At 39.3% G+C, this 72,089-nt stretch overlaps 1 protein-coding gene across 1 annotated transcript; it reads left to right on the top strand.

The window, feature by feature from the left end:
- Positions 1-21,687: 21,687 nt before the first annotated feature.
- On the top strand, positions 21,688-69,444 carry prkd1 (protein kinase D1). Its single transcript, XM_063498345.1, has 20 exons — positions 21,688-21,817; positions 34,639-34,770; positions 34,860-35,029; positions 35,113-35,136; positions 35,441-35,648; positions 38,102-38,179; positions 40,901-41,102; positions 41,186-41,309; positions 42,265-42,342; positions 42,786-42,953; positions 47,995-48,106; positions 49,012-49,064; positions 52,252-52,324; positions 53,558-53,664; positions 56,133-56,294; positions 57,221-57,319; positions 61,160-61,320; positions 61,566-61,672; positions 65,943-66,028; positions 69,214-69,444. Exons 1-20 carry the CDS (start codon positions 21,703-21,705, stop codon positions 69,442-69,444), a joined length of 2,490 nt encoding a protein of 829 aa, XP_063354415.1. The 5' UTR covers positions 21,688-21,702.
- The last annotated feature ends 2,645 nt before the right edge of the window (positions 69,445-72,089 follow it).

The following is a 72,089-nucleotide window of genomic DNA, read 5'->3' as shown; positions in this document are numbered from 1 at the left end:
CCAGTTTCATATTGATTTAAATAAAACAGGTCTATGTATATGTTTTTGTTAAAATGTCTGCATCTAACACATAAATGTGCTGAATTTCACACTTTGCTGATAAAGTGCATGGAAAGAGAGGCAGAACCTTCACAGATGAAGATAAATAGGTAGATTTATTATTGTTGTTCAGGGGACTCAGAATCATTGAGCAGGGTTGGTAAACTTGAAATCACACCACATAATCCCTTATAGCCAAATTTCTTGCATGAATGTGGTCTCGCTATTTTATTTAATTACATTTCTGTATCCACTGAATCTTTTACAAGTTAATATTAATTATATTTAGTTGCTTTGACCCTGTTGGTTGTTTGCTACGACTCTTCCTCTCTCTGGAGTCACACATTTGCACTTCCCTTTTTGGCACAGTGCCTCTTATGCAAAGCTCAGCTTTAAAACTCTAGCCTTAACCTAAACCTGATCCTTAGACTCAATTTGAACTCTCACCCAGCTTTTTGAACCTCTGTCCGCAAGCGAGGACCGGGATGTTCTCGTTTTCCAAAAATATCCTCCGCCTCATGCTCAGAAACTCAAATTGGACCTCACAAAGATGGACACACAAGTACACACACATACCATATGCCACAATTCTGGCATCATCCTTGGTAATAAACGGGACTAAATGGAGGCAAGGTTGAAGCGTAGGAGGGCTGGCTGAAGTGTGTCTTTGTGTATATATATGTGCATGTCTCCTAGCAACCAGTACCCTTCACTCTCAGTCTGCAGTGAGCCGACAGAACATTATCAAGCTGCAGATGCAACAGGTGCACTGTAAAACATGCTGCTGGAATGAGGTAGAGAAGACTTTATTTATTGTCATGATTAATTTCAAGTTAATACAAATTGAATCCTTTAGTTTTAAAGTTAAAATTAGCATATCTGCCTATTTTCTCTGAACCAGTCAGTCCCTGTCATCTATTTTCAAAATGTCACAAAAGAATTCCTACTGGATCAATTACTGAATGTCATTCGGTAACTGAGCTGTTAAGAGCATCATTACCTGGATTTGCTACAAATTCAAGTAAAATTCCCAACGATATCTGGCAAAGTTAAGGTGTCATGCTGCATCACATTCTCTGCCCACCAGTCCAACACAGTGCTTTACTGTAAAGTGACCCCAGTCCAACAAGCTCACCTGTTTGTTCTGCACTAATATGTTGAGAGCTTGAATAACACAAAGTTAGTATACTTAACTTTGTTTTGCAGTGAGCAGTACTGAGCTGAACATTATGCTCACTTCTCTTCTGTAATGCTAGCTAGATGCTGAAGCACCGCAACCACAGCCTATGGACATCTTCACCAAAAATACTGTTCCAGCTCATTCCAGCCCAGTTAAACCCCTGAGCATAGAGCTATGAATGATGTATAAATTATATGGTTTTGCCTCTTTCATCACTTTACATGTGATAAGCCACCATGATGGATATGCCATCCCACCATTTAGGCTCAGTTTGATGTTCAAAGACATGCAGCGCTCTGAAATAAAAACGTCCTTCAAATGTATTAAACCTGAAATAAAGAGCCTGTTTGGGAAATGTAAAGAGTTGAAAGTACTGATATTTAAAAATAAAAATAAATACTGGAGTGAAGTGCAGATATCTGAAAAATTTATTTCAGTACAGTACTAAAGTATTTGTACTTCCTTACTTCCCACTTCTGTATTCCAGCATGTGCATATTTAGTAGACCAGCTACTACTCACCACCTGATCCTGTTGTAATTTACCTCGAACTGTAATGTTTGTTTAATCCCGAACAAGTGATTTTGATGCCTAAGTAAGACTCACACACCACTCTACAACTCCGACCTCTCTGTCATGGTTGAGGTAAGTAACTCCACAGTAGGACATTTACAATATTATTCATAGTCTAACAAGCATAGACACTACTGTGGTTCTGTCCCCAGTCTGTTCTCAGACCTATTGTTTATTCAACTACTGGAAGTCCTACTTTCTATAGCTCATAAAATAAAAACAGGGGAAAAAGGTGACTAAAATGATCAAATTCATTATTCACCTCATTTTCTTAGGTTCAGTTAACATTTTACAAATTCCTATTAAATACCATGTTTTTATGTTAATATTTTAGGTTTTTAAGCAGGAGGGTATCTTGCATTTTTATTAAATAGAGAAGTAAGAGTCTGTCAAAATTCATTATTATTATTTAGTCAGTCCATCCATCCATCCATTCTCTTCCACTTATCCTTTTCAGGGTCGTGGGGTGGGGGGGTGGGGGTTTGGCTGGAGCCTATGCCAGTTGTCTTAAGGCGAGAGGCAGGGTACACCCTGGACAGGTCCCCAGTCTGTCACAGGGCTTTTAGTCATTTAAATTCAGTTTTATTTATATAGCATGAAATCACACTAACCATCACACTTTATATTGTAAGGTAAAGACCCCACGATAATACAAAGAAAATGAATGCATCCTTACTTTGTTCTTCACCAAGTCTATTTTTTAAATTGTATTCTATTTATTCCCTTCTGTCTGCAGAGACTGCAATCCATTAGATTTAGGTGAACAAAATTAAATTGTTTCCAGTGGCAATAATCTCTGTCTTGATTAAAGAAAATCACAGACAAAATTATGTTACATGAAAACAGATTAACTTTATTACAAATTCCATTTCTGGTACAGTCTGCCTATGCTTTTGTGCACTGCAAACCAAAAAAGAGGCTGCATACAAGAAGAAAACAAAATTAAATTTAAAAAAAGAATCTGCTCCTGAGTTAACTGCTTGACCCACGTTTGCAACCACATTAAACATCCTACATGATTAATCTAATCGTAAAAAGCCATCTCAACATTACTGGGAATTAATGGGTCTACGGCAAAATGGCAAGCCCAGACAATAACCTGATTGCCCGACACTTACCCGAATCAAACCAAAGTGGGGAGAGTTTCAACCTGTGTTTTGCCTCCTCTGCACTTTACTAAAGTCACCCTAACCCCCCACCCCCCACCCCATATATCCATATTAGGGTAACAAATGCCATGTCAGCAAAAGACAAACTCAAGAGGTAATATTTCACTAGTTTTAGATTAGTATATCCAAAAATAAATTTAAAAAATCTATGAAAAAGACAACAAAAATCAATTTCTCAACCATAACTGCATATGTTGTTAAGAAATTAGTAGTTGAATACAGTAATAATTACTGGGACAGTAGATGAAGAGAGGATAGACAGACTAGAGACAGAATTTGGGATTTTGAAAATCTGCAAATAAAAACAGAACGCACAGTCTCATCAGCTTCTGAAGTCTAAACCTCTCCATCCATCCATCATTCATCCACCATCCCTTAGTCCAGGACATTTCCCTCTCTCCTCTCCTTTCCTTTACTCCCCTCCTCCTCCTCTCCAGCCACTGTTGACGTCCATGGCTCTGTCACCCGCATCACCGGTTTCCACGCTGCTCTCTGGTCCAGTCATGTAGTCATTATGGCTCTTCTAATTGCCTCTGTGTTCACACCCGCGCTGTTTGTCTTCTCACGGCTCCCTTTCTTTTTTCAGTTAGTTTTATTTTAGTTAATCAGTCGTCTTTTTTGTCGGAAACTCTTTTTATCCTCTTGCACTTTTCTGACGCTTTGGGGAGTTCCGTGCGTCCGAGCCTCTCGCACCTCTCCACGGTTTAAATCCCTCCTCTGGCTGCTCCACCTGGACGTGTCGCTAATTTCCCTATTCATTCACCCGTGCGGAAATTTCACGTCGTCGTGACTCCTAATTGTTTCTTGGCAGAGTTAGAAACCGGTGGTGAAAAGGCTCATATGAGTGCGCCTCCGCTGATCCGTGCGCCCAGCCCTCTCCCGTTCTCAGGGGGCACAAACAACACCAACACCGGCGCCGGGGGAGGGGGTGGTGGTGGTGTAGGAGGAGGAGGAGGTGGTGGTGGTGGTGTGATCTCCTTCCACATCCAGATCGGTCTGAGCCGGGAGCCCGTGCTGCTGGATGCCGCGGAGTTCAGCCTCAGTCAGGTCCGGGAGGTGGCGTGCTCCATCGTGGACCAAAAGGTAACTAAAGAGTTTAAACCAAGTTCTAAAATCAAGTTCTAAAATCATCTAAGTCCTGACAGAGTAATCATAATGTAAAGAAGTTACACTGGCGACATAAATCTTTCACCGGTTTAAAATTCATTAAATATAGACCATAAACACAGATATTTTCATTTCACGCTTTTCGTCTCTCTGATCTACTTTAAACTTGCAAAGTGTTTTGTTGAGGACCAAAGGAAGTGCAATAAGGAGTTTGGATTTTTCAGTGGGTTTCTTATTTGGGGGTTTCGTGACCTCACAGATGATGTCACAGTCCTCTCTGACCCAGTATATATTTTAGTTTTTAAAAAAAGGGAAGTGGACGCTGCACTACAGTATTTAAAACAAATGTGATCTACAGATCATATTTTTTTCTTGAATTTTTAAACACTTTCTGGTTTGGTTTTCTTCCCTCAATAAAACAAACAAACAAAAACATTTGAAGGCTAATCTTGTAGGTTATTGTTTGTTTTAGTTTATTTTTTAATTGGGGGTGTCAGACATATATTTATCAAATTGACCCGCAACTGGGTACAAACCAGCCACTGGATTACTTTGCAAAATAGGAAGTCATCAATAATGAGTAGTCAGCCATCAATAGTGGGAAGACATCCATTTCTTAAATAAAATGCATTGCTATTCTTGGCACAGTGGTGCCAGCTTTCAGAACTACATAGAGGTCAGACTCAAAAGAGAGACTTATCTCACATGTGTCAGATTTAAAAGGATTATTGAACAAGTTGTTGGATAGTTCTGGGAACTGGAGAGTAGTTCAGAAAGGGATACTGGTTATCAGAACACAAGTGGAGAATCTGTACAAGAGGAAAGAGAGTGTTATTTCTGGCCAATCTTAATATCGGAAGAATCTTATGAAGCAATGTGAAGCAATGGAATTGCCTTACTTGTGGATTATCCGGACATGAATCATAGAGGAGGTTATAAGTTACAGGCAAGTATCCAGCAAGAAGAGACAAGTGGTGGTGGAGAGTGGGAAGGCAGGTCAGTGGGGTTGGAGGCTTGAGTGGAACTCACTGGGAATACAGGTAAGTCAGAAATCACATCCACAGAGTGAGACTGTGGGTGGTGTAACAATCTGTTGTCCTTCCTGGACGATAAGGAAATTTAGAACAGGTGTAGAAGGCAGAGAGAGTCATGCCCAAGGGTAGACCAAGGGAAACATTTACTCATCAATCCTGTATCAAGAAAAAGGATTAAAAAGTGAGTGAGATGAGCAGGGAAGGGCATTAATAAGAATTTACCAATTCCGATTCCGTTATAGATATCACTTATTGATTTAATTCTTTTACTGATTCTCATTGGGTTCTCTTTGGCTTTTAGACTCACCACCATCGCTAAGCAGCATATCAAAGGCATTACAGTCATGCAGATTAATTGCGTGCTGTGTAGGCAAATGTTTGTGCATGTTGGAGGTATTTCTCATCTTTGTTGTGATCAATGTTGGGCTCATTATTCAACAAAGTAATGTGTTACACATTACACAGACAGAGCATTCACATTCCCAACGCGTAACATACCGACGATTTGTCACGGCCCAAGGCGTGTCATAGTAATGCGAAAGCTACCCCTCCGTGTCCTTATGAAACGCTCCAGATTCCTAATTGAAGTGAATAGAAAGCTGCTTCGTGACTTTCTATTTGCTTCCCTTTTTATTCTCTTGCCAGCTTTCTATTGCAGCCCTAACCCTAACCTTAAATTTATAAATTTATTCCAACCTGCTCTCATGCCTCAGAACGCGCAACATACTGATGATTTGTCACATAGCGTCTGTATGTTACGTGTTGGGATGAAAACGTGTTGACACAGAACAGTTTTCTTAAAAGTAATTCAAAATATTAATTAATTCCAGGAGAAAGTTGTTACTTTACTGGTTACATTGAAATGAACTAAAACACATTGTCTCATAATTACAATTTACAGTACCACGTATCAGCACAAATCTCTATCCTAACAAGGACACACATACATGATTTTTCTCTTAGTATTTAGGTATGAAAACAAAACCAACAGCACAAAGCAAACATGAAAACCAGCACAAAGATACTTTAAAACAATCGCCATGGTGATTCTATATTAGAAACAAGAACAGGTAGAAATGGAGGCAGCAGTCCGACTGATCATCACTTCTTGTTCTTTCTTTTTTTCCTGTAGAAGTTCAGGGTCTGGCTGCTGAGTTGGCTTTCACTCAGCTTCAACATAGCTCTTGGCTAGTTTAACAATACAGTAGCATGCTGTTTATGCTTGCAAAGAGCCAAAGTTATGTTAGCAGCATAATGCAATTGTTTCTGTCCTGGATGTAGTTATTACTTTACCATCGAGCTCTCATCCTTTTGTGCAACAAAAATAAAAGTAATGTTCATATGCAGGTGTTTCACCTCACTGTTTTTGCACTTTTTGTAAAATAACTTTTTGAAACTGAGAACTCAGTTTTACCCTTTGAAAATACCTTCAAAACTTATAGATGATGGTGCAACTGTGAAGAGCTTGAGAGAGTCAGAAAAAAATACAATGTCATCATAAAAAAAACTTACTCTGTACCAGTTATTCAGCAGCATAGACCAGAACCTTAAATCTGAGCCACAACCCTTACCTAATGAGACTGAATCAAGCAAATACCAAAAGACTGAATATTGAAAAGGCAATCTCTAAATGACGGAACAAGGATTTTAATTTGAGAATAGAGGTAAGCTGGAATTCTTGAACTGAGGATCAATGAGAAGAAATCATCCAAGAGGTGACACATAGCTGGAAGCTTAACTTTATTCAACACAATCCATCAGAGAGCTTCAAAGACTAGGTTGAAAATGACTTCTTTTACACCTGAACATTAAAGTAACAGCAAAGTAACATTTTGAATTCCAATTTACGCTGAAAAGATGCCACTGAGCCCAAGGAGCAAAACTGGCTGAGTGGAAGAGATCAAAGTTGAGTGTACGCAGTTTGGGTTCTCCATCACTTGAAGGTGAAAGTCGACGGCATTTAGAAAAGGCATAACTGCGTCACATCCGTGTTGCTGGTAGATGGCCAAGGACCCGAGCTTCACGGAATTTTATGCTTTTCCTGTGGAAGGGGAGGTGATGCAGCGGACTTCCTGGTTCTATTTTGCTTGCACGCAATTGTTTTAGAAGGAGCAGAAACAGCAGGAATGGGGGTTTGTTGAGGAGGTGGACTGACTTGCAGTCCAGACTGAGTCATGTCTAATGCAGTGGCAAGCTCTCATATTTTCTCATGCACTAAGATCAGGCAAGAAGATGCAGAGAAGAGTACTGCTGATGGGACACAATACAGGTGCTCCCTCTACTAGACTTTCACACAGACGAGGATTCAAATGGCTCTGGCTGATCTTGATCAGGAACAGGTTCGAGGATGTCACTAACAGAGGGACACATGATTAAGAATGTGATAGCATGACAAAAGAAACATCATAAACACCATTGCATGAATGTATGAAAGGCAGAATGACAGAAGTGGTTTGTGATTTAAACCACACAGAAGTGAGTCTGATTGGCTCAGTCGAGGAAGAAGATGATTGGACTGGAACAATGATGTCAGTGTTGAGTTTGACAGTGTGGGAGAGCGGTAGTGAGGTAAAGAAGCTGAACACCTAGGGAAGTGGGCAGATGATTGCAGAGCTTAATACTGAACTAACACATAGGCTTAGAATAGTAGGAAGGGGAATACTGTTGCTATGTCACTTTCCACACCTTCACAAATCAGTTTTTATACACTATACAGGTTTGTTTCCAGTACAGCAACTTTACCTCAGGAATGCTGACTAGTTGTGACAAATCTTATATTATGATATATGCCAACAATAATAAGGATGGTGCTTTCCATTTGATTTTTTCACCAGCAGATGAAACAATAAAATTTGGCACAAAAGAATTTAGTATATCACCGAGGGTAATTTGTTTAAGTTAATTGCTGTTAAAAAAAAAAAGATTTATTGTTGACAAACAGTTTCACGAATTGTTTGTTTTAAAATAACTGTATTTACAATGTATCAGATGCTCAAATAAGGCATTCAAATGTATCCATCCTCTCAAACATGGCTGCATTTTTAGACTTTCGATACAGTGTTTTTTATTTGTTACATGCAGCAGGAGATTTGAGGTGCAGCAGCAAGCCTTTGCTGCTGAACAGACTAACACATGAACACACAACATTTCTCTGATGGCATGCAGTGTGTTTAGCAGTTTTTCGCTCTATGTGTAAAGCCTACAGTATGTGAGTCTGGAAAGGAGTGTTAGTCAGTTGGTGACTCACTCTGAGGCTTGTTTCTCATTGGAAACATGATTAATTCTGCCTTTGTTCACTCGCTCTGCAGGGGTTTTTCTGTTTTCCTGGCTTTTGCTTTATGAACTGAATTGAACTGCAAAGCTGTTACCGAGCACTCATAATTAAACCACGCTGACACACACACAGACAGTGTCGATGTCCTTATGAATGTGATAGATGTCCTATTTCTCACATAGACAAGCAGAGAGAAATCTCAGAGGAGTTTATGAATGCAGGCGTGTTTTTATTCTCTTATTTCCACAAATAACAATGATGTTGTTGTAAATGACTTTTTCTCTTTCTCCAACACCTAATCAAACCAACATCCACTCCAAAAGCTACAATGTAAAACATCATGCCCTTCAGTATTAATATAATTGCAATTAATGTCTATTATTTTATCTTAATTTTCATTTTATAAATGGGACTGGGTAATATATACCAGTGGCCCCTTAGCTGTTGTGTGTGTAATGCATTCCAAAGTGTCGTGTATTATAATCACATCACATTTTTTCAGTAATGCAGCACGTTACTACACGAAGTTAAGTAATTACATTCCAGTTAATTGTAACTGTTCACAAAAAAAATTGTAACTGTTGACAGAAAGTTACAAAGTTTTTTCTTCCTGTGCACTGGGTTGTATGAGCTGAGCTTCAGTTTTTGGGGAGTAGAGATACGGACAGTACTTTTATTTTTATTGCACAAAAGAACAAGAATGCAATGGTAAAGTGCAAACTGCCTCTAGGACAAAAACAATTGCATTGTGTTCCTAACACAATTCTTTGCAAACATCTGCGCAGATAGCATGCTAACAAAAAGCTAGTGAAGAACCTACAGGGATGTTATAGCTGAATGTATGCTGGCCCCAGCACAGCAGCCAGGGCCTGAGGCAAATCGAGTAATAAACACAGTGATGAGCTGTCAGGCTTGCAGCATTGTAGCCTCCATTTCTACCAGTAGAATCACTGTGGGATGATTTTTAACTGTGCATTTTGTTGTCAGTTTTGTGTTCATAGATAACAAAAACTAAAAGAAAGATCATAAATATGTCCTCATTATTAACTTTGTGACAATGGGTTGCAGGTCATTTTATGGAGTACTGTGGAAGTAATGTAACAGTAATAGACTTACTTTCACCAGTGAGACCCCAACACTCTGATCATTAGTAATATACGTCCATAATATGAGAGTAATATGCCATGCACAATGACATTCTTTTGTGATAAAAATATGACTTGTGATAGAGGAACCAGTTGAATTTTGTGTTTTATTTCTATAGTGCATTTCATCATTTCAGCAGCAGAGTCACTTTGTCAATTCAATATTTACCAGGAATAATGTTAAGGTGGGAATACAATAATGGTCTTTTTATGTCTTAGCTTGATGTTAGAGTAAATAATATTTGTGGTGACTCAGGTCAAACGATTGCTTTTCTCTATTTTTAAGCTTGTTGAATCCGTGTTTTTAAGCACTCAGTTTATTTCAACTGACTAACAAAATGTTTAAGATGCTTAAGATGTGTAAGAAAAGTTAGGTTGCATTTTGCCATAGTTTTGGAGTGTAGTAAGTAAGAAAGGGAAAGAGAATGTTGCTAGAACTAGGATCGGGATCAGAAAGGGAATAACACAGGTAGATCCTGACAGAATGATTAAAGAATCAACCAAGGAAAATTACAGAAACTGGGACATAATCTTGATGGAACTGGAATAGAGTCAGGATAGGTTTAGAAATTTTACCATTTCATGAAAAATATTAGCAGAAACCCCAATGGATTGAACAATTTAGAGCTTATTAGGTTAATTGGCAACTTCTGGTTTCTTAGAAGTAAACATGGTCAGACATTCACAAATCTGCAAAAAAAAATATATAATAAAATAAAAAAATTGTGGGACAATAGATATGCAGAAATGTACACAGAATGTTCCTCAATGTAAAACTGTAAAGGCCAGATCGGGGCCATACCAATTTTGCTATGTGGGATTTTATACAGCATCCTAACTGGTTTGGATTTGGAGTTATAGCTATAGTGATCAAAGCTGCCAGCATTTTATTTCTTGGCTGAAAAGTGTTTAATTAATAAAAAGAACTGGATTTGTTTTTTGTCACTTCTGCATCGGCTTTAATTTTCTGCCCCGGTTGTTGCTGCTTGGTTTGATGATATAAATCACTAACAAGCAACTACATTTTGCTCTATTCAGCGAGTAAGAAGAATGCTATTCTACATGTTCTAGACTCTGAAGGTTGATCAGAGCTACATTAATATTTTTTTTGCATTCCTTGATACAAACACCCTTCCTTTTACATGATACAAGTAAAAACACGCAATATATATAGCTCATCATTCTGGCATTGAACATGTAGATGAAAAATGTGTTTTATTTGAACACATCTGTCCCAAATGTCTCACTAAGATATATAAATAATAGTTTAATAGATAATAATAATAGTATAAGGCATTTCCTTTAGTCATATGGGACATTCTTACCTTCTCAGCTTTATTACATTATCATAATTTCTTCTTTTTTCACAATAATTGTCAGACTACTCCAAAATGGTATTTCAGTCTTTTCATCAGCTTTGGATTTCAGTAGGGATGCAGCTATGGATTTGCACATTTCTTTTTAGTCACATTTGACAATTGTAACAATGCTGATCCTTTTATGTGTATCAGCTATACTGTATAGTCTCAACTATACAAAATCTGTGTAGTTTGTGACTTTTTGTTTCTGGCAAATTTCTTCACTGGCCAAAGCACTGGTAGCAAAAGACGGATTAACCAGTTGTTGACTTCCACTAGATAAAAGTCAGATTTAAAGACAATCTGTCCCCTGCAAAAATGTGGGATATCATCCCAATATATTGGAAGGTACCAAATGAAATGGGACACCTGAGTGTGACGGCTAAGATGAAACATTCCTAAATTGGAAAGTCTGTTGATGACATAACCCACATAGCAAAATTGGTATGGTCCGGATCTGGACCACACAATGTGCTTACACATGGCCCACATACGGCAAAGAATGATGGTCCTTTGGGGGCACAGATCTGGTTTGCCAAAGGTGGCCCACACATGGGCCAGCACAAGGCCAATTGCAGACACACTGGTGGCCCTGTGCTGGCCCATGTGTGGATTACCTCTGTCAAACCTTTTCTGGGTTGCCAAAGGGCCATCATTCTTTGCAGTATGTGGGCCATGTGTAACTTGTGTGCAGCCACGGGCCCATTGCAGACACACTGCTGGCCCTGTGCTGGCCCAGAACAGTTTCAGCTCTGGCCCCAGATGTCAGCCTAATGTGTACCTTAATTAAGCCATGTAATAACAACATGTGCGTAATAGTGCAAAAGTAACATGACGAAGCTCTGTTCAGACAGTGAATGGACTGATTCTTATATAGCATTTTTCAACTCTCCCAGATTACTCAAAGTGCTCTATACAACATACCACATTCATCCAACCACACACTTTCTCTTAACTGAGTGCTTCCTAACTACATTCACACTCACGACATGCAGACTGGAGAAGCCAGAACCACTAACCTTCCGATCAATAGGTGCCCTGCTTTACCGCCTGAGCTACAGCCACCCACTGGGTGAGTAAACCATCACTAGGTTTTGGATAAAGTGTACACTCACAAACCTGTCAAATCTGCATTTGAAATGTTGGCTACCATAGCAGTATAGTATTGCAACATGGCATTTGGGTTTTCTAACTAAAATAGGGAAATAGGAACATAAATAGTGCCATCATTGCCAGACCTGGCCCACATCTGGTTGACATACACTCTGCCATGACACCAGTCAGTCAGAAGTGCCAGCTTGATGCCAGATCCGGGCCAGGCCTGTTTTCTATGAGACTGGGCCACATAAACCAAACCACAATCGAGCCATATGTGGCATGCCATCACATAGACAGTGCCATCTATGCCAGGCCTGGCCCATATCTGGATGACATACTGCTGGCTGACTTCATGCCAGAAGTCAGCCAGCAGTGCCGGCTTGATACCAGATCCGGGCCAGACCTGCTTGCTATGTGGGAAGTTGTTATATTAGCATCGGCATAGCTCCACAGTCTGCACAGTTTAAAAGTGATGTTGGTATGAACGTTTTTGTCAATTCAATATTGACAAAAACAGTCTTGTTCAAAAACATACCATGCACTGTGGTCAATGGTAATGTAATGAACAGCTCTATGAACATTATGATATAGCATGTCAGAAAAGACTTTGGGTTTCACCAAGGATTGGTTTTCTTACCATATACCACAGACACACACACACACGCACACACACACAATGCATGCACACACACGCGCCTCTGCCACTCTGTAACAATAATAATGAAGCCGAGTGTGCTGTGTTTCTGTCGGTAGTGGTTTCTCCTTGTTGCCTGGCAACTGATGATGATTGCAGCTGTGAAGTGTCCTTCTGAGGGCCATTATGAGACACACACACTTTGAATGAGACAGAAGATGAACAGATGTATGTGTGTTTTCTGTCCATGTCATTGTCCTCGCTCTTGCTCTCTCTTTCATCTCCTTACTTTTTATTTATTCATTCATGCCTCTTTATTCTTCCTTCTTCTCTTCATCTCATTTTCTCTTCCATTATTTTAAAAAATGTGTTTTTTTCACATTTGTAACCAATCGTTCTTGTGTTTTGTAAAATTTAATTTTCACTATCAAGTTGGAATTTTTAAAAAAGCTGTTGGACAAAGTTTAACCTGATAATGTGCATATGCACATTGCCATGGGTCTGGTCTGATGCCCTTTTATAAAAAATAAATATTTTGTTTTTTGTTTTGTTTTTTAAATGAAAATCATGCAGTGATGCATAATCTGATTACTATGGTCATATTATTTATAGGCATGTAAGCAACCAAATTACACGTTAGACTATTTAGATGTCTTATACTTATTTGCTATAAAGTTTCAACTTTAAATTGTTTACAAAATTTACAAATAGTAATGCATTTAGACTGAGACTTTAAATCATTTTTGATAGCAGTCTTGTTGTGTTGTTAAGGAGCTGATTGTAGATTTTACTCACCTTTGCAGGGACATTAATTTTTATAAATACCACACATGTAGTTTTCTGCATTGGGTTGACTTTGAAGTCAAGTTCTACATATGGATTCAAGTTCCTACAAGTAAAACAAGTGCATGCACATTTGAAGATTATTTCATGTTCTGTTTTTATAGTGACAGCCTACTCTTGTCCTCATTATGTTATAAGGATGGATTGCTTTGTTTATGTTCAAATGTAACAGCATCCATGGGCTCTTTTAACACCCCCTTGTTCCTTAGCAGCACCATCACAAATAATATAACTAAATAATATCAGTGATGGCTCAGTGACAGCAGGTCCTTAGAATTAGCTAACCTAACAGGATTCAGTTGGTATTAATGTCACTGATCATTCTTGTGCTTTTTTTTTGTGCTGAAATAAAAATAGATACATATTTCTATATTTAATTGAGTACATGCTGGACTAAAGGGTTTACCCCTTTCTGGTACGGCTTTTTAAGCCCGTCTGCCTAATTGTAAAATCTTTACAGCACAGAGGAACGGTGGTTAGCACTGTTGCCTCACAGCAAGTAAGTCCTGAGTTTGACTCCACCGTGTGACTGGGATCTTTCTCTGTGGAGTGTGCATGTTCTTCCCATACTCTGACTTCCTCCCACAGTCCAAAGAGATGCAGTAAGTGGGGATAGGTAATTGGGGATTCTAAATTGTCCATAGGTGTGATTGTGAGTGTGAATGGTTGTCTGTGTTATCCCTGGGTCACACTGGCTACCTGTCTAGTATATACCCTGCCTCTTGCCTTATGGCCTTATGTCAATAACCCTGACGAGGATAAACTGAAGAGAATGGATGGGTTAACTGACCTCAGTTAAAATATATAACTGTTATTGTTAAGTAGACATTATATATTGCTATATTGATTAGACAAGATGCACACAGTTTCCATTAAAAAGAAATCTATCCATGGATCGGATCCATGAGTTATTGTTTTTTTAACCACTTATCCAGTTTAGTCATGAGGGTCCTGGGCCCTTTTTCTGCTGTCATAGAGAAAAAGGTGGGGTACATCCTGGATAGGTAACCAGCTTATCATGGGGCATAGTTGAACCTAACTTACTAAAGTACTAAATTCAGTATTTGTAGATTAATCTTTGACAACTCTAAAACCTGTGCTTGTTTCACAACAAACTGTAGATGGTGAAGTAAGATGTTAAGAGGATCAGTGTTTAAGGTAAAGCAAATTAAAAATTAATGTTTGTGTTTCAAGGAAAGGTCTGGTGAGATTGGATCTCTCTAGTTAAAGAAATGTTATCAAGGTATATTAACAACATATTTAAAGAATACAAAGAATAATGAAGTGCCAAGCAATTGAGCGCTTGGTGAAAAATTTTGGCCTATTGATTGATAAAACTTTTTGGTTTTGTTTTATTTTTCCTTTTTTGTTTAAACAGTTGAACCTACAACGGCTGTGAAAAACACATCAGTTGCTGAAAAAGAACAGGTTGCACACTGCAGTGTTTGTTCCTCAAACACATCCAGCCTTTGTTTATAAAGTTATGAATGCAGTTGGGTTATTCAGGGTTACTGCTGCCAATGTGGACCAAGCTATGGGGTTGTATAGGGACTGAATGGATTGTAACAACAACCAAGACATCTGATTGTCCTGAAGTATCTCTCACAGGATCCCCTGAGAGATGCAGTCATATGTCCACAAAACACATGTGGATTGGTTGGGCAAACGCCCACAAACACTCGAGAGGACACAGAGCTGGATCAGCATTTGACGGCCAGGATAAAAGTTGTATTGCTCTTCCTGAGTTCAAGGTTCAGCTAAGAGATGGACTCTCCTTTCCGGTACTATGACATACACCTTCTTGAGGCTGAGTAGTGTGGTTTGGCAGAGCACACCCTCCAGTCCCTCTGCTTAAAAATGGGAACCATGACCTCAGTCTGCCAATCAAGAGGCACTGCCCCAGATCTCCATGTGATATCACAAAGGGGTATCAACCAAGAAAACCCTAAAACATCCAGGACCTTTATGAACTCTTTAGAGTGAGCCTTATCCACCCAAGGGGTTCTGCTACCAAGGAGTTAATGATTTCAGTAACCTCACCTCCAGTGATGGGCAAATCACCCACCTCATCTCCAGACTCCGCCTCTGCTACAGAAGAATTGAGGAGATCCTCAAAGTATCCCTTTGACCTTCCTGAGTTGAAGTTAACAGCACCCTGCACACATTATATACTGTGTGATTAGAGAACTGTATTCCCCTTCGGAATAACCTGATTTGCTTGGAGACCAGGGGAACACGCTGCTGTGGTGGTTAGCACTGTTGCCTCACACAAAGAAGGCCCTGGTTTTAAATCTATCATCTTGCTGGGCTTTTCTGTTTCCTCTTGGTACTCTGATTTCATCATATGGGCGTAGGTTAATTGGTGATTCTAAATACCCCATAGGTGTGAATGTGAGTGGAAATGGTTGTCTGTCTCTCTGTGTTAGCCCTGTGACAGACTAGCGACCTGTCCAGCGTGTACCCTGCCTTTCACCCTATGGCATCTGCGATAGGCTCCAGCCCCCCAACAACTCTGAATTTGATAAGTAAAAGAGAATGGATGGATGGGTGCTTCAAGATTGGCCTCACTGAACCCCTACTATTTTTGAGCTTGTGATTCGGCTACTGTAAGAGCTGCACACTGCTTGGTTGAATATCTTTTTGTTGAGTACCACACCAAAGACTCATTTAGCTTGACGGCTACCTTCACTTCTGTTGTCTGCCTACTGGTTTGACAATTACTACACGGGCGCCAGCAAGAATGTCTGCAACCTTTCACTGACGGAAAATTCAGACTAGAACAAAGTCCAGCCCCTCCATAGGAGACTGGTTCTAAAACCCATGCTGTGTGTTGAGGTAAATCCAACTCTTAACCTCACACACTACCTAAGACTCCTTCCTTCTCAGCTGGGGATTGTATTGCCAAGGTTTGACCCTCAATGGCTGCAAACAAACACTGCACCCAACCCTTATGATTCCTCCTGCAGGTGGTGCGCCCATATCATGTAAAACCAAAATATTGAATCATTTTTTCAATCATAAAAATATATTTTCTCTGCTAAGTTTAATTCACTGTCAAATTAGCATTTTTCAGTATATACAAACACTAACTTCTACTTCAGAATCTGATAGTGAGGAGTACTTTAACCCCAATACATCAGTAGTCCTAAAAATTGGAACAGTGATTCAGGGAATGGTCTGGAGTAAAGAGATTAGAAAAATGAGAATACATACCTTAAAAATTTGGGGAAATAAAATAAGCTCATGGGGAAAATTATAGAGGAAGTGACATCAGGACCTTTATCACATGTTCTTAATTTAAGAAATTTCATTTTGCTTTAGAGATATTTGTTGGGCAACAAGATGTTAAGAGAACGGTCAGTCAGGCTCCAGTATCCACAATGCTGTAGTTCAACATGTTCAGCACAGGAAGTCTTGAACTGAGCTGAATTGGATAAAGAGAGATGAAGGAGATGGAAAGGAATCGGCCCTGAATTCCTGTTGCCATGACAACAATGGCGACACCGCTGCTATGGTGACACCACACACACATAATGATGCGAGCGTGCTGATCGAAAGGAAGGTTCAGGGCAGTATGATAAAGCGTCTCCACTTTTTTGTTCTATTATGTTCTTGTTCTTATGTACCTCATTTTCAACTTCTTTTCTCTCTGTTTCCTCTCCTCACCCTTCTCTCTCCTACAGCTGTCCTTGAAATTCATCATTTAGGGTGACAGAAACTGCTAATTTCTTGCATTTCAGCTTCAAGGAGTGATGCTAATGTGGGCAAAATATCTTGTTGATGGCAGAAGTCAAACAATAATGACTAGAATGTTAACAGTAATTCAGGTACAAGGGACACTAAAGATGGACTACTGTAGAAGAAGAACACACTCGGCCAAGAAGAAGATACTGAGGGCAGTGGCTCACCAAAACTGGATAATTTGGTGTAAATGATATGAATGCAGGGAATCATCCCCACCTTTATTCATTCTGACCGCTGCTGCTGCTGTGATGGTGCGTCGATATTGTTTTGACACACTCTGAGTCACTCTATAGACTGAGGCTCATGTTAACAGCAGCGCCTGAGCGCATGACCATGTCCACATCAGAGTGTTTTTCTGGGAATGACAGTAACTTCTCTGTAGTCCCATAGCCGCCACCATAGGTGGAAATTTCAGAGTAAAATCAGGGGGACACAACTTTCCAGTATTTTTAGTAACTGTATTGGTCCCAAGCATAGAGCTTATTTAGAAAAAATAAAAACTAACATTACTTACCAAGGTAATAGTGCCGCTGTGTGACTTTATTTTCACTCCCAAAATGTAAATATGGATAATGAGTTCACACCATTGCCAAATCCTTATAGTCAGTGCTACTCAGGCACAAAAAACACACAAATATACAGTGTCTGTCCTTCTCTGATATTTGCTCACACAGACAAGTTTCTGATCATGAAGGAGCCAGAAAGAAAAGGCAGAAAAATAGCTGTAGCTGCAGTGACACACTAACTGTAGGTTACTCCAATAAAACTTCCATGTCGTACATCAAATATTCAGTTTTCTGACTATCAGACAAATCCAAGAGTAGAAGAGAATGAATACTACAAGGTGTGTGGCACTCGTGGGGAATTCATAATTTTATAATTTATAAGGAGAAAGAAAGAAAAAAGAAAGAAAACGATGACTTCCTAACCACATAACTGGAAAAAATGGATGCTTTCAATCACATTTCAGTGCTGTGGTATCTTAAAAAAATGTGATTTGGTCTGGCCACATATATGTAGCAATGGAAGTGACGTGTGTAAAAAAAAAAAATAGAACTTTGATATAAATCTTTGTTTTCATGTATGTTATGGTGTGTGTGTGTGTCTTCTTCTACCGTGGAAGAGTGTTTGTGTGTTTTTGTGGTCGATAACAATCTCAGTGGTGTTCTACAGTTGGTCAATGTGTTGCTCCTTTCAGCGGTGCCTCATCGATCTTCAACATAACAGCGAACTGCACCTTTAACTTCCTGTGGTTACACTCGGCTGCGTTTGTGCGTTTGCTCACATACACCTGTCTTTGTGGGGACTAGTTTGAGCAATTAATCTTCTGTTTGTGTTTTTAAAGTGACAACTCCATGTAGAGTCGAGGCTTGAAGTCTTACTGAATTTAACACCTTTTAGCACTTTGGCAACTCCAACACTTTTAGCGATTTAAGTGAAACATCTGAAATGTCTCCTGCAGTGTTATCGTCTTCTGTATCCAGTGATTATGAGACAGATAGTCCCTGGGCACAGACCTGTGAATTGCCCCCCACCCACCAGAGAGGAACCAAAGACTGAAATAGAAAGAACAGCTACAGATTCTAGAGTTGGGTTTCATATCTATTCCACTTTGTTGTGTGTTTCTCTGTGGTTACTTTACATCTCTTACTCATACCTTTGTGCCCCTAGTCTCTCGTTGCTTTGGTTTTTCTTATAATTTTATTCATTTGGTATTTCTTTGATTTGGTTTCCATCTCATAAACTTTTTTATTTATTTTATTTTACTTTTTTCAGTTTCATGGCCTGCATGGTTTCCAGCAGAACTGGTAGCAGTACAGTTAGTGGGAATAGCACTTTAAGGCAGTACAGTTGGAGTTTGATCTGACAATGGAAACAGCTGAATGCCATCCATCACTACCACAACGTCACATGATATGTAAAAGAGACGATAGTTAGCAGCAACTAAACTTTCAAAATAAAAGTAACATTGTTGTCCAGTAATAGATGATGTTGATATAATATAATACAGGTCCTTCTCAAAAAATTAGCATATTGTGATAAAGTTCATTATTTCCTGTAATGTACTGATAAACATTAGACTTTCATATATTTTAGATTCATTACACACAACTGAAGTAGTTCAAGCCTTTCATTGTTTTAATATTGATGATTTTGGCATACATAACTCATGAAAACCCAAAATTCCTATCTCAAAAAATTAGCATATCATGAAAAGGTTCTCTAAACGAGCTATTAACCTAACCATCTGAATCAACGAATTAACTCTAAACACCTGCAAAAGATTCCTGAGGCTTTTAAAAACTCCCAGCCTGGTTCATTACTCAAAACCGCAATCATGGGTAAGACTGCCGACCTGACTGCTGTCCAGAAGGCCATCATTGACACCCTCAAGCAAGAGGGTAAGACACAGAAAGAAATTTCTGAACGAATAGGCTGTTCCCAGAGTGCTGTATCAAGGCACCTCAGTGGGAAGTCTATGGGAAGGAAAAAGTGTGGCAGAAAACGCTGCACAACGAGAAGAGGTGACCGGACCCTGAGGAAGATTGTGGAGAAGAACCGATTCCAGACCTTGGGGGACCTGCGGAAGAAGTGGACTGATTCTGGAGTAGAAACATCCAGAGCCACCGTGTACAGGCGTGTGCAGGAAATGGGCTGCAGGTGCCGCATTCCCCAGGTCAAGCCACTTTTGAACCAGAAACAGCAGCAGAAGCGCCTGACCTGGGCTACAGAGAAGCAGCACTGGACTGTTGCTCAGTGGTCCAAAGTACTTTTTCCGGATGAAAGCAACTTTTGCATGTCATTCGGAAATCAAGGTGCCAGAGTCTGGAGGAAGACTGGGGAGAGGGAAATGCCAAAATGCCTGAAGTCCAGTGTCAAGTACCCACAGTCAGTGATGGTCTGGGGTGCCATGTCAGCTGCCAGTGTTGGTCCACTGTGTTTTATCAAGGGCAGGGTCAATGCAGCTAGCTATCAGGAGATTTTGGAGCACTTCATGCTTCCATCTGCTGAAAAGCTTTATGGAGATGAAGATTTCATTTTTCAGCACGACCTGGCACCTGCTCACAGTGCCAAAACCACTGGTAAATGGTTTACTGACCATGGTATTACTGTGCTCAATTGGCCTGCCAACTCTCCTGACCTGAACCCCATAGAGAATCTGTGGGATATTGTGAAGAGAAAGTTGAGAGACGCAAGACCCAACACTCTGGATGAGCTTAAGGCTGCTATCGAAGCATCCTGGGCCTCCATAACATCTCAGCAGTGCCACAGGCTGATTGCCTCCATGCCACGCCGCACTGAAGCAGTCATTTCTGCAAAAGGATTCCCGACCAAGTATTGAGTGCATAACTGAACATAATTATTTGAAGGTTGACTTTTTTTGTATTAAAAACACTTTTCTTTTATTGGTCGGATGAAATATGCTAATTTTTTGAGATAGGAATTTTGGGTTTTCATGAGTTATGTATGCCAAAATCATCAATATTAAAACAATGAAAGGCTTGAACTACTTCAGTTGTGTGTAATGAATCTAAAATATATGAAAGTCTAATGTTTATCAGTACATTACAGGAAATAATGAACTTTATCACAATATGCTAATTTTTTGAGAAGGACCTGTATATGCAGCTTTAATACAGTTTTTGTATTTCTGAAATGGAATCATGTCAAAAATGTAGCAGTTTGAATTAAAAGTTGTAGATTTGAATCAAATTTACTGTCAGATAGTAGGAGGACTATTAGGCTGCTGTTTGTTATTATATCATCATAACACAATTAGGAACATGAATATCTTTAATAGAGTTCTGTCTCTGCAAATTTACAACATCATTGTATTTGTGTTAATTTATTTGGTGAGATCGGTCTGTCCATCTCCTTCTGATGATAATCTCAGTCTATTATTAATCTGTTGATAGAGATCAAAGCTCATCTCTTTCTCTGCGTCACTACTCTTTCTTTTTTTTGTCTCTTTTCATCAGCTCTCTCAAATTTGAATTTACTTTGACGTGACCGCAGTAGAAAGACAGGCTCATGCTATTTTAAAAGTCTGCTTTGATAGAGTTTCACCAAAAAGAGGACCAAAAAAATAACCATCAAGCACATGAACGATGAACGGTGTGTAAAATGTTTTTATTTTCAGAGCAGTCAACTGATGACATTGTCCTGATTCACAGCTTTGTGCAGCAGAATGGAACCGGTTGTGCACAGATAAAAAAGCTCGTACAGAGACACAAAATACCCACATGAAATGACCATAAGGAGAAAATAACAGAAAACCGTCATAAAGAGAAAAAGTGGACATACTAGACCAAATGCAGATATGCAATGACTACAAAGTTACTCAAAACTGTGATAAAGAATGATTATACAATCAACAAATCCCCATATTAGCAATTATAAAAAAGACGTAGTTACAACTAACATAACGTTTTTTGAAATACAGATTTTGCTGAGATAATATACCTTTCTGTCTCTGTTAGTTACCAGAGTGCGGCTTCTATGGGATGTACGAGAAGATCCTCCTATTCCGTCATGATCCTACATCAGACAACGTGCTGCAGCTACTGCGCTCTGCTTCTCAGATCCAGGAGGGTGACTTGGTGGAAGCCATACTGTCAGGTAAAAGCAGGGAGGGGTACCCATGTCAGACCATTGATGTATAAAAAATAAACTGAATCTGTGCTCTGTACTTGTTTCCTTCATAGCTTTAGTTTTTCTCCAGCCTTAAAGTCTTCTGTTATTGTTCCAGAAAACATGTTTTTTATCATTATAAAATTATAAGTGTGAAGGAGCTTAAGAGTCATGTGAGCACGGTAACAATGAGCTTAGGACAGACAGATAAATGACTGTACCCCTGTAGTGTACCATGGGAATTTTGTCCCATGTAACAGTCACTCTGTATTATATGATGGCAATATTTAGGTCATGAGGTAAGGAACGAGATCACTGGTTGTTTTCTGAGCACATCCAACTAGAAGCTCATGGCCCAAACCTTGAAGGGTTACCACAAATCAACACAAATTTTAATCAGCTTTATGCTATAATGAAATGTTTCTAGAATTTATGTAACACAGTGCTTCTACCATCACACCAGAGTTGGAGAATCAAATCGAATTCAGGCTACGTCCACACTAGCCCGAATTTGAAAACGCCGTTTTCGTCTGAAAACGCTCCACGTCCACACTATCGTTTTAGTCAATTTCACAGAGTTGTGCGTCCACATTGAAACAGCCGAAAACGCTTACATTCCAGTACTGCGCATGCGTGAAACGCAAGACGATTCGACCTACCTCATTTCTGTCTGCTGTTTATTTACTGTCTGGCTCTTTGAAACGTCGCGGCAAAACTTTGAGGAAAAGCACAGAGTGTTTTAAATGGACTAACAACGAGGTGGAGTTGTTGCTGCGAGTAACACAAAAGTACAAAGTTGCAAAAGCGAGTGAGAATTAAAGAATTTGAAGAAAAGCTATCTGGAGCATGTACAGACTGATATTAAATCTTTAATAGGGCTGTCAAAATTGAGAGCAAACAAACCAACTGCTGTATAATGCCCTCCGCTATCTTAGTTTAATTGGTCACATGAATGCATCACATGACTAAAATGCGTCATCGTTTTCGAAAAGGCTCCGGGGTTGCTGTCCACAGTGCGACACGAAAACGGCGTTTTCAAATGTATCCGCTTTGGAGAGCGTTTTCAATGCGCTGCATTTTCCTTGACCGAAAACGCCGTCTGTGTGGACGGAAGGCCAAAATGTAGAGAAAAAGGTGCGTTTTCAAACGAAAACATATTAGTGTGGACATGCCCTCTTTATTTATATACTACAGAAGAAACTCCAACAATCAGACAACCAGTTCTGAGCAAGCACTTGGTGACAGTGGGAAGGAAAAACTCCCCTTTAACAAGAAGAAACCTCTGACACAACCAGGGAGGAAGATGGGACAAAAGACACACTGTGGAAAAGAGCCAGAGATTAACAATAACTCATGTCATATTAAAGCTGCCTTGGCATCAATCATTCTCTTCTAACCTAAATGTAACTGTAACTGTAATCTTAACTGAAAGCTATTCTAACCTGCCCATAACCTAAAGCTACATGTGTCCTTAGGTTTTCCCAACTTCTCTTACTCAGACTGTGTAATGTTTGTGTGCCCCACAGGGAAACTGACATCCCATAGTGTACCTGTGGAAACATATGTATTGTACTATGTCTCCAAAATAATCTATCACACACACACACACACACACACACACACACACACACACACACACACACACACACACACACACACACACACACACACACATTTTCCTTATTAAAAACAACAACAGCAAAAAATAAAAAATAAAATCATCTTGTTTTCACACAGATGTGTGATTAAAAAAAAATGCAAGCTCCATGTTCATTGGACAACAGCATGTACTGTTAGTGTAATCTGGTTGCCTGAAATGAATTATAAAAATGTCCAGATGTGTGTAATGATGATCTCATTTTGGAGAATTCTTTATTAGGCTTGTCTTTCTGGCTGTCATCCAGCTCAGGACTCAGGTGTTCACACGATGCTATGCTAATGGCCCGACAGCTGCTTCTCCCTAATTTCCTGCCTTTCTTTCACCATCAACTGTAGTATGTGTGAAAATTTGCATATCGTTTGTCTACATTTGTGTGTGTTTGTTTTAATTAATATGTTTACATTTTTCTCTTTGTCTACAATTTTAACTTCTCTTTAACATTTGAATAAATTTTAATGGTGATAACAAATTATATATTGTGTACTATAACACTGTACTTAGCATACTATATGTCCACAAACTTTTGAAGATAAAAAAAACCCAAAAAGCCAAAGAAGTGCAAAACAGGTGATAGCAACATTGTTAAAAGTAATAGAGGAAATGTATGCACTGAAAAAATGGCATCCAAAGTTAAACAAGACAAACACAGACAACGTAACAGAAAGAAAAGGAATGAAAAAAAAAATTAAATGTACACTGTAAAAAATGAATGCAAATCTATGACTGGCACCACAATCTGTTAACAGTTGGGAGCAGGTTCATAAAGTTTTTGGTTATCAAGGAAAGATTGGCAACCAGCTCCCTACTGGAAGTGTTTTCCCCCTTTCCCGTTTTTCATCCATGGTTGTGATTTATCTTGAAGGAACATCTATAAAAAAAATGTAATAAGTAATTAAATATGCTCTCCACTGTCACATAGGTTTTTTTTTCCTTATATTATCAATCAAAGTTGGAAAATGCTTAGGTGGGAGTCTGCATGTTATTCCTCCTGGGCATTGAGGGTTTAGGTATCCTACCGGAAGGAAACCCTGAGGTAGACCCAGGATTCACTAGAGAGATTAGATCTCTTAGCTGGGCTGGGAATGTGTCACCATTTCCCCAGATAACCTGGAGGGGTGTAGGAGGAAGGAAGTCTCAGCTTCTCTGATTAGCCTGCTGTTGTCATGACTGGTAAGTGGGGAAAAAAAAGAAATGGATGGGATGGATGGAAATTAAAAAAAACTTATTCTGTGGAAAAGTATTCCCCATCAGTCCTAGCATCAGTATTCTGAGTATTTTAAGATTAGGTTTTAAGTTTCCTTTTTGAGAAAAATACATTACTAAGTTACGTTGCAATAGGTGTAGGCTGTGGAGGCTTCCCAAGAGTGTTTCTCTCTTACCTTTTTCACTCAATATGTGTTTTTACACCACTCTACATTTAATCATTAATTATTATTCATCTCTAGCTCTCTTCCACACTGTCTTTGTTCTGTCTTCCTCCCATGATCCCCAACTTTTGGCAGCAGATTGCCCCAAATGGCCTGGTTCTGCCGGAGCTTCTTCCTGTTCTCCTGGAGTTTTTCCTTCCTACTGTCACCAAAGCTTGCTTATAGTGTGTCATATGATTGTTGACTGTTTTTGTCTGTATTATTGTAGGGCCTTTAGCTTACAGTATAAATCACATGCAGGCAACAGTTGTGTCATTTAGGGTCAGTCTTTTTAAAGGGGCATGGACAAGAAGGAAATCAAACATGCTTCCAAGGATAATATCCTACCCTGGCAACAATATGGAAGCAGTTTAAAGGATGGATGCAAAGTGAGAAAATATATTTGTCTGAGAAGCGATCTCTTTATAGTTAGTGGCCAGCTCATTGTGCCACTGGGATCTGTGGTCGGTCTGGTGAACTACAAATGCATCTGGCTTAAACAGGCTCTTCTCCACACAGTACTTGTGGCTAACAGGTAGATTGTGCCATTTCAATGCAGCTAGCCAATAATGAAGAATCACTTACTGTTTAAGGCACAGAGTGAGGGTGGACAGTATGGCATTGTTTTTTAATATAAAACTCATTGCAGCACGGGCAAGTACCAGTGACCCCCTTAGACTGCTTTTTAGTTTTATTTTCCTTGTTTTGCATTGAATTATCACTTCTGTCACTAGTTAGCTAGCATAAAAGAAAGTAAGTCTATTAGCAGCAACCAGCCAACCAACCAGGGAAATCACACTTTGTACTCACACAACATGCCACTACACATGGACTGAAAAACATTCAAACATTTACTTTTTAAATCCAGCTTCACAGACAGTGTTAACTCTGTGACAGTTTTTCAGAGTAGGGCTTGTGTAAATTAGCTTTAATACATGTAGTGTAGTGTAATATCCATTTCAATGGTAAATTATTGTGTTATAATTGTACCAGATTTAAAGGACTGACACAAAAGAACTGCTTGCTGAAACAGAAGCAATGAAAGAACTTTAGGGGCTGAAAGTGTCAGTTACAACAAAAGCTCTAAAGCTTGGTGACATGCAGTTCAGCTGAAAATAATAAATTGGAACTGGAAAAGGTCCTAAAGTGTAACAAATACATACACGCAACAGATGACATTCAAGCATTTAAAGACACGGAAGCGTCGAAAGTTGTGCTCAGTGGCTAGAGGTGCCAGCTGAATTAAGCACTAATGATGTGAAATAATCATTTTCTTTTTGTATCTTTTAGCATTCACGCCTGGTATTTTCCATCTTGTTTACAACACCCTACATGTTTGACTAATCCTTCGTACCTTCCCCTTCTCTGACTCAGTCCTCTTTAACTTGTCTCTCTCTCTCCTCCTCCTCCGTCAGGATGCTGCCACTCAGTTAAAAACACATTTGTTAACAGCTCCGTGCCAGTCTCAGCAACAGCTGAAAATGTGGTGGAAACAAACAGGAAATTAACACAAAACAGAGATGCAAACTCCAACAGAATGCATGTCCTGTCATATAGTCAGCAGGGGTGGACTAAAACAATAATAAAGGCTCGGGTGGTACACGAAGCAAAGCAAAAAACCTTAAATGACCTCACATCTAACTCAAAATTAGCCCCCAGTCGTGCCATAGTTCAAGCCTAAGGAAATGTGTTTCATATCAGGTCACAGAACAGGGAGTAACTGTTCTTTTAATATAATGGTACCATTATGTTTGTCCATAATATTAATCTACAGTAAACAAAAGCTCTAAAGCTTGGTGAGCAAGATCTCCATAGTTGTCCACCCAGACACTTATCATCCAGCATTTAGCTGCATTTGTGGTAAAGCTGTTTCACATTTTTTAAATTATTTTCTTAACCTGCCAAGTCATGGTACATTCAAGGATCTATAATACTGTAAGTCATTACATTTTTTTCTGATTTCAATCTGGCTCATCTTTCATTCCACATCAGCTTCTCATGGACATCTGGACCATTTTCAGTATAGCTGCTATTAATAGATCACTTCATGGAAGTCCTGTTATGTCCCCTTGTAATTGCGCATCTGTAATATGTGCTGGATTTTTTCCAGTGTGTGAAAACTGTAATCTTTCCACTTGATTAATTTTTGGTATGTTTACAAAGTTGCATGGAGCCAAGTGTGGAAAGAAAATGAATGAAAATGCTCACTGTGCTGGCACATGCTGGCACGTACAACAGTTCAGACATTTCTGCTGACCTGTAGGAGCCGGCATTTTCAGTCTCAAATCCTTGAACAGTTGAAACAAACATGAGCCCGGTTTTCTGCCTTACCTGGAGCCTGCCGGCCTTTCAGGTTTTGAAACTGGTTATTCAGAAGTGAAAAGCAGCTCTTATTGCTACAGATAAGAGCAGTTTTTTAACTGCTTGCTAATTAATATCTTGTCATGTTGACTCTTAGCAGGCAAAACATTCCTGGGTCATTTTCATGACATATTTCTTATGTGAGCAGTAACAGCATCAAGAGTAGAACACAGCACCAGCAAAAGTAATTGAATGAAATGTCTCCACATCTTTTTTTTTTATTTATTTGTTTTATTTGCAGGGTGCTGAAATGTTTATTTTATTGTACATATAGCCTCTTTTGACATATGAAAGCAAACACATAAAAGTAAACTTAACACACCGCACCTGCTTATGCCACCGCCGCTGGTCTACACTTTCTTCCCCTGCAGTGTTTGTTTTCTAGTTGTAGGATAACAAGTTAGCAACGAGCGCTCCTAATTCTACCACACAGCCATAAACACAGGCATTTATATCCAAACAAGGGCTACCTAGGAAACCTCACTCAAACACACAAATACATGCACACACATGCACATAAGTCATTTTCTGAAGCATATAATAACAGTTTGGGAGCTTGTTCACACATCCAAACGTATGTTGGCCCTCCAAACAAAAGCCATAAACAATAATTTGAATAAATGGAGGTAATTTCCTACAGCAGAATGTCTAATCAGAGCTGTATTCTACTGGAGGACCGCGACACAGGCCGAGTGCGCGCGAGTGTGTGTGTGTGCGGGGTTGTGTGTGTGGGTGTGTGTGTTAATGTGTGTGTATGTAAACGAAAACGAAAAGGCGATACTGAATCGGAAATACATGCAGAGAGAGAGAGAGAAAAAGAAAGAAAATGACCGAAAACTGTGTACCATAAACTACCCATCCTAGCTTGCCAAGCCTGCTGGCCAACTTAAAAAACATTTAGTCCATCTGTGCCCACTAAGAGCCTCTCCTACCTCCAAAACATTTACAAAATACCCACTAACAACCCATTCATTAGTCTTTGTCTCTGTTGTTCTGTTTATCTCCCTCCCTTCTTCTCTCTTCCTCTATCTCCGGCTAGTTGAATATATTCTGTAGTTTTCCTTTTTTTCCAACAAATCCCATGTGGCGCTCCAAGTATCTACTAACAAATGTGTGTGTGTATCAGAACCTGATACTGACTATTCCTTTTAGCTCCACTGTTATCCTGAAAAATCTCAGTGAGCCACACAGTTCCTTTAACCTCTTAAGCCCCAAGGGGGTTTCTGAGCTTCCTGCTCGAAAATGCAATGCCTAAATTAAATTGATTATTTCTCTGCAATTACAAACTCTGTCCTTACAATCTTGGTATCAAAATGAAGCTAACACTTGGGACATTTAATCAGAGGTGTAAATATTAAAGCAGATATTACTCTGTCAAAGTTACTGAGACTGGAACACAGAAAAAGTAAGTAGATTTTATTCTCGCCTAATTTTTTTTTGTAATTTTTAGCATATAACCCTTTTAAAAATATGCCTCAGATCATATTTGGTTCCAGAAATCCAGTAACCAACATATAAGCATAATCTGTGCAAAGATTTGTGTTTCTAAAGTAAAACAGTGAAAAACTACAGCCCTGTCAATACATGAATATCCAGACGTTGTACAAAAATGTCCAATTTTGGCACACAATTGGACACCATGCCAGTTAATTTTTTTAGGTATTAAAGAGCAGAAATTAATAAATTTTATTAACAGGCCTAAAAATGCTTTTTTTAAAAATATATTTTTGAAGAATTAACCACACATTTACATGGTAATGGCCCTTTTCTGCCGTGCGCATAGAGCGCTTCATTGGCCTCTGGCCCTTTAAACTCTGAGGGGCTGTAACTTTGGTTTCTTTTGGTCAATTTGCATGATTGACACCTCTTTTTAATCGTTTTAGCCAATAGATTCAAAGTAACGATGCCACGTTCACGTCACTTCAACCAATCAGACGTTGTAATGCCAAAACCCACGTGTGTCCAAATTTACTGCATGTGACGTCTGTCCAGTCACGTGTCTGTAGGTGGGTCTAAAATGGAGGTTGTTGACGGAAGATGGCTCTGATGCACCTAGGTAGGCATGGTAAATAACAGCAATCATGTGGTTACCGGCTACCGGCGAAAATAATGGAGGAAATCGGGACGGTAAGCCAATTTCTGTGTTAGCGCATTTGCGCCGCTGTGTGTTTTTGTGGTCTTCTTTTGCGGCTAATTCAGTGAATTCTGGTCTGATCGTGGTGAAACTTGGTGTGTGGAGTCAGTGATAGCTCTGGGAGCTAACCAGCCTATTTTTAACCGCTTACATGAAGTCTGAAGAATTTCTGGTTCGGTTTTGTGTGTTTAGCGGACTTCTGCGCATTTACGTAACTGCTCGTTTAATCGCGGCTTGTTTTCGGTGTGTTTGGTGGTTGTAGAAATGGTTTATATGACATTTTAGCTGAGATTCTGGGGTTTCTGTGGATACCACACATGTCTGGATTTATATTTCTCAACCGGCGTTATAACCGATTAAACGTGATCTCCTCCTTTTTGCCCCCAATGCCGGGGGCGTGGGGCTTAAGTGGTTAACTAACTCCTACTAGCAAAAGTTTGCATTACAGCAGTTATGATTTTCATCAAGGTGAAATAATTTGGGAAAAAAGAGTAAGCTCTGACATCCAAGTATTTTTGGCAATTACACCAAGGAGAAGCAACATTATGGAGACACCATAGTAAGTGGGCCCCCTCCCCCGACACTAAACGTTGGTGGCAGTGTAGCAGAGTAAGCAGATGGTTCATGGAGAGTTTGGGTGAGATGTTCTAGACAACATGGATGAGGAGGAGCTGGTGTAAAGGAGCGACAGATCACAATGAATTCGAAACAGCATGGAGTGGAAACCAACTGGCTCTGGGAACCCAGGAAGGTTGATTATTGGACAATTGTAGTGACACTGAAATGTTGAACAATGTACATTTAACAGCATGGGGAAAAGGAAGTGATCAGAGAACAGATCTTTGGTGAAATTGTTAATTGACAACTCACTTCTTGATCAGACTGCAGGCAAAGGTGGCTTAACTCAAAATGTGTTAGAAAACCGTGTGAAAACCATGAGTCACCTTTTCCATTTAGATTTGGTTCACTTCCATCCGTAGTCTTAGGTCTGACAGATCTGACTGTCTTGCAGTACAAACAGGTTGAACAGTCACATCGGAAATAATGCTACTCCACCTATATCTGTATAATCAGCACCTGTCGCCAGCCATTACAAGCCAGTTCAGTTCCTACACACTTTCTCTGGGAGATGGATCACCTTGGCAGACTGTCTTTCCAGGAAAGTCCTTTGAAGAGGTGCTGACAGATGTATGTGGTTAAATGTCCTGTCATATTTTGGATTTTTGAACAAAATCTGCTTCAGTCAGGCCATTCAAGTCAGGATCCCAACACCCTTGTCTCCAACTCTACATCCACCCACACCTCTATACAGGAGAAGCATCCAATGCTCTACAAAATGTGCCTTCTTCCTCTATGTATTCGTCATCATGTTCTCAAATAGGTGTGTTTGATGCACTTCATCTTTACAAGCATCCTCCGTGTTTACTTTCTCAAATTCACAACATTTTTAAAAAGAATTCAGGCAGAAAAAAAGCAAATCAATTAATAAACAATAAGTAAGGTTATTATATATAACATATATGTGGCACATTTCAACAATAATTTTCTTACAGAATTACATCTGAGTGAATCAGTCTCAGCAGACAGAATACATGATATACCCAAACCCATGCACTGGCAGTATTGAAAATTTGTATGCAGTGTGTTAATAATGTAGAAAAAAAAGATAATTTCATAATTGGTTCTGATTTGCTGCCAATTTACACTGATAGTATTAAAACTAATAGACAACAGATTAGAAAATAGATTATTGGAGTTTACTATGATAACACCATAATACCTATTATCTCATCAACTTAAAGTAGGAATTTGTTGAATTTGGTTTGTACAAACATTGAGAAAGTCAAGCAAGAAGACACAATTAAGTTGGCTACGTTTTTTCATCTTTTACTACAGCCCCCTATATATTTACTTATGGCTCCTGTTATATCATGTTTTGCTACACTATCAGGGGTGCATGTTAAACCCAGCATTTTACATGGATTTCTATCAGGGTTGCATTGACTGCCTCAGTGTTTCTAGGTTTAAATGTATTCTTTTTTTTCCCAGTCAGTGTGGCAAATGCAACGCTATTATTATCATATTAATTTGACACATCTAGAATAAATAAATATCTATTTTATTAACTACGTTATTTACAGGAAAATTATTTCATCTATTTTCTTAGTTGGGAATCTGACTTGTATAACAAGTTTCAAAAATATGTGTTAACTTTTTGTAAAATACAATCTAATACGAAAATGTCAAAGTTCCTATACTCTTTGAGCCAACAGGCGTTAATAATCTAAATAATGATGAACATTTTCCCACCCTAACAGGTGTAATGGGAAATGTTAATCAAGCACAGACTTTACACGCCCACTCAATCCTTAAAAAAAGGTTTAATGTGAAGATATGTGAATAAGTTCTAGCATGAAACAAGCTTTAGAAATTTGGCTTCTCTTTTTCTCAAATGTATAAGAACACTAAAAGTAAAACTTTGTCTAAACTATAAGTAACTATTAATCCCAGTTCATGGGTAATCTCAGTTACCCATGAAGCTTTGACAGAAGTACAAAAGTAAAATAAAATAAAATCTGAGCGGTAAATGTTTCTGGTTTATCTGGTTTATCTTTTTTCAGTATTTCTTTATTCTTTATTTCTGAGATTTTCCTTTCACATTTCTCACCCACATATTTAATCCAATAAATAGGCAAAAACAAGTTGTAAATATTACAGTTACATTTTTCTAGTTCTTATGTTGAGCTGATTGGCCAAAGTTGGCTGTTTGTAGATTCAGCAGTTACTGACCAAAGTTTGCATTCCTTAAATTGCGCTCTGTTTTAATTTCTTTTTTGAATTACTGCCAAACTCCTTTGGAGCTACACATGCCAGTTCTAAGTCTGAATCAGTAGTTTGGTGCCAATGACTGTAGTACAAAGTGAGCTTTAACGCTTTCTATTTAAAAACTTTAAATGTAAAGCTGCAGAGTCAGTAGCTGTTTCTACCAGAAATCCCATTCACTTTGCCCCTGTTTTCATTGTCTTTTTTCTTTTTTTTTGCGATATTATAAAAACAGCAAAAACTAATTCTTTGTTTGACATTACGAGTTTCACAGCAGGGGTTCCCGGCACTGCCTGTACACCCAACTGGGTTTTTGTCAAAACAGCTGGAGGATATTTGGGCTCAGATGGCTGCTGTGGCCAACAGCCCAGTCACCCCAGATAAGCAGCTGCTCATCTCTGAAATAAAATTAAAAGCATGGAGAAACACTGGAAAATGTGGAGGAAAATATGGTGCCACAGATTGGTTTGTCAGCAGTGATTAAAAGTCTAACATTCTGGATTGCTATTATGTTGGAATGTTCTTATTTTTCACTTTCAGTTTTCCTTGATTTGAATATTGCTATCCTTTAAGTGGGAAAATTGTTCATAACTGTATGGAGTGTTCTCAAGTCGGAAAAACTAATGTTTTGGTGACAGTTCAGATGCACTGCAACACCATCAAATAGAAATGCTGTAGAAGGACATTAAAGGAAATGGAAGTTGAATAAAATTATTGGAAATAAGAAAAAAAAAAACACTATGGAAGCTGAATAAAAGACAACAGAAATAGAAAAAAACACCACATAGTTTAAAAAAAAAAACCCTTAAAAAAACACAACAGAATTGTTTTAGGTGAGACAATAACATGACGAAACAGTTGTGGAAATGACAAGCTAATACTAAACAGCTTCTTACAACACTGATGAAGCTTCTGCTTTTCTTAACCGTGTATCAGTGCAATCCTTTCATCACTTTCTTTAAGTTGTGTTTTGTGAGATTTTGCTTAAAGTTACTTTTATTGATCCAACTTTTTGATTCAACTTTTGTTGTGTCTTGTGTGCTTTTGCAGCATTTTTCTATTTGCTGGTGTTTTCCTAAGTTGCAGTGCATTTGAACTCTCAAGTACACCATAGAGCAATGTGTATAAAAAGGGTTTCATCTGTTTATTGAAATGTGGAATGACTCATATGTATAATGTCAGAAATGGAGTTTTAAAATGTACTGTAACTGCTCCCAGTCCTTACACTAAACCACTGAACATAATTTTACTACATACCAGGAGTATTGATAGTTACGGTACAATACAGTAGTAAGTTCGTCGCTAAAATTCATCACTAAATACTGCAACATGTTTGTTAAAGAACAGTACACTTTTTCATTTCATGCAACACTTCAGCTGCTTTCACTGCTGATATGTCTAATGACACTTCAGCAGACAACATCACATTTAGTGTGTGTATAATGTATAATTTCCACTTACACTGACTCAGGTACATCTCAGGTCGTTATCGTAGAAACCCCTTTAAAAGATTATGCTTATCCTTCATTTGAAGTGACACTTTCTCTTCAAATCCAAACTTCATAGCTGACATATGAAAATGGATTTCAGGTGATGTAACAGCATACAGTCCAGCTCACATTTCAGCTTCTTACGATTAAACGCCATTAATTTCAGTGCATTCACACACCATTTGTCTTCACTTTTCCACATCTCCAAGTTTTACATTTTATGTTGTGTTATATGTTTTCAAGTGACTCTTAACCCATGTTTTAATGAATCTCCAGGCTTATCTGCAGTTCTTTTTTTAACTGCCACTTTTACTTCCTTAGTTAATACACAAAAAAGTAAACAAGAAAGAATATATTTATTCTTTCTTTTAACCTTTATTTTTAACTGAAACAGTTCAACACAAATATGAAAGTACAGTGTGTACTGACATTTCAGTTTCTTAAGCACTTACATTTCAGGTAATATTTTTGTTTTGCAAATATTTGAAAAACTTTTGTAATATGATTTCTGACGCATATGTACAGCCATTCATTAGTGTGTAATGTGTTACCCTCACAACAAGTGCAATTTGAGGTTCTACTTGCCTGAGGACAATTTGATGTGTGCACTGTAAGTGTCAGGGACTAAAACCACCGATCTTCTGAATAGTGAACAACTTTTGCCACCTCCTGAGCACCAGCTGCTGTAAAGTTTTTGTCATGTTTACACTTTACCTGAAATTTAAGCTCAAGTCATTGCTTTTATTTTAGATTTACATTTCAGCTGACCCGTCTATACTTCTATGTTATTACTTACACTTAAACTTTTTTCAGTTTTCAATAAATGCAACTACAACTCTTTTAAGTACATCAACCCCCTAGTACAAATATAAGCTTACTTGACAGACACAAAAACTTGTAGTTGGAGTTCATTTATATCTTATAATTTTCTACAGCTTCAGCCACAGTAGAGGACTTCCAGATTCGTCCACACTGCCTGTTTGTCCATTCGTACCGAGCTCCAGCCTTCTGCGACCACTGTGGGGAAATGCTGTGGGGACTTGTACGCCAAGGACTTAAATGTGAAGGTAAAGTATCCTAGCACTCATAAGATGAAATCATGAGAACATTATGGCTGAGGTAAAATTTTAAAAAGAGACACTATCCTTTTCTCCAGGTTGTGGTCTGAATTACCACAAGCGCTGTGCCTTTAAGATCCCCAACAACTGCAGTGGGGTGAGGAGGCGTCGTCCCTCCAATGTCTCATTGACAGGCGGGATAATCAACATCGGGCGTCCGCTCTCTGCTGAGCCTTCACCTCCCCACTACAGTGATGATGCTTTATTGGTCAGTACAAAAGCACAGACCTGTGGAACACAGTTTTTCAGAAATGTTGAAGTAACTTTTTTTGTTCTTTTTTTATTGTCCAGTCTCCAGTCAGTCCTAGCATGGAGGTAAGTCGTCCCATCTTTTTACATAGAAATACTTCTCTAGGGTCACTTTTACTTATTGCATAATAGTGAACAGGCAGCCAAGTTAAATTATACTGTGCAATTCATTCTCCCATCTGTTAGTCTATTTATCATATAGTTCTTGCAGGCAACGGTAACCCCAGAGCTAAGAAACCAAACTCTAACTAAATCTGCTGCCATAATAAATCATTTTAAGTGTGACTTATCATGGAAAACAGATCCATAGGCAAAAACTAGAAAATCCTGAAAAACTTTGAAATGCTTTGCTTGTTTCTCCCAACAGCAGAAGAACCAGTTAGATTACTTTCCTGGTAGAGAGCGGCGATCCAGCTCACAATCATATGTTGGCCGTCCCATTGAGCTTGACAAGATCTTACTGTCAAAAGTCAAAGTTCCCCACACATTCCTGATTCACTCTTACACCCGGCCTACTGTCTGCCAGCACTGCAAGAAGCTGCTCAAAGGCCTCTTCAGGCAGGGCCTGCAGTGCAAAGGTGAGCTGTGGTTCTGAAAACCTGCTGTAGATGTTTTTCAAAGCTCTAGATGTCAAACTTAAAACAGTCTCTGCTTGTAGCACAGCTTGTCCAGTGTCCAAAACATTTTGCATTAAGATGCTTAAAGAAACCTTGTACTTTCAGAATCATTGAGACATTTCTTTAGCTCAACCATGTAAAAACTACCAGTAGGTTTACTGTTTACTTGTTAATGTAACCATTAGATACTGTAATACAGTATAATACAGAATAATGGGATCGATGATTTGCCATGGTGCTACATGTAATGTTGCTGTAAAAGGACTAGTAGAGAGACTGAATACTGAATGTGTGAAAACATTACCTGGATAAATAAAGACTCTACTGATTGTACTATTAAAATATAGAGTTTAGATAATGTAGGTATATTATTTTTAAGTACCTGGGATAAATTCCAGGCAACAGAAGCAGTGTTGAGGAGAGGTGAAGAAGAGTGTGCAAATGGGGGGAGCTGTTAGAGACAAATGTAAGGGCTGATTTGTGACAGAAGGATAGTGAATGGGAAGTTTATGAGATGTTATTGAGACTTGCTATGTATGGTTAAGAGACGGTGACAAACAGATAGGAGGCCAAGCTGGTAGTGGTAGAGTAATGAAGATGTTAAGATTTTCATTGGGACTGACCAGGACAGACAAGATTATAAATTAGTAAATTCTAGGGACAGCTCAGGTTGAGTGGTTTGTAGACAAAGTGACACAGTGCAAAGGAGGAATAGCAGATATATTCCACAATCAGTGATGGGAAGGTTACTTTTACAATGTATTCCACTACTGATTACAGAATACATGCCCCAAAATGTATTTTGTAACCTATTCCGTTACGTTACTCAATTACAGTAACGTATTCTGAATACTTTAGATTACTTAATATATTATCAGGCAATTATGTAGGCAACTACATGAATGTACTATTGCTGTGTGATCTTTTACTATTACTGAAGAATACTCGCCATACCAATACCAACTAGATGTTTAAATCTTAATACAATGAGTAACAGTAGGGTGGACATTAGGTAAGGCTGCACTTTTTGCAGCAATCTCATATAGAAAACTATTCCATGCGTATATAAAACAGGTCCGCGGCTCCGAACCGTAGTAAAGGGACCTCTGGCTAATACGTAGGGTTCCGTGTCGGGCTCGTAGCCGAAAACTAGCTTTACTTTGTCGTCTGGGTCAACTTTGCTAGCGAGAGACAGAGAGAGGCGTTGAAAGGCTGCTCCAACGGAATTTATTGTTTCGGAGGAAAACATGAACACACAGTACAGTCGAGTCTTAATAGCTTACTTACAACTGGGCTACACTGCCCATGAGGCTACATTCTTCAGGGCTATGCCTGTAACACTCTGCTCATATTGCCTTCATAATAAATAATTTGTTGAAAAATAATTTTTAAAAATATTTCTTCACATCATTATGCGGGCGCAAGTACAGGTAACATGGGCCGCGAGATTGAGACACAGGCATTAGAGCCTCTCATTGTGTGTTTTGTTTGAGTTTCCACTGGCGAGGAATTACCAAAAATAGAGAGGGCATAGCCTAACATATGAAACAGGAAAAGACCGCCGTGTAATCCCTTTAATTCAACAAACTATTCTGAATACCACCTTTTTAAATGGTAACTGTAACGGAATACAGTTACTCATATTTTGTATTTTAAATACATAACGTCGGTACATGTATTCCGTTACTCCCCAACACTGTCCACAATGGCTGCCAAAAGTCACTTTTTTCACTGAGCCAGCTGTTCATTCTGGAGACTCATTGTTAGATGTCTGCCTTTGTGATGTTGACTGGCTCTTGCTGGGAGGTTACTTAGCATTGGCGTTATGTGACACATCTTTTTCCCAGATGTTCTTCCAATATTGCTCAGTTTCAGCTCTGGGTAGGTCTGCTCCTGTGCTATTTTTCTCTTGTAGCTTAGAGTACACCCTGGATGGATCTTTGGAGAAAATCCATCCTAGTCACCAGAGCTTTGTTTAACAGTTTCTAGAACCTTGGTTATAGACATCATGTTGTACCTCCTTTTCATTTAAGACCTCTGATGATGCAATTCTGTATCTCCCTGTTCCAAAATGATTGCACACCAGTGCACAAATCAAGTACCATAAAGACATGGACAGTCCTGACCTCAACATGATAGAACACCTTCAGTATAAATGAGTGGGGACTGTGTGCCAAGGTGTAAGGTTGCAAAGGTTGGGCCAACATCAAACCCTATGGATTAAGAATAGGATGTCCCTCAAGTTCATAAAGGCATACAAGGAAATGCTTTTAGCAATATAGTGTAACCTGGCCGTTTTGGAGTTTTAACTGCATCATGTCTTCATCTGTATTAAGATTTTGAACAGTTACTGTGGAGCTGATGTCAAAGCCTCTTCCTGAGCCTTGTGTTCCTCTTTCTTGTTTCTCTCTCAGACTGTAAATTTAATTGTCATAAACGATGTGCGCAAAAAGTGCCAAACAACTGCCTGGGAGAAGTATCAAAAAATGGAGGTACCTACCAACACACAAACGCATTTCTTTGTTTTTGTACTATATGAACACAGAGCGTTACTTTAGCCACCGCTACAACATCCATAAACCCAATCATAACTTAAAATTTTATATTAAAATCAGGCTTGAGACTGAATAAAAATGATGCTTTAATTGTTTTTTTAATATATATATATTAAACAAAAAAAGCTGAAACCAAACATACCTGAAAAGTAACTGCCTCTCAACCTAAGCCTTCCTTGGCCAAAAAAGCTGCAATCAAGTATTTGCAATAACTGGCAAACAGTCTTTAATTGCTGTGGAAAGATTTTAGCCCACACATCTTTGTAGAATTGTTTTAAATCAGCCATGTTGGAAGGTTTTGAGCATGAATGATTTAAAGTCATGTCAAAGCATCTGATGAAAACAGTCGTGAACTTTCCCAAAAGTGGCTGGCCTACCAAAATTCTTCTAAGACTGCATCAATGATTCATGTAAGAGGTGCCAGAAGAACCCAAGACATCTAAAGAACTGCAGACATAGAAAGAATCTTCCACTGTTTTCAGCTGCTTCCTTCAGGGGTTCTCCCAGTGTCTCATCTGGCTCAGTCTCTTGCTATCCCTAGTATCCTTCTCACAACCAACCCTCTGTATATGCACTTTCACTACATTCATGTATCTTCTCTGTGCTCATCCTATTTCCCTCCTGCCTCCATGTTCAACACCCTTTGCACAATGTAGTCACTATCCCACCACTGCACACGTCTAACATGTCTAAACCTTGCCTCTCTAGCTTTGTCTCCAAACAACTCAACCTAACTCAACCAACCTCTGTTGTATTGTTAATTCTTATTCCTAATTTTGTCCATTCTGTCCATTCAACCCTGACACTCATCTCCACCAACTTCGCCCGGCCTACACTATCTTCCTCATTGCTTTGTGCACTGACCAATGCTTTGGATGATTGATCCCTGGTAATGGACCACTCATGTACTTTCACTCCCTTTGCCCCGGTTTCACTGTTACTCCTACCTGTCTCTCATTCACACATGTATTCAGTGTAAAGGGGCCAGAGCAAGAAGGGGCTCTAGACAAAATACTTTCTTGGCAGTTTCCCTAACCACTTCAGCTGTACTTTTCCCAGTCATCTGGCAGTTCTTCCCTACAACCCAAAGCCTGCCTTAACTCCTTCCTAAATGCTGCATAACATTCTTCCTTCAACTTCCATAACTTAGTCCTTTCCTCATTCCCTTAATCTTCTTGAGTTCCAAAATCATCCTGCAGACTACTATCCAATGCTGCCTAGCTAGATTTCTGATACTACCGTGCAGTCTCCAATCTTTGTGATTGCACATTTTGTCATGGTCCTTCACCGGTCTGTTTGCTGTTTTGGGTTTATGCTGGGTTGGGCAGATCTTGGTATGACCAGATCCAGGGTTCACTCTCCACCAGATTTTATGCCTCCTTTAACTGGTAATCTGGCTCCTCCGTGTCTCCTGTGGTGACACAAGCTTTCAAGTGTAACACCTTCATTGCCATGTGTCCCAGTGGTCCCCTGCCTTAAGGGCAGCTCCACCTCCAGTGTCCCCTAACTGTCTTTGTCAAACTGGTTTTCTCCTCCTGAAATCCTTGATCAAGAAACTCTCAATTTCAACTCACCTGCCTCTTCACCTTCCTAGGACTCTGTCCCCCTGCAAGTATCTCTTCCAGACCAACCAAGTAGGCAGTCAAATTCACTCTAAACAACACTCTCTGGAGCTATTCTGTGGATTATCCAAGGCTAACTCTCTCAGTGACTCGGTGACAGGTCCTCCTACCTGCTTTGTTTTGTCAGGAATTCGTGTGTTTACCTCCCCTTTCACTTTCTCACTTACTTTAACTCAATAAACCTGTTGAACTTTAGACTTGTCAGTGTTGGGTCCTGTTTTACAGCCTTGTTAGCTGTATTGCCAATTTAGCATATGACGCCTTCTACAAAAATCAACCTCTGTGCACCTTTCTCCACTCTTATACGTCACCTTTTGTTTTGTTTTTTCTTAAAGCATGTGTTCACCACTGCTACCTGCTCTTCTGCAATTCCTTACATCATACTTTCCCAACACCTCATCAGCTCTCTGCTCTTCACATACATTTCTACTGAGGTCTAATCACTACTGTCTCATCTCTGGGATACTCTCTACAGGTTGTTGAATATATTCTAAAATTTCAATGATAACATTCAACGTCACTCCTTCGATCTAGTTTCAAACTCATGATAGTGTCTGACACTCTTGACCTCCACAACACCATGCATGTGCTCTTGGACTAGATTACTCCTAGCCCATTCTTCTGATAAAAAAGACCTCAGGTTTTTCTCATATATGCCACACAAAAAAAACATCTTGAAAATCCCCAAGTTTTCTGGGAAAACATTCTGTGGGCTGACAAGACAGCTGAACTTTTTGGAAAGTTTGTGTCCCGTTACTTCTGGCATGAAACTAAAACAGGAAGCCATAAAAAGACCAACAGTCAAACGTGGTTGGTAGTAGAGTGAGGATCTGAATGACTTTCTGTAATTGACGGAATCCTGAATTCTGCTCTCAACCTAAAATTCTGAAGGAGAATTTCTGGCCATCATTTCCTGTCCTGAAGCTAAGCACACTTGGATTATGTATCAATACAAGGATTTGAAACACATTAGCAAGTCCACCTCTGAATGGTTTAGAAACACAAAATGAAGGTCCTGAATTCTATTGTTGCATAGAACTTCTGAGCCCAGGTGCAGAATCGGATGCCCTCATGGTGGAGGGTTGCCTTGATGACCATGATATTGACAGAGGGGGTAGCCTCTTGGATGACATGGATGAAGCGCTGGCCTCAGAGAGTGGCTTGCTGCTAGAGGCAGGACCCAGCGATCTCTGTGACATGCACGACCCTGACCTAGATGAGTCCAACCGAGCCATCAGGTACTCACATAACAATTACACACAAAGAAAAATGTATAGTACTGAGATGTTTCTGAGGCTGTGTTTTTTCGTGCCCCTTAAAGCCCCTCCACCAGCAACAACATTCCTTTGATGCGAGTCGTCCAGTCTGTCAAACACACAAAGAGAAAGAGCAGCAATGTGATGAAAGAGGGCTGGATGGTCCACTACACCAGCAAGGACACTCTGGTACATCTTTCTTTTTATGTTTAACAGTCTATGTACCTCAGCACATTCGTGTTGTGGATGCTGTCTTACGTGAAGCAAACAGCTAGAGCCCTCAGGGTTTTTTGTTTGTTTGTTTTGTTTTTGTTCTTTTCACTGGTTGGAAGTTATCAGGCTTTGCCTCAGTCTTAGCTTTGCCATCTACTCCTTTAATTTCACCGATTCCTCTGTCTTTGTGACATGAAACAGTGGCTTCTCAGTTAAAATATAATCAGTCTAATGATTAGTCAATCAGCACCCTGGGGAGCATTCGTGTAATTGTTAAATTTTTCCTAATTATTTAAACACGGTACACTTTAGAATTATAATTTAATTCATAATTAAATTATTAAAAAAGACCTGAACCATGTGGAAAAACACAGTTTATTCTCATTACATTTCAAGAACAAGCAAAGAATCCAGTTGTGATGCTGTTTCTGAAGTCTTTCAGTGAACTATAAGAGGACTCAGAAACAGGACAGAATGCGTTGCAGATATTTCACTACTTTGTAATCAAAGTGCTGCTTCCAACTTTGTTTGACACATTATTATAAATATACACTTTGAATCGTACAAAGATTGTCTTAAGTGTTTGTGCTTCTTCCTATTTAAATAACGGAGATGGTAGGAAATATCGAAGAAACAAATAGTGAGAAATAATAAATGTTAAACTCATTCCTAATAGAAGCAAGATGAAATTATTAGAGTTATTTCTGAGAAAACTGCCACTTGTGGTTTGAGGATGTGTTGCTGTTCTGAAATTCTTCAGCTGCGTGAGTGTTAAAACAAGTTGAGAGGCATTTACAGGTTGTCATTGTTTGTCTGCTTCATACTTATTTGCTCTCTTTTCTTTCCTCAGTTGTTTTGCTCTTTAATGTCACTCTTTTTTCTTTGTGGTATTCCCTTATTTTTGTTCCTCTTCTCTCTTGCAATGTTTCAGAGGAAAAGACATTACTGGAGGCTAGACAGTAAATGCATTACGCTGTTTCAGAACGACACAGGAAGTAAATATTACAAGGTAAGACCACTACCTTCCAGCAGTTTCTTTGTTGCTGCAAAGTCATCACTGCAGGTGTGCCTGTCTTTTAAAGACTAACTGCTAAGTGTACAGTAGTAGTCTTTTTTGAACTCGAGTCTGCTGAGAGAGGCCTGATATTCCTATTCTACTTTCTAAACTCAGCAGTCTGAGAGCAATGTGATCTACTGGTATGAGATATGTGTTAATTCATATTTCCCTAGTGTCTGAAAGTTTTTATTATCTTAAAAGACATAAAACAACAAAGTGACAGTCTTATTGGTTTGCACGATAGACAGAAAACATCTGTCCAACCTGTGTTGAGGGGTGTGCAACACAGCACACCCCTCAACTACAGATTCAGGAGGTACATCATGTATGGTGTACTGGTGCTGATACTGTAAACTGTATTCCACCCAGACCCCTTTACTTCATCCTCTCTGCAGGAAATCCCTCTGTCTGAAATCTTGTCTCTGGAGCCTGCTCAGAATTTTTCTCTGCTTCCTGATGGAGCCAATCCTCATTGCTTTGAGATCGCCACGGCATCACTGGTTTATTATGTTGGAGAGAACCTGCAGAGACCTGAATCATCTGTGACAGGCAGCAGCATTCTGGTGAGATGCAGATTTAATCTGATATGATGCAATATAGGTTCTCTAAGATCATAATTAGATTTGATAATATTGATAGATTTGATATCATCCTTAAAGTGTTTGCATGATATCATGCAAACACTTTAAGGAGAAATGTTTTTCAACAAAGTCTTAAATCAGATACGTCAGAGCTGGCAAAATAAAGACATCTGTCACATTTGTTTTTCAAAATTTTGAAAAACTCACATTTACATGAAAGATTTAAATTCACAGTTTATCAAATGTTACTGAGTAGTCCTTACAAAAATCTCTCTTTCTCCAACCCTGTTATTTCTTACATCTCTCTTCATTCAATTCAGTCCAATTCAAATGTGATGATTATATTACTATTATCAGTAATAGTAATAAGTCACACAGCAATAGTACATCGAAGATACTGAAGTGGGACATAACCCGGGTAGCTACCATAACTCAAACAAGGTAGTTGCAGTAGGCTAAAGTTAGTTTTTAAATAAAGAACTTACTTCCAGATGTTTCTTTAGGTTGGAGTCTTTTGATGCTGAGAGCAGCTTGGTTGCTGGCAAACAAAGTTTGCATTGCACGGTCAGATTTTACCCATCCCTTTCTTCTCATGAAGTGGTGTAAGAATTTCCAAGTAAGAAATGCATTCCTGCCCGTGCACTGCTGGCTCTGTTGTGCTGGCTCTGTGTTCATTGTGTAGCTGACACCACCAACATTAACTGGACGCTCACATTAGAGCCTCTTATTGTGTGTTTTGTTTGGGTTTCTGGCAATGCGTGGAATTACCAAAATTAGAGAGGGGATAGCTTAACATATGAAACAGGAAAAGATCGCCGTGTAATCCATTTATTTCAACAAAGTAACTGTATTCTAATTATCACCTATTTAAGCAGTAACTGTAACAGAATACAGTTGCTCAATTTTTGTATTTTAAATACGTAACGCCGGTACATGTATTCTGTTACTCCCCAACACTGGTGACATGAAATAATAACACCCCTTAAATGCAATCATGTTAAGAAAATGTAGAAAGTAGAGATATTTGTGTAAAACTTAAGGGGGTGAAAGTTTAAAAAATGTCAGCTATAAAAATATTAAACTAAAAGACAGGAATCGAAAAATTCTACTTATATACAGTGAGGTTTCCCCTCTGTGGTACATGGATTACAGTCTTCTTCTACCATTCATACTTAGTTATTTCTGCAAAACCATGAGAAATACTTTCAAGTTAAAATTTTACATAACTTACTTTAAAAAAAAAATCAGAAACTACTGATATTTTTAAAGTTTGTTTAAAGTGATGAATTGCGATTTTAAAAAACAGATAAAATTAGATCAAAGTACAGTACTAATAATTCCTATGTGTCTCATTCAGGATTCAGACTGCTCTAAAGACTTGTTTTTTAAACTCTTTATATTTGTGAATTTATGTTTTTCTGATAGAAACTAAATAACTAAATATTTAAAATAAATATATAAAAACAAAAGACAAAATAAAAGCATGAATTCTCCAGTCAATTAGCCATGAGGGCTCCCCCTGTCATCCTCTGTGGCCGAGGACAAGCCCCTTAACCCCAGACCTGGGCCCACTGAAGGTTGCCAGCGATTGGCAGATGCAAGTGGACTTGGATCCCACAAACATCGTAGCACCTACTCTGCGACCAGACCTCGTCCTTTGGTCTAACTCCCAAAAACTTGCGTATGTCATTGAGCTGACGGTACCATGGGAGGAAGCAATTGAGGAAGCATTTGAGCGTAAGAAGCTGCGGTATGCCAACTTGGCAGCTGAGGCAGAGGACAGAGGCTGGAAGATCAGAATCAGAATCAGAATCGTGTTTATTGGCCAAATATATGTGCAAACACATACAAGGAATTTGGTTTCGGTAGATGGTGGCTCTCAAGCACAGCAATGTAAATCACACACACACACACACACACACACACACACACACACACACACACACACACGTGTCTATATATACATTACACATGCATACACATACATACACAAATCTGTGTAAACCAACTATAAATAACTAATCTAAACTTATATACATAAAATACAGAAATGAAATGAGGTGGAATGAATAATACAGAATGTACATAAGGTGCAGTTGCAGTCTGGCAGTGGGAGCAGTGTGACAGGTCAACTGTTTAGAAGGGAGATGGTGAGGGGAAAGAAACTGTTCCTGTGTCGGGTGGTCCTGGTCTGCAGGCTTCTGTACCGTCTGCCAGAGGGCAGCAGATCAAAAAGTCTGTGTCCAGGGTGTGAGGGGTCTGTGATGATTTTCCCTGCCCGTTTCCTGGTTCTTGAGAGGTACAGATCCTGGATGGAGGGCAGGGGGGCGCCGATGATCCTTTCTGCTGCCCGTACGGTCCGCTGCAGTCTGCTCCTGTCCTGTTTAGTGGCTGCACCATACCAGACTGTGATGGAGGACCACAGGACAGACTCAATGACCGCAGTGTAGAACTGGATTAGCAGCTCCTGTGGAAGACTGTACTTCCCCAGTTTTCTCAGGAAGTACATCCTCTGCTGGGTCTTTTTGAGGATGGAGTTGATGTTGGTCTCCCACTTCAGGTCCTGGGAGATGGTGGTACCCAGGAACTTGAAGATCTTCACAGTCGACACAGGGCTGTCTGATATGGTAAGGGGGGGGGCAGAGTTGAGGGATGTCTCCTGAAGTCCACTGTCATCTCTACAGTTTTAAGAGTGTTCAGCTCCAGATTGTGCTGACTGCACCAGAGTACCAGCCACTCAACTTCCTGCCGGTATGCAGACTCATCACCATCCTGAATGAGGCCAGTGACGGTGGTGTCATCTGCAAACTTTAGGAGTTTAACAGCCGAGTTCTTGGAGGTGCAGTCATTAGTGTAGAGGGAGAACAGTAGTGGTGAGAGGACACATCCTTGAGGGGCACCAATACTGAGGGACCGAGTTTCAGAGGTGATCTCCCCCAGCCTCACTTGTTGCTTTCTATCTGTCAGGAAGCTGGTGATCCACTGACAGGTAGCTGGTGACATGCTGAGCTGGGAGAGTTTGGAGGAGAGAAGTTCAGGCACGATGGTGTTAAAAGCCGAACTAAAGTCCACAAACAGGATCCTGGCATAAGTTCCCGGGCGGTCGAGGTGTTGCAGGATGTAATGCAGCCCCATGTTCACTGCATCATCCACCGACCTGTTTGCCCGGTAGGCAAACTGCAGAGGGTCCAGCTGATGGCCTGTAATGTCCTTGAGATGGGCTAACACCAGTCGTTCGAAGGATTTCATGACCACAGACGTCAAGGCGACAGGTCTGTAGTCATTCAGTCCTGTGATGGTGGGTATCTTGGGAACAGGGATGATGGTGGAGCGTTTGAAGCAGGAGGGAACTTCACACAGCTCCAGGGATCTGTTGAAGATGCAAGTAAAGATGGGAGCCAGCTGTTCAGCACAGGTTTTGAGGCAGGAGGGTGAGACACCGTCTGGTCCGGGGGCTTTCCTGGGCTTCTGTTTCTGAAATAGTCGGCTCACATCCTCAGTGTGTATTCTGAGTTTCAGGGAGGAGGAAAGGGGGGTGAGAGGTGTGATGGAGGTCGTTGAGTCTGGATTGGGGAGGGTGGGGGTGGTCGTTGAGACTGGATTGGGGAGGGTGAAGGGGGGAGAGGTGGGAGGTGTGTTGGGGGTCAATGTCTGAAGCAATGTCTCTGGGGAGGGGAGGGTGAGGCGTGGGAGTCTGTCCATCTCAAACCTGCAGTAGGATGTGTTTAACTCGTTGGCCAGGTCTTTGTTTGCTTCAACAGTGGGTGGGGGGCGTCTGTAGCTGGTGATTTCCTGCAGGCCCCTCCACACTGACGCAGGGTCGTTGGCTGAGAGCCATTCTTCCAGCTTCTGGGAGTAGATCCTTTTAGCTGCTTTGATCTCCTTGGTCAGTGTGTTCCTGGCTTGCTTGTACAGGGCCCTGTCACCACTTCTGTAGGCGTCCTCCTACAGGTGCGCCTGGTGGAAGTGGGGTGCGGGGGCTTTGTTGCCAGTACAACAGCAAAACTGCTTAGAGAGATTGGGATCAGAGGACAGGCGCAACGGCAGGCTATAAGAGAATTGGCTAACACTGCTGAGAGGACCAGTCACTGGCTATGGCCAAAAAGGGCTGCCTTGGGCAGCTAAGGCAGTCAGCTAACCGCGAGACACACGCCCAGGATTGATCAACCCGTGGTGGGCCTGCCTCAACAGGGGGCGTCAAAAGGGTAAAATATAACATTAGAAATTTTGCTGGTTGACTGATACAGCTGTCTCAGGGCCTCCTGGGGACTGTGCAGTTAACCTCATGGTAGTGAAACCAAAAGGAGGAATGAAAGAAAAGAAAAGAAAAGAAAAGAAAAATATTCCGCTCTTCTCCCCTCTGCTCTTCTTCCCAGTGGGGAGGTAGTGCGTACAGCCCGATCTGGCAGGGAGGTGTGGGAAGCCATATTGGGCGCCCCCCTTCCAGCTATCCTCTGTGCTCTCTCCTATCTTGTCCCTTTTGTCTTACTTCTCTCAATCACCTTTTCTATCCCTTTGAAGAAGTGAGGCTCCATAAATGTTAAAGAGGTAAGTATTATTTCTAAGTTTCAGTGATGAGATAGAAGAAAATAAACTGTAGAAAACTAAACAGAAGAAAGAAGAAGAGAAATAACAATTTAACATAAACCAGTGACACACTCCGGGGCCTGATCAACCCTGGCAGGGCCTCCTTAGATGAGGGTGTCTAGTGATAATGGCCGAAACACCCAATGAATCTAAGGTCCACTATTGACGATGTGTCCCAGATTTTAATATGATAATCTAGATCAGATCCCTAATCCCTAAACCTAACCAAGGAAGAAAAAATGGCAGATTAGTCTGGGTAAAAGACCGAAAGCTCAGGCACACAACGATGTATGCCGCTGATAAAGTTTCTGGGCTGCCTTTCCTCATAACCGCCATCCTTCCAGATTTTCTCCATTTGAAGCAATGTATTATCAGGGATTGTAACATCTAGTCCTTTTACTGAATCAAATTGTGAGTACCAGAATTGTGATTTCAGGTCAGCGGTGTTGGGCAGGATGTGGCTCGAATGTGGGAAATGGCCATCCAGCATGCTCTGATGCCAGCAGTTTCTACAGGAATTTGCCACAGTTCCCACCGCAGTGGACACAGTACGTTGTTGTAATATTATTGGCCTGTTAATATTACATGTATAAGTTAGCATTTTTTGAAGATTTTTTCTTTCTATCTTTTTAACAAAAAGCTTAAAGGGAGTTCAAATAAAAATTTGCTTGCATAGCTGTTACAACCACTTGATTTCAACAAATTAAGTGATGAACTAGTAGCAGACAATCTCAGCCACTCATTGAAAAAATGAGTTGAAGTCTCAAAGCTGTATACATGTACAGGGTCACACCTATCTCAGCCACATTAAAGTATTTCCAGCACAGTTTTCACTTTGTCTCCAGCCAGAGACTATTTGGAACAGATAAATCACAAATTCAATGTATGTTTTCTTTCAACTCAGGTATTTGTATCCATGTTGCTACTGAATTCTCCCAGAGAGTCTCAGATCCATTCAGGGCCAACAACACCCACACAAAACCCATCAGAGATATTTCAGGCATTTCACTGACGTCAAACCATCATGACTAACACTTCAGTGTGGTCGTAGTACCTTTTATGACTAAAGAAATGTGTCTCAACTAGCAGATTGCTAACTGGTTCACATTTATCACATATTTATTTCTAATGCACACCAAAAGTGTGGCTTAGAGTAAACAAGTTAATATCCTTTTACAGATGCCCTGTTTTTATTGTTTTTGCTTCACAGAGAGATGTGCATCTGTCCTTCTGATGTTGATGAAAAAAAAAATCTCATTACAACTGAAAGACTGTGTTTCAGAATGTATATTATCTCAGATGCTTTTTTTAATCATACAGTGCAAAATCACAACAACAGTCAACTTCACATTGATAGGTAAAGATCCCAGAATAACAGGAGGATGCTAATTCACTGTTTTTTGTCATCCTGTTTTTTTTTTATTCTAATCTTGCTTGTGTTTCTCATTAACAGAGGAGATTTCAATCAGTATTTCAGTTTCCAACTGCCAGATCCAGGAGAATGTGGTAAGAGAAAAAATACAAATACACACACACACACATTTTTGGATTGCTCTTGCATAAAGTCTGTGGCTCCATAATGTAGTGGATAACGAATTTGCTTGTTAAGCCAAAGCTTTGTGGTTTGAGTCCAGCTGGAAAGCCAGATCAGGAAGTAAGGCCGTCCATTGCAGTGGTGACCCCTTGTAACAAGGGTGTAGCTTAAGGAAGCTTCTTCTTCATGCACCAATTTACAAGGTTTAATTTTCTTGTAAAGTGTTTTCTGGCATTTGAGGACAAAATGAAATCTCTATGCGAATAAAAACTGTTCAGTGGAATTTCTTAAAATTTGGTTCAGACATTCATGCACCCATGACATCGACAACATCAGAATACCAAGAGCCTCTAAAACTACTGACATGGCCGTCTATCTCCATGTCACCCGCTGGTTAGTAAAGTCCTTATGTTATATCACGAAGCCTTGTGCTGAGCATTTTCACCTTTGCTGTCTTGGTGTTTTGAGACTTGAGGGTAATGTCTTTTGTCTGACAATTTCTTAACCAATGAGGATTCCTTAACTAATCTCAAAATAGCCTATAAAACCATCAGGAAAGTGATGTCACAAAGTAAGGGAACCAACCAATTTTTATTTGAGATCAAAGTAATAAAGCTGAGAAACACTGAATTGCAGAATGTCACTGGCAAATAAACTTCCTTGCAGATACCTGCTCTGTAAATAAGAGTTAAAGAAAGTGACATTGTTCTTTTAAGATCTACAAGATCTACAGGGCAAACAAAGCATGTCACAATCTTCATCAGGCAAGAGTGCATATTGTGTTTTTCTCTCATTTTAAATGAGACACTGACTTGCTTTGACTGAACATTTGAGATTTTCGGGTAGACATTTTTGCACTGAGGTTTCACCCGACCTTCCACTAACGGTCAGTCGGTTAAGTCATGTGGTAGGATGTGACCCCCTAGACATGATGATATTGGACAGCTAATGTTTTACATGGATGACCCAAACCTGGATTAGATGTTACATCAGCACCATGCTTTCATTCATGCTTTGTTTCCTGGCACTCCAACTGACACTGCACTCAAACCAGCATCAGGACATGTTGTTTGTATACCCACACTTATAAACAGAGTCCCCATCTTCAACCTCTGACAGACAACACAACATCCTGTTCATACTCAAATCACCTCCATCCAGTTCTTTTTTTTCTGCTTTCTGTCACTTTCTGCTTAATTTGCATTTGAAGACTTCTGGGTCATGTTGCAGAGATTCCCAGAGCGTGTCACTATGCTTGAAACACTACATTTACATCAAAAAGATTTACATCAGGCTCCAATATCTGCAAATTCTATTCATTTTTCTATTCATTGCATTGCATGTAAATGCAACTGCAGAGAACATCAAGTCCCATTTCTATGCAGACGTGCACCTCGCCGTCTCCAAGGTGAGCACGTCTTCAAACACCTCAAATGGAGATTACTGTGATTACTCACTCAGCCAAACGGTTTCCATGGTGACGATGGTAATTAGGCAGTGAGCTCGGGGAAGGGGGAGGAAGTTTATAATATTGTATTTCTGTTCTCTTTGCTTGAGGTGTGATATTAGGCTGTCAGCTAACAGGGGAGAAAAAGGAGACGTAATTACAGACAAATGAAGGAGAAAATATTTTGCAGCTTTGGTGTCAAAGCTGTGGAGGATCACTGACGTTGTGTAGTTACACTGAGAGAGGTGCACAGTAGGCTTTCTCTACCAAAAATTATTCCGGAAATCTTCTCTGCCAGATGAATTGATGCATTCACCTTTTTTTTGTTGAACCCACTTTCTGTGAGCCTCCCTTGCTTTCCTTCATTGCAGTTTTCCATTCAAGGAACTTAACCATGACCTGAAACTTTAATTATAAAAACTTGCAGTTTCAGTCTATTTTAAACCTGAGAAATGTATTTATGGCCCAGAGTGCATAAGAATGTTTTACAACTTGTTGTCATAGACTTTATATAAAAAAAGGACCTACAGTGTCTCCTGTGTGTGAAAATGTAAGTCAAGTCAAGTTAATGTTTATTTCTGTAACACATGTAAAACAAAAAACTTAATAGAGCAAAGTACTATACAAGCTATACAAATGATGACTAAATTAGCAACAAATATGTGCTAAAACACACAGTCTCAGTAAGACATAATCAAAACAACAAACAGGGTTTACACAGTAAAAGCTAGGATATACAGCTCAGCTAGGGCTGAAAGCCAGAGAGAATACGTAGGTTTTTAACCGCATTTTACAAATCACAGAGTGACTGGGTTAGCTCTTACGTGCAATGGTAGGTGGTTCCAAAGATTAGAGGCTGACACCAAAAACGCTCTGTCACCTCTATTTTAAGCCTGGCTCAGAGAACATCCAACTTAGTTGGTTTGTAGACCTGAGTGCTATGGTCGGAGTGTAGGGCTATAAATGTTTAGTTAAGTTGGGTGGGACCAGTTCATTGAGACTGAGACATTGTTTCTTTCCTAGTAGGTGGGGGGGGAAACTTCTCGATTTTAAAATGAGTTGTATTGGCACTTAATTTGATCTATGACCTCAGGAAACAATGAGGAGAATGAGTTTATGGTCTCAATCAGTAGTTTCAAGATTTTTATTTTTTATTATCTTTTTTATTATTAGTCTTTTGTAGGTTGTGGTCCCCGTTATAGTCAAAGAAGGTCATGCTTCAGGATGGACCTATTCTGTATTCCAATTGGCAAAAGTCACTTGTGATGTTAACACCAGAGCACCTCAGTAAAAGCACCAATGGGTGACGTCATAGGGGACGGTGTTTGCTCTGCTAACTTGACTAAAGGATTTTTTTTAGTTCCCTTCCTCTCATTTTGGATCTGCATATGTTATGCTTGGTTTCAAAACTGCCATCGCCCAACAAGCATTTCCTAATGCGTCCATTTGTAAAAAGACTGAGAACAAAACATTAAACTTAAGTTCCATCCTCAGGGTGGCATGCCCCTGCAACCAGCTCTTTTATCTCCATGGACTGATGGATTTGGACACCCTGAACTTCAGCCTCTCCCTGCATCCATTATCCTTTGGCAGGGGGTTTAGGCTTCGCTACACTGGTCTCAGTCATTTATTTCACTTTCATTTGACCCTTTTCTTGGACCCCATCTGATGATTTATGAATTGCTACTCAGACTGTGTTTTGTGTTTTCCAGGACATCAACTCAGTGTATCAAATCTTCCCAGACGAGGTTCTTGGCTCAGGACAGTTTGGCATTGTGTATGGAGGTAAAACGTGAATTTGAGACACGCTGTCATTGCACCAAATGCATAATGTTTTCTTTTTCAGCACAAAAAAATGAATCTTCTATTTCCAATACATGTAAATGTATTTTTTAAATTTCTGTGACTTTATTCTCCTGTGGAACACATTCTTCGTCTATGAGACTCTGCACAGCTAAAAAGACAAGAAATATTACTTGGTTTTAACTTAGAGAGAGAGACAAAAAATCAGTTGGGCAATTACTGATTTGAAACTTAATCACAATTCGTTTCTGTTGTTTGTCGTTAATAAGTAATAAAATAAATTACATCCCTATTTTCACAAGAGCAAGGAAATGTAAATAGAAATAATAATTTCAAAACCATGTATGTAAGTCATTTTACGTAGTTGAAACAGTAAAAAATATCAGCACATTTTGAAATTGATGCCAGCAACACATTTCAGAAAAAGGTTTTGTAAAACGTGCCACAAAGAGCCCGATTCATTAAGATGAAATGTAACCTCTGTGAAACACAGTGCAGGGAAAAAGTTCAGTGATTTTGTTTGTCGACATAAAACTGCAAAAAAATTGGGAATTTCATCTGTGGTGCCCGATGTTTAAAAAGTTCGATAATCCTGAGAAATATCTTTAAGCAATGGATAAGATCAGGGAGTAATTGTGACCGCCAGGTCCACATGCAACAAAAAGACACGATTCTGTAGTAGAAATCACTGCAGCTTTATCTCAGGGCACCAGCTTCACTTACTACAGTTATTTAATTCTGCTCTCTTCTTCCAATCCAGTATCACATAAAAATTATACGCACACACACAAGCACACAAGCTCAAAACTCCTTAGCTGAGGCTTGGCTGTAGTTGTGTTTGCCAATACCATACCCATATCACAGATATGTGGTTAGATTTTGAGGATACTAAAAGTAAGACCAGTAGAACTTTCTGTATTCACAGTAGTGCTTAAACACATATATTAATAATGATTATGTTGGTAAAGAAAAGCTCCCATTAAAAGAGGATCCTGGAGGATATAAGGTAAGATAAACTTTGGAAACATTCTTCAGATGTCGAAGTTTATCTAACCAACACTCCAGAAATCGAGAATATTGAAGAATATTACATTTACAGTATTTAAACCCATGAAAACCAATTCTCACATTCAGGTTCTTCAACTTGTTGCTTTAATTACATTCTGGAACAGCTGACTGTGTTTGTGATTCAGATTGGGGTTTTATTCCACGCAGGTAAGCACAGGAAGTCCGGCCGAGACGTTGCCATCAAAATCATCGACAAACTCCGCTTCCCCACCAAACAGGAGAGTCAGCTGCGCAATGAGGTGGCCATCCTGCAGGTAAACACACACACACACACACACACATCCATGCTGCTCAGGATACTGTTGGCAGGGAGTGAAATTTCCTGTTGTGAACGACTTCATTACCGTGGCAACACTGTAGGGGTGTGACATCTGAAAATATTCCTGCTCTGCTGCCGCTGCTGCTACACACACCTGCACATAAAACACACTTGAGTTCACCTCAGCTGATATCTGTTCTGCTTGGCTGCTCAGCAGACTGGAGCTGTTTGGGAAATGGCTTCCTGCTACCTTTGGGGTCCATATTAGCTTTTTTGGCATTTTATTTGAATGATTGTTGTAGCCGTTAGGGAAATGGGTGAGGATGCTTTCGGATCTTTGAATCTTTAATCATTAATATCGTTTCTATAAGAGGCAAAGTACAGTGGATACAATTTTACATTCTTCATATTAGAGAGAGCGTTGTGGTCAGTGTACACTGGCACATTTACTTAAGCTTATTGTATAAAGTCATATCATGTTCACCCAAAACAGATTTATCCTCGCTGAAGTGACATAAAGTAATGTCTATGAGCTTGGAACAGCCAGAGCTCCTCACAGACTGGCTGGATGGGATCGTTGAACCAAACAAGCACGCTCATTTACACAACTGCAGCGTCTACATAAACCACCCACACATATTACAGTATGACAGTGTTTTTTTTTTTTCAAAATATAAGCCGTGGCATTCCTTTATATAAACACACTACTCACCTATCAGAACTGCGTGTTTCATGCCTTTCACTTAGCAAAGTCATGCCAGCACTGCTTAAGTTCAACATCCTGGCGCTATACCCATCCTGCTCTCTCTTCTTCATCTTATGAGCATCATGTTTTTGCTTTGGTTTGCTAAATATAAATTATAATGTGAGCCAGGACAGGAAGTACAAGTAAAGAAGTAATATATTTCCCACCTTACCTCCCAGGGAGAGAAGCAGGCGCACTTGTTCTTGATCAAATACATCTATGATAACACAATATTATGCTCTCTGTTTCCCAAAAATGACAACATAAAAGCCATAATAATTTAAATATTAGTTTATTGAAAGTGAAAATAGCAAAAACAGCACTATCCATCCTCCGAGGCCATTAAAAATACTCACAAGTGCCATCGTGATTATTAATATTCCATATCAGATGCTTATTGCAAACCAGTCAGTGCATTCAAAGCAATGGTGGGAAACCTTGCATTTGTGGGATTAGGGACTTCGACATGTATTTCCCACGTTTGAAGCACGCTGTCCCTGTTTCGCAGTCATCTATTGCAGAGCAGAAGTTGCATCTCTTTCCCTTCTGTCTCCTTCTGTTGGCTTCTTGTGTGACGTGTTGATCGGGGCCAGGCTCAGATTGCTGTGCTGCCATTGCCACTGCTGCTGAAGCTCCCACGCAGGGAAGATGGTGTCATTTTTGCATGCAAAGAGTCATGAGGGCCTTTGACATAAATGTTTCCTTTGCTGCCTCAGAGCTATCTTCATCTTTCATCTCGCAAGATTAGGTGAAGCGTTTCTTGAACAGAAAATCTTGATGTTATAACTTCCCCACTCTTAAATTCACAGCTCAGATGAATTTATTTTATACTAATATTTACTTATATGTAAAACCCCTCATTAGATCTCTGTTTTAATCTCAGATTAGGATAAAAGACTGTAACGTGTTAGATTATTTTGTTACATATTGTGTTTGTGTCATGGCAGTCGCTGACGTCTGACTTCTGTTCCTCATGTGCATCATATGTGATCAGTCCTGTGCTGTTTTACTATTTCACTGTTTTGAGACTCACCCATAACACTTTAGGTGCCTGTCATTGGAACCTAGACACATGCAGTGAGAACACAGACAGTTCTTGTGACAGTGTCAAGGTAACTCTTGAACTCTGTTATCACTGTCCCTTAAAAATGTTACAAAGACATGGCATGTACAGTTTTCAGAGTTTCAAGAATCCTCAAACGTGTTGATTTTCGTTCAGTCAAACTGAAACAGCCTCAGTGTACAAATATTTTTACCACCTTTAAAACTGTATAAAATGTTTTATTAATATCATATTTGAGTTTTAAGCCATCAAATTTCAGAGTAAAAGAATTACACTTAGTTCTTGTGGTGTCAAAAAACAAAACAGGTCCAATTTGTCCCAAAAAGCATGCAAGGGTTAAAATGAAGAAGACGCTTGTGTCGTTAAATTTAGATGTGGACATAACTCTATTCACAATTCATCTTAATCTGTATTCCAGTTTAATTAAACCATCACTGCATACAAATAACATAAATACTAAAAAGTATGCAATTCATAGTAAATACTTAGGATTAAAGCATTTTTTATTACCAAATATGGTAGGTTCACCTGAAGAAATCCAATTTAAAAAAATCTTTAACTGAAAAAAACAAAAAAAAAAAACCCAAAAACCTCCCACCCAGAAGATTGTAAACTGTTCTTAAACTGTCTAAACTGATCTCTCTTGTCCTTTCAGAGTCTGCATCATCCAGGGGTGGTCAACCTGGACTGTATGTTTGAGACACCAGAGCGAGTGTTTGTGGTCATGGAGAAGCTTCATGGAGACATGTTGGAGATGATCCTGTCCAGTGAGAAAGGCCGACTTCCTGAGAGGATCACAAAGTTCCTGGTGACACAGGTGATACTTTGCCTCAATTATAACATCACCCTGTCTGACCCTAACTGTAAAAACAAAGTCACAAAGGTTTGGGTCCATAAATTTTGCCTTTGTTAAGAAAAATCCAGTGACAACATCCAGGACAAATGGTAAATGGACTGATTCTTATATAGCGCTTTTCTACTCTCCCGGAGTACTCAAAGCACTCTATACAACATGCCACATTCACCCAATCACACCCATTCTCACAAGCACTTTCTCTGAACTTAGTGCTTTCTCAGTACATTTACACACATTCACACTCCGATGGATGCATCGGAGAGCAACTTGGGGTTAGTATCTTGCCCAAGGATACTTGACATGCAGATTGGAGGAGCCAAGGATCGAACCACCAACCTTCCGATCAGTAGGTGACCTGCTCTACCTGCTCAAATAGCACTAGTGTTTAATAATCATGTTACTGCTGCTAGGAATTACTGGATAAATTCTGATTGTATAGGTCTATAATCTCTGCTCACATTCAGCCAAATGATGCAAAACTGATCAGACACTTCACTGTGCACATGAACAATGGGTAGGAAAATGAATAGAACATAACTGAAGGCAGAGACTCGCAAACCAGCAGTAACTAAAGATGGATTCAGTAAAGGCCTGGCAGAGCTTCTCAAAGGGAGAGACACATCATTGGGTTGTAAAATTCAGACAGTAAGTGAGTCTCATTTGTGTTATATTGTATTATGTTTTTGTCAGTTATGTTTGTACTTTTGACTGGGGACTAAAATTGAAATTAAAACTGAATTGAATTGAATTATGGCCTGATCATAGTATTTTAGTGTTCCCCTTGCACAGATTTACTGCCTGACCTGTGCCATTAGCATTGAGTGTTTGACAAGAGATCCAACATCATTATAGCAAATGCAATCTGTGTTTTTCTGTCTCACTGTCAGATCTTGGTGGCGTTGCGTCATCTCCACTTCAAGAACATTGTCCACTGTGATCTGAAACCTGAAAATGTCCTGCTGGCTTCTGCAGACTCTTTCCCCCAGGTAGTATGTTTATGTGTTTATTTGTTACGCTTGGACAGTACCTGTTTTTCAAATGCAGATGTGTATCCACCCTAAGTGGAGGAGTTTAAGTATCTCGGGGTCTTGTTCACAAGTGAGGGAAATGGGAGATCAGCAGACAGATTGGGGCTGCGGCTGCAGTGATGTGGGTGTTGTACCAGTGCATCGTGGTGAAGGGAGAGCTGAGAGTATAAGCTCTGGATTTACCCATTGATCTACGTTTTCACCCTCAACTATGCAACCGAACTCTGGGTAATGACCAGAACAACAAGATCACGGATATAGGCTGCCTGTCCCTTAAAGAGCTTCGCAATCATGGGGTTAGAGTAGACTCGCTACTCCTCTACATCGAAAGGAGGCAGTTGATTAAAGCGTTTGTGACGAAGAACTTGGAAAGTTTTCAGTGGAAAAAGGCAGGCGCTTGCAAAAGAAGTCAGTTGATTGGATGGGCTATTTGTCAGTTATAATCCTAGGTAAACCGCAAACAATCAGATCAACAGAGCAAGCATGTTCTGAACCTGAACTTGCTGAAGCCAGTTGGGAAAGCAAGGCACAAAACTTATCTTTCAGGCATTGTATGGTGGACTGAAATGGAGAGTATTACTATCTTAATGTTTTAAACATTAAACCCAATATCCTCATCAGTACTCACTGTTTTTCTCAATTCAGCTGCTGGTGTTTTGCTGCAGGTGCTCTATCATGATTCAGCCTTGGTTCTGCATATTATTCATGACAATATGTAATAGTAATAGAACTGCTCTGTCAAGTAGATGTTTTTGCTAAGGCTGAAGATGATATTTGTGAGACTGTTAAATAGATGTTGTGTTTTCACCCAGGTACTGCACTGTTTAGATAATATTGACTACCTTTATTCAGTCTTATGCAAATAATCTGTTAAAGGTTTCAAATTCTCAGTTATTAAAATCTTGTAACTTTTAGTATAGCTGTTTAAAATTTATGTCAGAATTCTTCTAATTTTATCTGAATTATCTACAGAAAAATTTGCATGTCTTGACAACACTGGCAAACAACAGTAGTAAAAAATTGATGTGTGTTGAGTTCCGAGCCGCAGAAAGAGTGAAGTTATGCAGTGATACAAACAGAAAATACAAAACACGCACACGTATTAGTATTTGTGGATGCGAGCAATAAAAGTTGGACATGGACACTCCATTAGCTGTCAGTGTAACTATTAGCAGCTTCCTTCAGTGTTCGGTCTTTAGAAATAGCTGTTAGTGTCAGACAGACTAACTGTTAACTCTAGTGATGCATCATTTAGCTGTTTGGCTCATAATTCCTCACATGATACTTACTGTGTATCATCTGCACAGCCTGTTCCTCTGAAATATCAGGAAACAAACAAAATGCAAATATCTAGCTCCGTTTGGAAGAGATGCGTTAACGTTCGCGTGTCAGCCGGTTGCCATAAACAAATGAAATCAATAATTTTAAAGAATAATATGACATTTATCAAAATCCTCTTTTTCAGAATCAGTTGAGGTAATTGGCATCCGATTTATGTCTGTGTCAGTAAAGAGAAAGTATGTAAACTAGTTTAATACGACTGGGAGCAAGAGAGATATTGTTGGCACAGCTGAATAAAACTGTCAGTTACAGTTCTATTTAGTCTATATAACTAATGTACACAGTTAGTTTGTGCTACAGGTAGCTAGAAAGCTAACAATATATTTAGCATATGTTAAGAAAGGAATATTAAGTAGGTCAAAAAGTTTGAACTAAAGTTTGATATGTTGAAATCATATAGAGAGATAGAGAAAACACTTTCCTAGCCTGACAATGGAAAAATACTCACTCAGCTTTATTGTTATGACACAACATTTATGTGACAAATGAATACTATAAGAACTTCTCTGGTTCTACACTATAAAAGTGCAAGTCAGCAAATGTCAAAATGAAAGATTTACGTGTGGTAGTTTAAGCTAGCTATGTAGCGCTTACCTTTATTTGAACGATGAACAATTTCTTGTTCCACATGGCGGCATAATTTACCTATCTAGAAAAATACACAAAGAATATTTAAAAATACATGTAATTGTCTGTACTTTGAAATAAAGTCGTTGGGGGGGGTGGGGGGGTATGGATCACAAGTCTGCAAAATTCATAGTTTCTCTGTATATTATCGTTTTTCCTCCACGGATAGATGATCCAAGATCTCCCAAAACATTTTTGTCCAGTTTTGTCTGTCATAATGGAGTAAATTTTTGTCAGCTAGAGAATAATAGTCAATTCAGTCAATAATGTGACTGAAAACTATGAACATATGATATTTCTTTTTTTGGGGGGGAAGTACTATAAGGTCATAAAACACGGTAAAATCACACTATTTATAGTTTGAAAAGCTCTAAAAATGAGGTAAACTACTACTAGAAGATCTGCTAGATCACTGTGGCTCTGTGACTACTGAGCTCTACTATGCTAAAAGTTATAAGTTAAGTTTTAATGTGTTATATCCAATATAGAAATAAATTAAAAACAAAAGTATGACTTAGTTGATGCATCTGATGTATGCCTAAAAATCATTTGTATCACTTGAGATAGTTTCAGGTGACTAGAGCACCTCAAATTTCCAGGCATCAAATTAAATTTTTAGAAACCAAAACCAATAAATGCATATGTCAACATTTAGTATAACTATTCACTCATATAATGTGCCAGTTTCATCAGCCTACCATTTTTAGTTATGACCACAGGTGTGGGAATAGGTTAGGCTGGAAAAACTGAATTTCCTGAATTCTGGAAGAACACTAAAGTTTGAAAATGCTCTGCCCAGATGCTGATTGATGAGATGCAACAATGTCACTATATCACGTAACCTGATAAATCCATGTGGTTCTACAACCTTACAGAGAGACAATTTTGATATCCATTGAAACCACCTTATATGGTTCATTGCTCGATAAAGAGTTATTGATTTTTCCTACATTAAGACTCCAAAACTAAGTCTCCGTATTTGAGTATCAGGATGGAGAGACAGCCCATGAAACAACTCGAAATACATTTAGACAACGATGTGAGATTGCATGTTTAGGTCTGCAAAAGAGAAATGATTCATCACAACCTTGAAAAGAGCCAACATATCCATAATAACTTCCATCTTCCTCCTGAGTGTGAGTGAATCATCCAGCAAGCTAACAGCCAACACTTTTTTTACTTTTAGTAGCTTCATTACACTTAGAATCAGTCCACATGTCCATTTAAATACTAACACCAGGTTCTGGCTACATGATATTTCTGTCTGGCTAGATCAGGGGTGGGCAATCTCAGTCCACGAGGGCCGGTGTCCCTGCAGGTTTTAGATCTCACCTTGGGTCAACACACCTGAATCACATGATTAGTTCGTTACCAGGCCTCTGGCTAACTTCAGGACATGTTGAGGAGCTAATTTAGCCATTTAAATCAGCTGTGTTGGTTCGAGGACACATCTAAAACCTGCAGGGACACCGGCCCTCGTGGACTGAGATTGCCCACCCCTGGGCTAGATGGTTACTATGTTAGATCAGGTGGTTAAAGAGTAATAAATTCCTGTCCAAGACACTAATAAGCCTCACATTATAAAGAAAAATGAATGTCAAATGTGTCACACTACACAGAAAAACTGTTTTAGACATTTTTTGTCACAAACCCCATGTTTTTACTACATATCACTGCTATACTCTAGTATTTCCAGTCTAACAATTGTGTAGGTTAAGACCATAGATATAATGCTGTGAAATGACCAGCCACATCACTTCAGCTTTTACATTGTTTTACTTTTACCTCCACTACTAACAGCTTTAGTAATTTATATTGCTCCTGCTGCAGGTGAAGCTGTGTGATTTTGGGTTTGCTCGAATCATTGGTGAGAAGTCATTCAGGCGTTCAGTGGTCGGAACACCAGCATATCTTGCTCCTGAAGTTCTGAGAAATAAAGGCTACAACCGCTCTCTGGACATGTGGTCAGTTGGAGTCATCATCTATGTCAGGTAGGATGAGACCTTTACTGATAAACATAATAGTCTGAGTAGATTTTGGTTTAAAATCTTATTCTTCTTTCTGCTTGTCTATTTCTGAGTTTTTCCTTTATCTTATCCTTCTCCTTTTTTTAGTTGTGTTTCTGTAAACACAATGTAACATCTATAGGATACTATCTATACTTTAGTGAATTTCTATTATTATGAAATGATTACTGATAAATGTGCAAAAACTAAAAGTATTTATGTTTTTGCAGTCTCAGTGGGACGTTCCCTTTCAATGAAGATGAAGATATCAATGATCAGATCCAGAATGCAGCCTTCATGTACCCCCCTCACCCCTGGAAAAAAATCTCCCAAGAAGGTATGGCATGTTGCTGAGCCTCTCAACCAGAAGTCTACAAGACCTAAAGCTAACCCACAGAAAACCTACTTCATTCAAAAAAGATCTGACATGATGAGTAACATCTATTTGTAACATATATTAATTGGTATATATATCTCTCCACAAAAATGTCCAAGCTATCCTGGACGAGCCCCCATTTATGTTTTACGGCCTGGCTCAAGCCCTGTGTTTTCTTCTGCTTGTTACTGGTCCATCTGTGTTACCTCTGCGTGTCTTCCCTATGTTATCTCAGTGTTATCTCTGTCAGCTTTCCCTGTGTTTCCCAGTTCCTCATCCCCCGGTTCTGGTCCACCCTCAGGTTACATGTTATGCTTAGTTTTCCCAAGTTTAGGTGTTGTTAGTTTTCTCTGTTCCACTGGTTTGCAGTATTGTTCAGCCGAAGCCTTGCTGTCCATTCAAAACATCCTCCTGCATCCGTATCTGCATTTGGGTCCTCATTCTTCTGTCATTCCACATGTCTGTTGCCGCAGCCATGACAAATATGGAGACTAATACCAGAATTTAAATGAGAAGAGGTTTTATTATTATACATAGCACCTTTTATTATTTATGTGACACATTAGCTAAAATAGCTGGTACTACTAAGACAGAGACTACTGTGCCTCCATGAAAGCCTGCCTCAGATATGCCTTTATCCACACCTGACTAGGTGTTGTCAATTAGCAACAGCTGAACACTCCTTCACTGCCACTGCAAAGAGATTAGGAGCTGCAGAGGGGCGCAACAAGCTAGGTTAATACATGCATCACTAATAAAGAAGTAGAGCCTTCAGCCTATTCTTTCAGCCAGCAGAGGATAGCTTCCCTGGTTTCAAAGATGAGCTGAACATTGCTGGTGTCAGTTTCTTCTAAAGCATTTTTACTGGAATTATCTGAGAAAAATTGTTGCAAGGTTCAGACTGTCAAAGAAATCAGTGGTCTAGTTTTGGTATTTTATTAGCCTGTCATTAGCTTGTATGTTATGGACACTAGTTGCTAACAGAGCTTGCTAGCCTTAGCTTATGACTTGGCACTCTGGAATCTTATCCAAATATAGTCACAAAATTTAGAGACCAATACCTGTTTATTTCTCTGTCTGGATTTTTAAATTAGAATATATTAAACAGGCAGATTCATGTCTGCGAGACTGACTGAAATGTTGAATGTGTGATCAAAGATGAATTGCTTGTTTCATCTTTCTGTATGACACCATGTATGACAGCATACAAGCACAGGTAATTATGTTTTATGTTGCAGTATAATAACTCCAACATTTCCTTGAAATCAGTTCAAGCCATTCTCTGCTGCTGTATGACTCACGTTGTTGCCGTCATTGTTTCTAAATGTGTCTGCCGTGTGTGTTGGCTGGAATTGTCCTGTTGACTATGAGACAAATTTAAATTCGCCTGACTCACTCACTCCTAAGCCGGATCCCCGAAGTGCTCTTAACCTTCCCTCCACCTCCTCATGCTGCCAGAATGACTTGAGCTGTGCTTCAAAATAAATACAAGCCATTTCTGTTGGCCACAGGAGGATTAAATGTCAGGGAATAAACTCTAAGTACGCCAAGAAATGTGCGTTTGCAAAGATCAGTTTCAAATAAGACCCTTTTGCCTACAAGCATACACAATTCAAGTTTTTAAATGGAGATGAAATAAAGTTTTGAAAGTCTACCACATTTATGATCATGCAGAGGTAGTCTTCCTCCCCCAGGAAAAAAGTATTTCGTTTTACCTTTAAAGGTATAATGGCACATCACTGTGCCATTATATACCAGGCAATACCTTAGTGGTACCCTCTAAGGTATTGCCATTGAGCCCTTTACGGGGCAAAACCTTTGTATGCTTCTTTTTTGTAGCTGGTGGAGCAGTCATGAAACTCTGACTACAATTCTGCACCTTAATAAAGGGGACACAGGGTACCCATTCATTGATGAAGGTGCTACTCTTTAACTGCCATGACCTGAGACTCAATAAGATTGCATTAGCCAACCTTCTTGCACATCCCAAATAATACAAGTTGTTTTTAAAGCATGCTGGGGCTTCAGATGATTTTATACTAGTACATTTATAAAATATAATTGATATAAAAATTTTATACAGCATTGTGACAAAGAAGCAGCTAAAATTAACAGAAGTATACACTAATTACCTTTTTAATATCTGCAGCTTTTAATGACGATGCAATCCTAATTTCTAAATCGTAAATTGCAAAGAGAAAAGACCGAGCTCTCTAGCAGCAGGTCTATTTGTGATAAACGGAAAAGAAAGACCAAAAACAGAGCACTGTGTTCACACATTAGTGTAAGGATATTTTGTACACTGCTCAAAAAAAGTTAAGGGAACACTTGAGAATTACAATATAGCACAAAGTCTGGTAAACTTCAGGTATATCCATCTACCCAGTTCGAAGGCATAATCTATTGTGAACCTAGTTCACTTCCTTTGATCCAAATAAAAGTGATAATGGATTCATTGGAGAGGCAACAACAGGAAATAAAAGAAAAACCCAAAATATTAATTCAAGTTGAAAAATATTATTTAAATTGTTTGCATTTTATAATTCATTCATTTGTTTTAAAAAAGGTTTAATTCCTACATATGCATATCACACTACATGAGAGATCCATGTTGTATAATTTATCATTTACAGTTATATACAGTTCGTATCCTCTCTTTCACTAGGATTGCACTACTTCATATTTAAGTTTATTTAGGACCATAAATATTTGACACAGATTTTGTTATTCTCTGCACATAGAGTGCAGCTTTTAAATATTTAATTTAAGGCATTTAAGAAAATGTTGCAGATATTATTTCAGGGATTATAGTTATTTTTATTTTAGCTATTTTATAGGGCTCAAAATGACAATCTAACATAGCTTCAAACATGAGAATTGTTTTTAATACTTTGATGAAAAGCTTTTGCAGTCAGTGACTGATTGAAGTCCAGAATCCATAGATATCAACAAATGTTGTTGCTTTTCCTCTTTTGAAATGCTCTACCAGGTCTGTCAGCAGAGTATCGGCCTTAACACTTCAGAATTCATTCTGCTACTTTTATCAGCAGTAATAGGATTAACAAATACTAATGACCTAGTTCCAATGGCAGTCATACATGACCATGACATAGCATTGGCTCCACCATGTTTGACAGATGATCTGGTATGCTTGACGGCATGAGAAGTTCCTTTTCTTCTCCATACCTTTCTCTTTATATAATTCTGGTTCATCTTAGTTTCAAAAATTTTGATCTCTTTAATATGATTTGTTTTTGTTTGTTTGTTTTGGGGGTGTTTTTTCAGCTAATAATGCCCTTCTGACTTCTTTAAGTTTTGTGGAAAAAAGTCCAGTTGCTTTCTTTCCAACCTCCTTAGATATAACCATAACCTGGATGACTGAGAACTTTATAGATGTTTTTCCAAATGTCACCAAGAAGTTCACACATCCATACCCTTCTCTTCCCCACTGCCCTCTCCACTCTTCTCTGAACCCCTTGTCAACACAGGAATCAAATATTCTGTATCTACCCGACAGAATTTTCTGAAATCTATACTTTAGGTGGATTTGGCTTAAAAGTAAGGAAACAACTACATTTCAAAATAGGGTATGAATAGGGTATAAAAGGTGTCCATCAACAAAATTTTACTTTTATACCCCTGGGATGTCGATCTGGTCAAGTAATAACAATAAACTATTTCTCATTATTTATTCACAGTTGTGTGTATGTCTTTAAATCAGGTTTCTTGTGAGACTAAACACTGCCGTTCAATAACTGTTTAGAATGACTGTAAACTAACATTGTCATTCTTTGGCCTTTGGTTTGGATTATCCAAATTATGAGGTCATGAGACAGGTCTAGGAAACAGGAGAGAGCCAGTGCTGCTGAGGAGTTAAAGAGAGGTGAATGTATGTGGTAAAGAAACTTGAAGAACTAGGAGAGTCCATCAGTTTGTGGAATGAGGATCTTAGGTTTGTAGGGGGGGTGGGTTCAGTCCATTCATGTGCATAATACCAAGTGATGGAGGCCTCTGTAGACCTGAGGGGCCTTGAGGTCCCAGAGCTGTTCAGACCACTGACCCCTGAAGAGAGGTTAACATCATGTTAGCTTTGCTCATTAGCCCTGACTGGCCCCTGACCATGGGTGGGCCTCAACCCCAAATTCTCCTCCTACTAATACTCTGCCCTTCCATTCTCCCCCTGTGTTCCCTATGTTCTTTCTTTCTTACATTCTTGTATTCCTCCACGCAGCGATTGACCTGATCAACAACTTGCTGCAAGTGAAGATGAGAAAGAGATACAGTGTTGACAAGACACTAAGCCATCCCTGGTTGCAGGTAGGAAATCAGTCATTTGAATAACTCCGTTAAAATCAATTTGGGAGCATTTTTCAAACTCAATACAAATCTGTAACATAACAATCAAGAATCAGTCAATAATACATTTCAGATTAATATAGCATCATCCAAATCATATAAAGGGTTCACTTAAAAACCTCACTTAGCTTCTTTCCATTAATCTCACATTACTTTACTGTTTCAGTTAACATTTAGAGCTTTCATTAACCCCATATGTGTGGCATGTAAAAACATTTTGGAGTTTTGGGAATTTTTTTCTTTTTGTTTTTTTAACATTAGCAACATTAATCCATCTTGTTTAAATAAACTTTATTGTCTGCGGGCAAAGTAAGTGGGGCCACATTAGGGTCACAGCTTCTGCAGTAATCAGGAAATGCAGTTTAACAGCTATTACGTGTAACACTGCTAGCAGGCTGAACTGAAAAGGATTTCATTCTGGTATAGCAACCCGACTAGACTTCTGACACACATGAAGTTCCAAACTGAATTAACTGAATAAGTTGAGAACATGTAATCTCACATTCTTTGAATGATATGTAGTGAATAAGAATTAAGCATCTAGTTGTTGAATCGCAATGCATTTCACTTTGGTATGGGGTAAAAACCAGAGGCACAATTCCACAATAACGCTAATGTTGCATTCTATTTGCTATCTGTTAGATTTATATCTTATGTTGATGATAATCAGAAAATATAGTGTAGGTAAAAAAAACAATTTTTTTTGTGTTTACAGCTTCCCCACCCCCCACCCCCCACCCCACTGAGCCAGAAAATCTGTTCATGTAGTTATGGACCAGTTTAGGCGTGAAGTTGTAGTGCCTAAACTGTTCGAAAATTTAGGTGCTACAACCTCAGAAGCGTGGTCACCTCTGGTTTAGAGTGTGGAACAGTTAGGAGATCCTGATCTGATGATTGGAGAAGTATGATAAAAACTATTTTAAAGGAGTGCCGGAGATACCAACCTAATTCCACAATCTGTCAGTGAAAATGGTATGATTAGTGGTGTCGAAGACCGCAGATAAGTCAAGTAGTACTAAATTCAAAGACATCTAATGATATTCATATGTGCTTCATCGAAGTGCATAAAAATCCATCTGTCCATCTTCTTCCACTTATCTGAGGTCGAGTCGCGGGGGCAGCAGCCTAAGCAGAGAAGCCCAGATCTCCCTCTCCCTGGCCACCTACTCCAGCTTGTCCGGGGAAACACCAAGGAGAGATATAATCTCTCCTTGGTGTTCTGGGTTTGCCCCGAGGCCTCCTCCCAGTGGGATGTACCTAGAACACCTCACCCAGGAGGCATCCTTGTCAGATGCCCGAACCACCTCAACTGGCTCCTTTTGATGTGGAGGATCAGCGGCTATATTCTGAACGCCTCCCAAATGGCTGAACTCCTTACCCTATCCTATCTCTAAGGGAGAGGCCAGCCATCCTTCGGTGGAAGCTCATTTGCACTGCTTGTATCCGCGATCTCGTTCTTTCAATCACTACCCACAGCTTGTGACTATAGATGAGGGTAGGGACGTAGATCGACTGGTGAATTGAGAGCTTCACTTTTACACTCAGCTCTCTCTTCACCACAACAAACCAAATATCACTGTTAATTTTTAGTAATGCTGTTTCAGTGCGATGATTCTGTCGGAAAAAATATTAGAATTTATCAAATATATTGATATTAAATTATTACCATCAACCATATACCCAGATGATAGAAACCAAGCAATAACGAGATGAGAGGTAGAACATCATTAGGACAATAGGACAATTGTGAGGAATAAAATCCATTAAGTGTACATATGAGAAAATATATCCAGCAGATCTGTCATTGAAATTGAATAAAAGTGAGAAAACAGGATAGGCTGAGACAATTACACAGAGTGACAGGTTCCAGGCTTGAACTTTGATCTGATTCCACTGATTTTTGCCAGGAAAACAGTTAAGAAATTTTCCACAATCATCAGATGATGTCGCAGGAAAACTGCACAGAGCAGGCGTAAAAAGTCTGTTGATAGTGCTAAATAGGAAGCTTGCATTGCGCTTATTATTGTTAGTCAAACCAAACAAGTAGGATGTTCTTGCAAATTGAGTGAATGTGGTTAGTAGGTCCTTTATGTGCTGCTAGTGCACATAGAAGTTTGTATTTCGTTCAGCTTTTCTGCAGTCTGTTCTGTGATGATGAATATAACCACTAATCCAAGAGGAGGAAATTACAGCATGAGCTAATTTGGATTTTTACATTATCAAGGGCTAATGTACACAGATTATTAAATCAATTCAGAGTTGAAAATCTAGCTGCCAAAATCTCATTAAAGATAATTTGCGTCTACCTCTGTGAAGACAAACTGTTTGTATAACAGACATGAAGAGCGAGTTTAAGGATGGGACAGGAGCAAAAACAAGGTCCGGGATGTGTCCAACATCATGAGTTGGACCATTAACCATGATGAACCTAATAAAACAATTTTGCAGTATTAACATATCTGGTGGCATGCAAAGAGATTTGAATACTCAGTAAGGAATTCAGTAGGGGATTTAGGAGGTCACTAGATAACAATATATCCATCCATTCATTCTCTTCCAATTATCACAGGATCACAGGACCCTGAAGAGGTCGCCAGGCTGTTGCAGGGCTAACACAGAGAAACAGACAACTTTTCACCTGCAAATCCAAATACAGGCATTTTGGAACAAACAGTTAACCTGACCTTACTAACTGCCTATGGCCTGTTTGAGGAAACTGAAGTACCTGGAGAAAACCTGGGCAACCATTAGGAGAACATTGAAGCTCTATAAAGGAAGTCCCTGGTTAGATGGTGGATTTGAACCCAAAACCTTGCTGCAAGGCAACAGTGCTAACCACTGTCCCAACTGAAAGTACACTTGCTTTGTACACTTATAAATGATAGTATTTTGAATGACACTAATCAGAAGTAAATGGAACACAATTATCTATATATTATGTCTTTGTCACCACAACCAAAGTTTGTGGTTTTCAGACTTTCACCACAAAGTTTTCAGACAAAAGCAGACAATGAGAAAATACGACCAGCTACCCATTATCTGATTTCAAAAATGTTTGCTATTTGCGTTTTTTGTAAAAGACAAAAGACAAGATAATGGTGTTATTAAATTATTTAGGCTATGGGTGTGTTCATTTTCTCCACCAGGACTACCAGATGTGGCTGGATCTAAGAAACCTTGAGTCTCGGATAAACGAGCGCTATATCACCCATGAGAGTGATGACCTGCGATGGCATCATCACGCCCAGCTCAGCGGCCTAGACTACCCCATGCACCTAACCAACAGCCCCTGTGGTGAAGTTGGACAGGGGATGGAGCGTTACAAGGAAAAGGAGGAAGAGCTGGAGACCCTCAGTGAGAGGGTGAGTGAACTATGAGGAAGTAAGAAGACTTATTTTCCAAACAACATGAGAAACAATGACTATCACAAAATGAAAAAAGCACAAAATGAAAACTTACAAAAAATTAGATCCTTATTTTACTTCCATAAATCATAACGAATCTTATTCTAATTGATCTAATTAACAAGTACTTGTTTCGTATTTGCAAGATAAGGCTCTTAGAACTGCTTACATCTGTAATGCTAGAGTCACTGCATAATTAGGAGTTAACAATTTTGTATTTAATTAGAAGGTCCTTGTGTTATTTATCCCATAGTTTTTTCAATAGGGTTGTAAAGCTCAAACAATTTATTACCTTTACAAGGTACAGAACTTTCAAATATATTTGAGATTATTGTTAGATGTAAGGATCTTGTAATAATTTTTATGTAATTACTAGAGTCTTTTGTTTCCTAATTTTAAAGAATTATTCTCACAATTTACAAATGCAACATTTGCTCATTTTAAATCTCCTAGATGAATAAGCACCTTGATAAACTCACCCTATCCCAGAATACCAAAACAAAAATCCTATGTTAAGGCAATATTGGTTTTTGATTAAGAGGTGTGAATTTTTCAAATGACTTCTTAATTTTGACTTTAAAAAAGTTAACGTCATGCAAGATAGTATAATTACAAAATATACAGTGGAGACATATATGATCCATTGTTGTAATTACTGGATCATTATTTCATGCGAATTTTTTTCCCTTTGTAATCTTTATCCTTATTAAATGTAGTAAAATTAATTTAAAACTACATAATCGTTCCATCCTTACTTTGTTGCTATGAAACAAAAATGTCATTTCTCCATGAAGAGCTACAAATTACAGTACTGGGCAGAAATCTTGAGACATCTCTCATTTCTTTATGTTTTGCTTGTGAAATGGCAGATCCGTGCAGTGATTTATAGAACAGAATTCTGTTCCCATTATAAACAGAATGGGAACAGAATGTAAGGTAAAAACACCTATGCGCACACTGCTTCAGTAATGTTGAGGTCTGGGTTGTGGCTAGGCCAATTCATGGCAGGTGGGGCTTTTTCTACCAAAGTATGCTTTACTATACTGACTATTAGGGGTGCAACGATACTCGTATCGATATTGAACCTTTCGATACAGTGCTTTCGGTTCGGTACGCATGTGTATCGAACAATAAATTTTTTTAAATTTATTTTATCAACTTTTCTTCTGACGATGCTGTCTGTGTTGAGAGCTCAGCGGATCTGCGTTCGACTACTCCGCCTAGGCTGCACTGTCGAGCGCAGATCCACTGAGCGCAGCGCAAGCTAGCAAGACAGACGCTAAGCTCGTTGCAACATGGCAAATTGAACCTCCCCCACCCTCATTCAGATCTGGCCTTTGGAACTATTTTGGTCTTCATGTGAAGTATGACCCTGATGGTAAGCGCATCATGGACAAAAGTAAAACAGTATGTCGGATGTGCCACGCAATGCTCAGTTACATGGGTGGGAACTACTGCGTTAGCGCAGTTTGCTCGTTAACGTGTTGACGCTGTCCAGCCCCACGGACGGGGCGATCCGCGGTAGCTCGTTAACGGAGATTTGCCGTGTTGTGGCATTAATGTCATTTCAGATTAACGCTGACAGCACTAGTGGGAACACAACGAATATGACTGCACATTTACGCCGACATCATCCTAGTGCAAAGACAAGTGGAAGCAGACAAAAACAACAAGCACGCATGCTACAAACTTTACCTGAGTCATTTAGACAGCCGTTAGCACATGATTCTCCTTATGGGGACCTGATATGTTTAATATGCTGCTGAGAATATAGCCCAGAAGAAGCGTATAGTATAGCTTTTATTTTGGAAAGAGCCATTTCTCTGTAATAAACTCTCTTTTCCAAAGATGAGGGATTTCTCCATGAGATATTTATGTTTTTATTACTTTGTCGTTTCAGCAACATTAAATTTAAAAACTGTACTTTTGAGTTAAAATATATATTTATAATTTTAATAAATGACAAATTAAAAAAGCATGAACATTTTTTGTATCGAAAAAATATCGAACCGTGACACCAAAGTATCGAACCGAACCGAACCGTGAATTTTGTGTATCGTTGCACCCTTACTGACTATGTGTTTAGGATCATTGTCGTCCTGGATGATGACGCCACTGGCAAATATAATGCATGGTGCATCAAAATCTGGTGCATCAAAATCTGATGCAACCATATTTTCATAAATTTTGATAAGATCCCAAAAACCACAGGATGCACAGCAGCCCAAAATCAGCTTGTTTTACAGATGACCTCTCTCTTGACTACGATTTGAACCAAAACATTCAAATTGGGAATTTGCTTCCCACTGTTGCCAACTGCTTGCTCATAGGGGGTCATCTGACTGACTGATCTTTTCCTATTTCTTAATGACATGACTTTCATATACTGTTGATCTGCTGTAGATAGTTTTTAGGTCTGCCACTTCTTCTTTTGTACTCCACATGTCCTGTTTCCTCCGATTTCTTAAGGGAACACTGAACACTGTATGCCAAGATTTGCCAAGTTTTCTGTGAATTTTTCTTTCCGAATCGCCTCGTTGGTGCAAAAGTACTGTTTTATGCCTGCAAGCCTGTGCGATCTTTGCCATTTTCATAGAACAAACTAATGACATAGGGAA

The sequence above is a fragment of the Pelmatolapia mariae genome, linkage group LG16_19 (assembly GCF_036321145.2).
Source record: "Pelmatolapia mariae isolate MD_Pm_ZW linkage group LG16_19, Pm_UMD_F_2, whole genome shotgun sequence".
In the NCBI taxonomy this organism is placed as follows: domain Eukaryota; kingdom Metazoa; phylum Chordata; class Actinopteri; order Cichliformes; family Cichlidae; genus Pelmatolapia; species Pelmatolapia mariae.
Note: the sequence above shows the minus strand (reverse complement) of the source record. Positions and strands in the feature narration are given on the sequence as shown.

What these genes read in the sequence shown, in the direction of transcription:
- prkd1 (XM_063498345.1), top strand. Translation starts at nt 21,703, where the DNA reads ATGTACGAGAAGATCCTCCTATTCCGTCATGATCCTACATCAGACAAC. An exon ending in CAGTCAGTCCTAGCATGGAG is followed by an intron (nt 35,137 to 35,440) that starts GTAAGTCGTCCC and finishes TCCCAACAGCAG; the next exon opens with AAGAACCAGTTAGATTACTT. An exon ending in CTGCAGACTCTTTCCCCCAG is followed by an intron (nt 57,320 to 61,159) that starts GTAGTATGTTTA and finishes CTCCTGCTGCAG; the next exon opens with GTGAAGCTGTGTGATTTTGG.